The sequence below is a fragment of the Lathyrus oleraceus genome, chromosome 5 (assembly GCF_024323335.1).
Source record: "Lathyrus oleraceus cultivar Zhongwan6 chromosome 5, CAAS_Psat_ZW6_1.0, whole genome shotgun sequence".
NCBI lineage: Eukaryota > Viridiplantae > Streptophyta > Magnoliopsida > Fabales > Fabaceae > Lathyrus > Lathyrus oleraceus.
Genome location: NC_066583.1, coordinates 347966858 through 348038946, shown reverse-complemented (window position 1 = coordinate 348038946; position 72089 = coordinate 347966858). Strand labels below are relative to the sequence as shown.

The following is a 72089-nucleotide window of genomic DNA, read 5'->3' as shown; positions in this document are numbered from 1 at the left end:
TTCAGGCTATCCCGGCAAAAGGGGCAAGACTGAGACCTAAGACACCTGAATAAAAAAACAGCATTGTCATGTCTAAAACAACGAATGTAGACTAAATTAGCAACTAATTACTATTTAATATATTATCATTAAGGTGTTAAGTCAACTAATATAAGCAAAAAAAGCCTTGGGTAGGTAAGGGGTGCAACTTGTCACCTTGGGATTTAAAAAATATTAAGATAATGTTCAAAAACTTATCTTTCAAAACTAGTATTTAGATTGAAATTGTGTCCTTCAAGATGTGTTATTATTTGATGTCTGTCTGACACTTGTCTAATGTTCAAGATGTGTTATTATTTGACTGACACTTGTCTAGTGTTCAAGATGTGTTATTATTTGACGTTATTATTTGACATCGAATGTCTGATATGTGTCTGTCTGACACTTGTCTAGTGTTCAAGATGTGTTATTATTTGACGTTATTATTTGACATCGAATGCCTGATATGTGTCTAGTATTCAAGATGTGTTACTAGTTGACGTCCAATATCTAATATGTGTAGTGTTCAAATGTTTTATTATTTGACGTCAAATGTCTGACACATGTCTGGTGTTCAAAATGCATTACTATTTGACATAAATTAAAAACAAGATAACAATTTAATAACTTAAAGTGAAAATATTAAAAAAAAATCTCAAACCAATCTCTAATGTGCAAAGAGGAAGTCCATTGTTGAAAAACATAAAAGCAATGGCTAGCTTTTGATAAAGTAAAAGCAAAAGGATAACAATCTTTGAATTCATGAGGCTTCAATTTCAACTTTTGTGACAAAAATTTTAGATAGGGAATTCAGGATCCTTGCCTCAAAAAGACCGATAAAAAGATTTTTTCATTGATATCAAAGAAAACTCAATCATGGACATCATTTAAGTGATCAACAAAAACATAATGGCAACATTAAAACTCCATTAACTAAAAGGGTGCCCAAAAAGTCAGACATAAACTTGGTTTATGTACCAAAAAATCAAACTCAGTTTTATGGCTAAAACCCTGTAGCTACACGGAAAAAAAAAGTGTGTCAATGTCTGACACCGACATTTGTGATTACATTCAATTTATTCATTTTTTTAAACTTATTTGTGGTGTCAATGTGTTAGTGTCTCGTGTTATAGGTCAAAAATATGATCATTGTGATATACAAATATAACTGGAAAGAATCTAAGATGGATGGAAAGTATGAAGAATTGTACCAGTCTGTGTAACACTCAAAGCACATTTGGTGGCAGCAATTAGGCAGCACAACTTTAGCTTTCACTTCCAAGCAAACTCCACATTCTTGTTCTCTTTCAATGTCAATTTCAGATTCTTTTCTATCTTTGAAATCAGTCTTCTTTTGGTATCTAATAGCATATACTTCTTTCTGTTTCCTTTCTTCCAAATCTGTGATGCCTTTCTGAAGTTGCAATAGAGCAGGAAATATAACCGCTGTTTATCATGAACAGAATCAATTATCATCAAGAACATAAAAATAGATTCTAGAAACACCTTGAAAGAGAAAAAGGCATACTGAAACTAGATAAGTATACATTCAGCAACCTTAAACTTACAATAAAATTGTCTTATGCTTGCTTTCCTTTCATATATTGAAATAGTAGTTTTCCCATTTCCATATGTCTGCATTAATGTAGAATAAAACATTGTTAAATTATCTAAAAACAGATCATGCCAATATAAGTACCAAACATGAATATTATGGAAGGACCATTATTGTTATTTGTGGATAGCAGAAAATAGCAGCATGTTTTAAACTCCACATCACTACAGTACTATACTTCCGCTAAGCCTCTACTTGAGGTCACTGAGAAACACAGACATCACATGCAACACTGATATCTGACACTAATACAAAAGACACTGATATGACACTCATACATGTCAACACCTATAAATATTTGAAGAAATAAATTAACTGAATGCCGACACATGTTTGGCACCAGACAAGCTTTTCAAACACGGATATACAGGACACATGTTTGACACAGACACACATTTCAGACACGGAGACACCGGCCATGTCTTTGACACCAGACACGCATTTCATCGTAAGTGTGTGCTAAGGATAAATAAAGAAAATAAATTTCAAAATAGACATACAGGTATGCATAAATGTGGTTTATGAAATATACCACAAAAATTAGAATTCTGAGCAAACCAAGAGCACCGGCAAGTCGGTAATCAGTCCATTGAACAAGAGAGAGAAAAAGTGGAGCCACCGGACTGTATGATAGCCTCATCTGAAAGCATCCTCCTTCTTTATCCCTTGGATGCTCTAATGCCCTGAAAATGATATAACACTAAACAGATGAAAAAAAATCGCAAAATTCGGATTTGAACCTCACTCAGCCCAATAACAAACACATCATGGACAAGATTTCTACATCATATAACAATCAAACATGGTACTTTCAACAAGATAAAACTGATCAAGCAACGCAAAAACACCCTGAAATTGCTCCCAAAAGTGCAAGATAACCACAAACTGTTCCCAAAACAAAATTCAATTTTCAATCTGGAAATTAGGACAAAAATAAGCATTTTTTACATGGTTCTGAAGCTAAATTTTCACTCAAACAACAATCCTAAAAAAACGGATGAAAAGAGAGAATCATACAGTGTATTAGCATACTGAATATCAGCTTCCAGAGCTTTGAGAGATTCTTGAAACAAACTCTTTCCCATACCCAAAAATTTCGCTGGAAATATCTTAGCGCATGCAGCTTATGAAATTCTCATAGAATCGAAACGTGTATAAATATGCATATGAATTACAATTATGAAATTTTATTTGACTTTTGTAATGACGATTTTACCCTTTTCCATTTCCTGATTTGCTAATGGTTTTGGTGTAGTGGGACACCATGTTCGAGAATGGATTTGAATATATCGAAAGACGGTTTTGTCCTTTGATATAAAAAAGACAATAATGATATTTTAAATTAACAATGGAAAGTAATAATAGAGATGGAAATGTGTGAATGAATGTTTCTAAATTGAGACTAATTAATATTGTGGATAATGTTGTTGCTTCTGTTTTGTGTAATACATGGGCTATGGACTATAACGGTTTTAATCGCTACCATTTTTTTTTTATTATTGTTTTGTTTTATTTAAGATTCTCCTACTTTATTTGGAGATGTCATGATCATGTGGCAAAATTAGGGACATTTTAATTTAACAACTTTGGAAAAATAAATAAATGAATTTATCAAAAAGATAAATAAGATAATGTAGGGTTAAATCTCTGTCAACCTTAATTTATTGTTTTGTTTTTATTCTCATACATATTTTTTGGTTCCATGCTCGTACATCCATTTTTCGAAACAAATATTTTTTTTAATTGTGAAATATTTTTTATTTGCGAGTATGTACTTATTTATCTTAGGTATATATAACCTATTTATTGTTGGGTTAAAAATTAGAACAAAAGATAAGGTGTTGGAGTAATGTTACGAAGAAGTAATATTCTTTAGGTGGTGATGGAATAAGGTGATTTTGTAAGGGTGGGTATTTCAATACATGAGAGGATCATAAATAATATGACACTGTGGATATATTTGAATATTTAAAAATGATATATTTTTTTCTTATATATCAAAAGCGGTTGAAATTGTTTTGTGTAATGTGGCGTGTTGTGCGGATAACTGTCTAATTGAATTTGATGGTGATTGATGTGTTGGAGTTCTGAATTGTCTATTTATGGTCTGAGTGAAGGTTTATCTGTTACGTGCACCTTTCTACTTAGAGTTCTGATCGGTCACCATTTCCATTGAATTCCCACCGTTAATCCGACATATTTTCATCACTTTGGTAAGATTTATGTTTGTTTATAGTTGCTTCAAAGTCATTTATCATGTTTTGTTGGTTTGGTATCGCATTGCATTCGATTACAAGTTTATGTCAAAAAGATCTCTTTTATACTTCGTTTGGTAGTGTTATTGTTACAGGCCATTGCACAGGTTTAAAAGCATTAATGGTGAGGTTATGGATACTCAGAAAGGAAAAAATATGAAGAGACAGCAGGTCAACACGGGCACCCGTGTGCTACAACACTGCCCGTGTTGTTGATCAGGCAGAGCAAAATGGGAGAAGAAAAACAGAGAACAACACGGGCACCCGTGTGGTGACACACGACCGTGTTGTTTAAAACAGTGCATTAACACGGGCACCCGTGTGGAGGAACACGACCCGTGTTGTTGCCTCTGTAGCTTGGTTTGAAGATAATTATCATGGAGAGCAACATGGGCGCCCGTGTGTACACACACGGCCCGTGTGTACACACACGACCCGTGTTGTTGGGCGCGGCTAGGAAACCTCAACTTTTGATTTGTGAACCTATTCTGCTCATTAAGGGTAGTTTGGACCTTTTGCTTGGAAGAGATTCATCTGAAGCTATAAGAAGGCTTGGAAGAGAAAGGAGAAGGGACTTTTTGACGTACGAAAGAAAAGACGGCATTGAGAAGATAGCTACTACGGAGGATTCGAAGACGGCAAGATTCAAGGGTTCCGACCATTGAAAATCCAAATCTCCTAGTTCTTTGTAATGTCTAATTTTCATACTATGATTTCGTTTACTACTATGAGAGGCTAAAACCCCTATGTTAGGGGGGTGGTCCTGATTTGATCGTATGTTATGAATTTGAACAAATGATTTTCTTATTGCTATGTTACTTATTTCAATTCAATTGTGTGATGTTATTATGCTTTTGTATCGGACAAATACAAATTGATCTATGACTATCAATAACAGGATTGTGATTGTTAGGGTTTTCACACAATTTGATTTATGATTGCATCATCTAGGACTAGTAACTTTTGTAAACCACCACTTTCTCTGCTAATTCCAGTTTTTCTCTCTTAGCTTGTCTTAGTCTAGCGCGAAGAGTTCTTTCTGGATCTGCGTCAAAAGGAAAATCCGCTGAGGCCTTACCTCGCATAAACAAGTTAGACAATGATTAGAATTGAATAACAAAATTGTCACAGATAAAATTTTGGTTGGCGAGCAACAAAATTTCGATAGAATAGAAATTAAAATATGTATTTTGGCAATCCCCGGCAACGGCGCCAAAAACTTGATCGGAAAAATAGCAAGTGTATTATTTTTACTGATGTAGTAATAAGGAGTTTTATCTCTAAGTATCGATCTCAAGGATTACGTAGGAAATACTTATTTTACTTTGATTCTATCAGAACAAAAAGATAATGGTTTGGTTGTTTTGGAATTCTAACAATAAACACAACAGACAGTAAAATATAATTGATTAATATAAAATATGCTAGGGGAAGTGGTTGATTTAACCAGTTATGAATTCAGTCAAGATTTCCTTAATACATATGAAACATTCAATTATCTAACCTCAGAATGTTCTCCCTTAAGTCCTTAAGGAAGAAACTATTAAACTACCAATTCTTATTCAAATGTCCATTCAATTAATCATTGGTTTTAATCATAAATAATATCAAGGTTTGCGGTGGTTTACAAAAGTTACTAGTCCTAGATGATGCAATCATAAACCTAATTGTGTGAAAACCCTAACAATCACAATCCTGTTATTGATAGTCATAGATCAATTTGTATTTGTCCGATACAAAAGCATAATAACATCACACAATTGAATTGAAATAAGTAACATAGCAATAAGGAAATCATTTGTTCAAATTCATAACATACGATCAAATCAGGACCACCCCCCTAACATAGGGGTTTTAGCCTCTCATAGTAGTAAACGAAATCATAGTATGAAAATTAGACATTACAAAGAACTAGGAGATTTGGATTTTCAATGGTCGGAACCCTTGAATCTCGCCGTCTTCGAACCCTTGGATTTTCAGTGCACTCGGAGAATTCAGATTCAGACGCGGAAGCAGTTCCTGAAATCATGGCTGCTAATCCACCACCACCACCACCAGAGAGACTCCTCGGTGACTATGGTGGAACCAACACCCCGGGTGGTCGTATGACAATTGTCAACCAACCGGTTAATGTGGAACAATTTCAGTTGCATCCCAGCACCATTAATCAGCTCGAAAGACGGTCCTTCTCTGGAAGAGTGAATGAAGATGCAAACAAGCATCTGCAAAGATTTTTAACCATGAGCACAACACTGAAAATGCCTGGACATAGCGAAGAAACAATCCGACTTCGTATGTTCCCATTCACCTTAGCAGATGAGGCCAAATAGTGGTTCTATTCCTTACCTGCTGGTAGTATCACTACATGGGAGCAGATGGAAACAGCATTCTTGCAGGAGTATTTTCCCGCATCTGTGTCATTGCGGAAAAGATATGAGATCCTAAACTTCAAGCAGAAGGAGGGTGAGTCACTAGGAGATGCCTACAAACGATTCAAGAGAATCCTAGTGGCTTGTCCTACTCACAACATGGATGAAACTGAACAAATGCAAATGTTTGTCAATGGTCTTCGAATTCAAACGAGACAAATCCTTGATTCAGCAGCTGGTAGCTCATCCAACTTTGCAACAGCCATCGGTATTGAAGCTATTGCCTCGAACGAGCATTTAGACTTATATGACAGGGTATCAAGCAAAACTGTAGTTATTGACTTGAAGCTTGAAACTAACAAACAGGTGAAAATTGAAGAAGTTGTTGCTGTGGAGGTAGAGAAAAGGTTGAAAGCACTAAACATAGGTGCTCAGAAAGTGGCTCAAGTGCAACAGGCACCGAGTGAAGTGTGTGGCATTTGCAATGGACCACACAATACTGTTCATTGCTTTGCAACACCGCAACAGATCAAAGATATAAAGTTTTTAAAGCAAAACAATCCCTACTCCAACACATACAATCCGGGGTGGAAGAATCATCCCAACTTTGCATGGAAAGATCAAAGAGGGAACGTCCAACAGCAGGCACAGGGTCAATATCAAAATCAATAGCAGCAGCAACAACAACAGGTACCTAAGAAGGCAGATTGGGAGATAGCAATTGAAAAGATGGCAGCTCACAACATCCAATTCCAAGAGGAGACTCGAAATAATCAGAAGAACACTACAACATCCATAAAAAATCTTGAAATTCAGATGGGTCAAATTGCCCAACAGTTAGCCTCAAACTCCCATGCACCTGGCACACTTCCTAGTGGGACAGTCGTTAATCCCCGTGATCAAAGTCACATCAAAGTTGTGGTCACCAGAAAAGGAAAAGCTAAGGAACCACAAGTTGACGAACAGGTTGAAGAAGATGGATTGTTGGAAGTTGACTTGGAGATTAGAGAAGAGCCAAAACAAACTGAAGAAGTGGTGGTCAAGCCGACAAGCCAGCAAGAGAAACAAAAACCAAAGATCATTCTTCCTTTTCCTACAAGAACAAAGAAGAAAGATCTCCATGAATTTTTTTTTTGAGAAATTCTTAGAATTATTCAAGAAGCTCGAGATCAACATACCTTTTGCTGAAGCTCTGGAACAGATGCCGATCTACGCCAAATTCATGAAAGACATCATATCGAAGAAAAGGTCGATCGACAGCGAGCCAGTCATGCTAACTGAAACTTGTAGTGCTATTTTGCAGGGCCTAAAAATTCCGATGAAGAAAAAAGATAGAGGTGCAGTCACTATTCCTTGTACCATTGGAGACAGATCATTCAAAAAGGCACTGATCAATTTGGGAGCAAGTGTTAGTCTAATGCCCCTCTCGATTTACAAAAAACATGAGTTAGGGGAGGTGCAGGATACTCGCATGACACTGCAGTTTCCGGATCATTCTATGAAGAGACCCTATGGTATAGCAACATATGTTCTGGTGAAGATTGATAAATTTGTATTCCCGATGGATTTTGTGATACTCGAGATGCCGGAAGAAGAGGAGATCCTTCTCATATTAGGAAGACCTTTCCTGGAAACTGGAAGATGCATGATAGATATTGAGGAAGGAACCATGACCCTCAAAGTTTATGATGAAAAGCTCAAAATTGATGTGAGGGATACTATAAAATTCAAGGATGACGAAGGGGCGAGTAAAAGTATTAAAGTGTTAGATACAGTTTTTGCTCAATCTATGCAGATCACAACACCCAAGCTTCCTTTGGAGAGAGTTTTGAGTTTATCTATCGTTGAGGATACTGAAGGAATTGATGAGAAAGAATCCGAAGTGGTAGCGATGTTAAAGGAACAACCGCCTTGGGTTCGTTCCCGACCGCAACGGTGGGAGGAGCTTCGACCTAAAACATCTTCAGAATCGAAACAGGATATAAAAAAAGGGATAGAGTTGAAACAATTACCAGAACATCTCAAATATGTCTTTCTTGACAATGAGGAAAAATGTCCAGCAATCATCAATTTAGGTTTGAGAGAAACCCAAGAAGGAGAGCTAATCAAAGTCCTAAAGAAATACAAGGGTGCTATTGGGTGGGCGATGGACGATTTGAAAGGAATCAGCCCGACAATGTGTATGCACAAGATTTTGATGGAGGATGATCAGAAACCGGTCGTCCAACCTCAAAGAAGACTGAATCCAGCTATGAAAGAAGTTGTTCGCAAGGAGGTGGTGAAACTTTTAGATGCGGGGTTAATTTACCCAATATCTGACAGTTCGTGGGTGAGCCCAGTTCATGTGGTACCAAAGAAGGGAGGGACAACTGTGATAAAAAATGAGAAAAATGAGTTGATCCCCACCCGTACTGTTACAGGTTGGAGAGCTTTCATAGACTATAGAAGACTTAACACTGCTACAAGGAAGGACCATTTTCCTTTACCTTTTATCGATCAGATGTTGGAAAGATTGGTAGGTCATGATTTCTACTGTTTTCTAGATGGGTACTCAGGGTACAACCAAATTGCTGTGGCACCTGAGGATCAAGAAAAAACAGCGTTCACATACCCGTATGGAATCTTTGCTTATAGAAGAATGCCATTTGGTTTATGCAACGCACCTGCGACATTTCAGAGGTGCATGACATCCATATTTTCCGATATGCTTGAGAAGCATATGGAGGTGTTTATGGATGATTTTTCGGTTTTTGGATCTTCTTTCGAAAATTGTTTGTATAATCTGTCACTTGTGCTGGAGAGATGTCAACAAACCAATCTAATCCTGAATTGGGAAAAGTGTCACTTCATGGTGAGAGAAGGGATAGTACTAGGTCATAAAATTTCCCATCAAGGAATAGAAGTTGACAAGGCAAAAGTGGAAGTGATCGCCAATCTCCCTCATCCTGTGAATGAGAAAGGTATACGGAGTTTCTTGGGACATGCAGGATTCTATCGTAGGTTCATCAAAGATTTCTCTAAGATCGTAAAACCTTTGACTAACTTGCTTGTGAAGGATACTCCGTTTCTGTTTGACAAAAAGTGCAACGAAGCCTTCGAGACTCTGAAAAATAAATTGGTGTCTGCTCCTATAGTGATCTCGCCTGACTGGTCTCTACCCTTTGAGATAATGTGCGATGCGAGCGATATAGCAGTAGGGGCAGTCTTGGGGAAAAGAAAAGACAAACGCCTCCACGTCATCTACTATGCTAGCCATGTGTTGAATCCAGCCCAGATGAATTATGCAACCACAGAGAAGGAGTTACTGGCTGTGGTTTATGCCTTTGACAAATTTCGGCAATACTTGTTGGGAACAAAGGTAATTGTTTATACTGACCATGATGCGTTGAAATATCTTTTTTCTAAACAGGACTCGAAGCCAAGGCTGCTCAGATGGATCTTGCTGTTGCAAGAATTTGACCTTGAAATTCGAGACAAAAAGGGGTGTGAAAACACCGTTGCTGACCACCTATCTCGAATGTCTCCGATTGAAGAGACGGAAGAGGAACATCCCATAAAGGACGAGTTTATAGATGAAAGAATCCTCGCGGTGGTGGGTGTTCCTTGGTTTGCTGACTACGCAAACTACCTGGTGGGTGGTATAATTCCTGACGACTTTGATTATAACAAAAAGAAAAAGTTTCTTCATGATTGCAGGTTTTATTTGTGGGACGAACCATTCTTGTATAAGAAAGGGGTAGACGGACTAATTCGTCGATGTGTCCCTGAGGAAGAAAAAAATGAAGTCTTAAAGGCATGTCATGACTCAGATTATGGGGGACACTTTAGTGGAGACAGGACAGCCGCAAAAGTCCTCCAATCAGGGTTGTACTGGCCCACGTTGTTTAAGGATGCCCAAGTCGTTGTGAAGGAGTGTGACAGATGCCAACGGACAGGAAATATTTCTAGGAGGAATCAGATGCCTCAAAAGGGCATGCTTGAAGTGAAATTATTTGATGTTTGGGGGATAGACTTTATGGGGCCATTTCCACCCTCATTTGGAAAAAATTATATTCTGGTGGCTGTGGACTATGTCTCCAAATGGGTGGAAGTCGTAGCCCTCCCTTCTAATGATACGAGAGTAGTGGTAAACTTTCTCAAACAAAACATCTTCTCAAGGTTTGGTGTGCCTAGAGCACTTATCAGTGATGAAGGAACACATTTCTTGAATAAGCTCATGGAGAACTTGTTGAAGAAATATAATGTGAAGCACCATATCATCCCCAAACGAATGGGCAAGTTGAAGTGTCTAATCGGCAAATTAAACAGATTTTGGAAAAGACAGTGAGTGCTTCAAGAAAAGATTGGGCAATCAAATTAGATGACGCGTTATGGGCGTACCGAACCGCTTTCAAAACCCCAATTGGCATGTCTCCGTATCAACTGATTTATGGTAAGGCGTGTCATCTTCCTCTGGAATTAGAGCACAAAGCCTTTTGGGCATCCAAGTTCTTAAATTGTGATCTTGCAAAAGCCGGTGAATCCCGAATTCTTCAACTTCACGAGTTAGAAGAATTTTGTAATCAGGCATATGAGAATGCAAAGATGTACAAGGAGAAAACACGGAAGTGGCATGATCAGAGAATCATCAGGAAAGATTTATGGGAAGGACAACTGGTATTGTTGTTCAATTCGAGGCTCAAGTTGTTTCCTGGGAAATTGAAGTCAAGATGGTCCGGGCCATTTGTCGTGCATAAGGTTTTTCCCCACGGAGCAATAAAGATTAAGAACCAAAACAATGGAGATATATTCAAGGTGAATGGCCAGAGGCTGAAGCCCTATTACAGAGGCCAACAGCCTGGATTGATTGACCATATGTGCCTCGCCTAATGAGGTGGACAACCGTCGAGCCATGCGACGTTAAACGAAGCGCTTCGTGGGAGGCAACCCACGTGTTCGATTGTTAACTTATTTTGTTTTTTCTTTTCTGTGTGGGTGTGAACGTTGTTGCAGGTAAGGAGTGGAACTTGGAGAGTATAGTCATAATCACCTCTCAGCGAAAGGATACCATACCTATGAAGCATAGCAGAATTCAGAAATTGAGGAAAACAGGTCATCCACACGGCCACCCGTGTGGTGACACACGGCCCGTGTCGTGCTGCAAGAGGAATACTGGGCATCCACACGACCACCCGTGTGGTGACACACGGCCGTGTTAATTAAAACAGTGGATTAACACGGGCGCCCGTGTGGTGACACACGGCCGTGTTAATTAAAACAGTGAATTAACACGGGCGCCCGTGTGCAGGAACACGGCCGTGTTGTTCGTAACGGGTTAATTTTTCAAATTTTGTGATTTTGGGTATTTTTAATGTGGGGACCCACTTGCTATTACATCTCTTCTCCACCACTTATTCTCACTTTTTTTGATTTTTGAAAGCTTCTCTCTCCCTCTTCCTCCATTGTTAACCTAGCCTCCATCAAATTAAGCTTCACTTTTCTCATAGCTCCACTCACTTTAACCTCATCTCACCTTCACAAAAATCGGTCCTCTCGCCGTCCTCTACACAATGACGGTGGCAGTTTTCACTAATTTGTTCTTTGGATTTTGCGAAATTTTTTGTAGGTACCATTATGCCCCTAAAGCGTATAAGCAAGGAGAAGGATGTAGCCACGTCTTCTCGGCCAAAGCAACGGGCTAGACGCTCTACGAATCCTCATGGCATTTTGTTTGAACAACCGAATCATCAAGAGAGTTATGTGATTCTCACTAAACGTAAGCTCATTCCGACACGATATATGTGTGATGCTACACTGGATGAGTTAGGTTTAAAGGAAGAGGTGCACCGCATGTTTCACAACATCGGTATGTTAGAATTCATGCAATTCGAAGCACCGACCTTCGCTCGTATCACACTTGAATTCTTAAGTACAGTTGAGTTTAAGATGAGGAGAAGGTGGACAGGTTCGGAGATGGAATTTTATGGTCAAATTACTTTCCGCTTGTTTGATGAAGATCACGAGTTATCTGTTGAGGAACTTGGGAGTATTCTGAGACTCCCGATATCTGGACCCGGAACCCCTCCGGACACTTTTTCTGCAATTGATTTCTGGAGGGCTATTACAGGTAAAACTGGCTATAACCCTAGCTCGGGAAAAGCTTCTGGGATTCATAACCCGTGCTTCAGATATGCATAAAAAGGGTTAGCCTACACCTTGTTCGGACGGGGTGATAGTACCGGGGTCGCTGCTAAGAGAGAGTTATTTTTTCTTCATTGCATGGCCCATAATGAGCGAATCAATGCAGCGGCTTTCGCCGCCAATCATTTGAAGCAAGTTGGCCACGTAACTACCGGTGATATTTCTGTGGGTGGTATGATCACGCAGATTGCGGGCCACTTTGGGTATGATCAACTCTTGCTGGAAGAAACTGCAGTGATGGGAAAGACTAAGATCGACATGCACACTCTAGTCAATCAGCAAATGATTGCCATCAGGCCGACTCATTACTCTCTGGTGATTCACAATGTGGAGGTGCTCGCACTACCAGCACCTGGTTCCATTAGCATTGCCAATATTGTTAACTGGTTGTATACAGGTTCAGCCCCATCTGTAGGGGAAGATGCTCAGTTTTACCATGACCTTTCAGGTGAGGAAATGGAAGAAGATGAGAGGCCAGATGCCCATGGTATGCCACCCCCACATGATTCGAGCCTACATGGTGAAGGATCCTCTTTCATGTCTCAGAACCAGTGGGGTTGGCTCCAGACTGAGATGGGAACTCTCCGCACCGAGCAAACCAGACAAGGTGCGGAATTAGATAGACAGAGTGTGGAACTGTTCCGACAAGGGACAGTCATGGATGACATGCAAGCCATGATGCAACGTCTGATGTTGCATTTCTCGCACGATCCTCCGCCTCCTCCACAACAGTGATCACTGTAAGTCCCCTTCGTTTTTGAATTTAAACATTGAGGTCAATGTTTAGTTCAAGTGTGGGGGGGTTTTCTCCTTTCATGTTTTAATTCTCTTTCAATTTGTTTTGTTTTTGTTATGTTATCGTTATATTAGTATGTTTGTTTGTTTTGTTTGTTTTCTTTTCTTTTGGACTTACTGTGTGTACAGAGTGACGAGAAACGGTTGGACGAGCCCGGGATCAATGATAGTGGATGAATGACACCCCTCAAACTTAGGCTGATAAGGCACCCCAAAAGTTGATGCAACCTTGAGAAAATAAAGTCGGACACAATTTGGGGACACCGGACCAAGAGAGCGGTATGGAAAAACCAAGTCAGAAAAGAAACACATAACACGAGGAGGCTTAAGAGCTTGCAAACTAACCAACATGGTGAGATCACAAAAAGCCAAACACTAAATATCAGCATGAGAGTTCAGCCAGGTATGACTTTATCACTCTGATTTTGCGTATATTCTGTTGACACGTCACAGCATGACAACACACACTGAGGCAAGTTGTTTGTTTAGCCAGGGCCTTTCTAACCATCCCTATCTGTATGTTTTCCTTCGTGAACCCCGTTGAGCCTTAGCCATTTTATTCATCATAAACCCCCTGTTAACTATTAAGCATTTATTCATCATAAACCCCCTGTTAACTTTTAATCATTCATTTTTATTTTTTTTCCATTACTCGGTATGATTGTGTGAATTGCAAGATGTGCAATAAAACTAAGTTTGGGGTGGAAATCTTGAAAGAGAGGGCAAGTGCATAATAAGAGATCATACAAAAAGAAAAATAGTATGTATGTTCCTTAAAAGAAAAAAGAAGAAAAAAAGAAGAAAAACAAAAGAGAAAAAATGCACTTGCCGAGACTTAAGACTCTAACACCTATAAAATGCTCGAAAAATTTGAGTAGAAAAAGAGTCAAAAGAGTGAAATTAACCCCCAGAGTATACGTGATGCACGAGAAAAGAGAAAGAAAAATCACACAATATGACTGCCGAGTTCAAAACCCTTTGTTATCCATTTTTTTTGTTTATTCCACCGTACCCAAGCCCCGTTACAACCCAAAAAGACCTCGAAAAGTGTGTGGAATCTGCTGTTGTCGTGACATTAGAATGTATTCAAATTTAAGAGTTTGGTATTGCATACTGTGCTGTGAGTGTACACACCTAACCCTGAGAGATGTTGTGAGTGTGTGAAAAGCTTGTAGGTGACGAGGTTTCTGATGTGGAAATGTGGTAAACTGCCTGAATTGGAGAGACCTGAAACTCGATTGGAAAGGAAGAACACAAATTGTGAAAGACTAGGTTGCATTGTGGAAAATGAATTCGGGGGTGACCTTTGTTTGGACTCAATACATCACTTGAGGACAAGCAATGAGACAAGTTTGGGGTTGTGATCGGTCACCATTTCCATTGAATTCCCACCGTTAATCCGACATATTTTCATCACTTTGGTAAGATTTATGTTTGTTTATAGTTGCTTCAAAGTCATTTATCATGTTTTGTTGGTTTGGTATCGCATTGCATTCGATTACAAGTTTATGTCAAAAAGATCTCTTTTATGCTTCGTTTGGTAGTGTTATTGTTACAGGCCATTGCACAGGTTTAAAAGAATTAATGGTGAGGTTATGGATACTCAGAAAGGCAAAAATATGAAGAGACAGCAGGTCAACACGGGTACCCGTGTGCTACAACACTTCCCGTGTTGTTGATCAGGCAGAGCAAAATAGGAGAAGAAAAACAGAGAACAACACGGGCACCCGTGTGGTGACACACGACCGTGTTGTTTAAAACAGTGCATTAACACGGGCACCCATGTGGAGGAACATGGCCCGTGTTGTTGCCTCTGTAGCTTGGTTTGAAGATAATTATCATGGAGAGCAACACGGGTGCCCGTGTGTACACACACGGCCCGTGTTGTTAGGCGCGACTAGGAAACCTCAACTTTTGATTTATGAACCTATTCTGCTCATTAAGGGTAGTTTGGGCCTTTTGCTTGGAAGAGATTCATCTGAATCTATAAGAAGGCTTGGAAGAGAAAGGAGAAGGGACTTTTTGACGTACGAAAGAAAAGACGGCATTGAGAAGATAGCTACTACGGAGGATTCGAAGACGGCGAGATTCAAGGGTTCCGACCATTGAAAATCCAAATCTCCTAGTTCTTTGTAATGTCTAATTTTCATACTATGATTTCGTTTACTACTATGAGAGGCTAAAACCCCTATGTTAGGGGGGTGGTCCTGATTTAATCGTATGTTATGAATTTGAACAAATGATTTCCTTATTGCTATGTTACTTATTTCAATTCAATTGTGTGATGTTATTATGCTTTTGTATCGGACAAATACAAATTGATCTATGACTATCAATAACAGGATTGTGATTGTTAGGATTTTCACACAATTAGGTTTATGATTGCATCATCTAGGACTAGTAACTTTTCTAAACCACCGCAAACCTTGATATTATTTATGATTAAAACCAATGATAAATTGAATGGACATTTGAGTAAGAATTGGTAGTTTAATAGTTTCTTCCTTAAGGACTTAAGGGAGAACATTCTGAGGTTAGGTAATTGAATGTTTCATATGTATTAAGGAAATCTTGACTGAATTCATTACTGGTTAAATCAACCACTTCCCCTAGCATATTTTATATTAATCAATTATATTTTACTGTCTGTTGTGTTTATTGTTAGAATTCCAAAACAACCAAACCATTATCTTTTTGTTCTGATAGAATCAAAGTAAAATAAGTATTTCCTACGCAATCCTTGAGATCGATACTTAGAGATAAAACTCCTTATTACTACATCGGTAAAAATAGTACACTTGCTATTTTTTCGATCAAGTTCTGTAGCGGTAAAATATAGGAGATTAAGCTATTAGTTAACTTAACTCACAAAGTAAGAGTTGCCACCACACTTTATTATTTTCAAAGGAATGGGGAAATAGCGAATAAAACCCAAAACATGCAAAGTAAGAGCAAAGCAAATTAGAACTAGGTAAGGAGGTTGGTTATACAAAGGGAAGATATTAGCACCCAAAGTATCCATGGTACTCCATGGGAACCTCTCGCTAATTCGTGCTTAGTTAAAAAGGGTTTGTTTGTAAATTGAGTGTGGGGATGAGAAAAGAAATATTTTTATTAATTTGATTCGACAAAACTTCAAGAGTTATGTGCCTACTTATCACCAATGTGCAATGATGAAATCAGAATCCCGTAGTTCGGGTCAAAAGGACCAAAATTGGTTGCATTGATTTTAAATGAAGATGCCATTAAACTTGGATGACAAGTATGCCATTAAACCCTTTCAAATGGTAAAGGTTCAACACTTAAATCAATCAAATTCATAATGTTAGGAGTTTTACAACTAAACTAGAAATGACTTATGTCTAATCTTAAGAAAAAGTTTTAAAGATAAAAGCCAAGTGGCAAAAAGATTTGAATGAGGTGAAATTGATTTTAAGTATTTTGAAAAAATTTCGATATGCTTAAGATGTCTTAGCATTTATTAGGAAAAAGAGTTAAAAAATTCACGTGCAAAAAGTCAAGGTTTATTAAGAAAGCGGTTAAAGTTTGAAAACAAGAATCCTTTGAAAAAATGGAGAAGATTTTGAAAATTAAAGAAGGGGAGAAGATGAAGGGACTATCTTAAAACTCAAAGTAAAAGATAAGTCAAGAAAGATCTAACCAAGAGGAAGCAACACTTAACTATAAGTCAACATAGCACCTCAATTCCTTCGGATTTTTAATAATTAAGCACAATACCCAAATGAATACCAAAGCCTTAAGACAACAAGTATCAGATGAATCCAAGTAGATGTCTCAGACCAAATAAAGATCCAAGTCAAGATATCAATGCTAAAATTATGTCTTCCTTAGATTCAAAGATCAAGCATAGTTCCATGTACCAGATGAATGTTTTAAGTTCAAAATAACAACACGTGCACTCGAAAAATTCCAAACATAGCATCTTGGAGTAAACTCTAAGGACTTCAGACAAGAGTAATAGTCAAGAACCCAGATGAAATTATAGACCTCAAATCATAACACCTGCATACAAGTAATCTCAATCACAATGCCTTGGAGTAAACCCCAAGGATTCCAGACAACAGAATAATAAACAAGGTATCACAAAGGTCTCAAGATCCCAAATCCAAGGTTCTAATCCTAAGAACCACAAGTCTGAATACTCCAATATGCCAAGGATAGTCACCAATACTCTAGAGAGAGCCTTAAGTCTTTTTGTTATTATTCAAATTCTTTATTAGTGTCTTTAAAAGAAAAAGAAAGATCAAGTGAGCAAAGAGCAAATAACATAAAAATAAAATGCTCAAGTGAGCAAAAGAAAAATGACATAAAAGTAAATATGAAAATGAATGATAAGGATGCTAAAATAAATTGCGAGAAAGTAAAGAGCGATAAACTAAATGACGGAAAAGTAAATGGCGAGAAATTAAAAGCATAGAAACAAATGTTAGGAGTTAATAGTTAATGACCTTAAAATATGATAAATGATGATTGAATGATTATCTTAAACCAAAGATAATGAGAACTTATTGGAGGATTGATAAAATAAAAACCTCCTAACAACAAGTCTCATAGGTATTGGCTTTAAAATAATTAGTCAACAATCCTTGGATATTCAAACATATAATTTATGCCACTAATGATCATTTTCCGTTTCGGGACAAATGTAGCGCTATGTTAAGAAATCGCAGACGAACTTATGTAGAAGTCGATACTATATGAGGTCGGTCAATAACGATTTATGAACAATACATTTTAGAGGAATGGCACAAAAGTTCATCCCCCTAAAATATGAAGTCCACACAAACAAACATGGTTGATCAAGACCTAAGTCGTGGAAGATACGTCATGATAAACTTTCATCAATGCCAAGTATCTTGAATGATCAAAGGATCACCTAGAGGTAGGTTGGAAATGATGAAAGTTCATCAAATATCCATAAGCTTAGATGAACTTAAAAAAGTTCAAATGCTTTCCAAATTGATCAAAAGGAAAAAGAAGAAGAAGGAGATGAAGTAGAGATAAGCAAGAAAAAAATCTAAATTGAATCAAAGGATTAATCACTTTACTTCTTTCTTTATTATAAAACAACAACATTAAATATTAAACAAAATCAGAAAGAGAGAAGTTAGAAAGTTGAAGAATTAAATATCTCTCTTCTTTCTCCAATGTCATCACTTTACTTCTTTCTTTATTATAAAACAACAACATTAAATATTAAAAGAAATCAATCACAACAATTAAACATGAAGAACAAATGATGGAGGAAGAAGAACATGGTGGTCCGGTGGTGACTCTTGCGGTGGTCTGGTGAGGGTGACGCGGTGGTTCGGTGGCGGACGATGGTGGTCCGCGGCGATGCCTCCGCGAGATGTCTAGAAGCGAAATATTTTTACATTTTTCGCTTCGTCGCGGTCTTCTCTTTCAACTTATACAGTTAGTTTTCTCAAAAACTCATTCACTTAGAGTAGATATACAATCTTTCTTGCAACTTTTTTGTGTTCAAAACCAACTTTAATCAACTCAAATGTAAAAAGTAATGGTTGTTTTGTATTCTAAGCAAAGAATAACAACCTTTGGAGGAGAAAGAATGAATAAAGGTGGTCGTTGAAGTTTTTCCGGCGAAGGAGACGTAGCTCCGGTGAGGTATTGCTCTCTACTCTCTCTTCTATTTCCTTACTCTTGTTTTATGGTGTGAAAATTCAAATCCGAAAAAATCCCCTTAGAAGCTTGAAATCAATCATTTATATAGAGTTTATGATGGTTAAAATGAGACTTTTTGTGAGCAAATTTGTTTGTTAAATTTTTTTGGATTTGGTGGAAGAAATGTGGAAAATGGAGTGTCCAAATTTGGACTTGAATCACTATTCCGAAAATCACTCTTTTTGTCCAATAATCACACTATTTTTGTTGTTATTTTGTGAATAATTTCATGTGGAATGGGCTTTATTTGTGGAGTTTATTGGAATTAAATTTTGGAATGACTTCATTTTCTTGTTGGAATTAAAAAATGTTGGAGTTTATTGTTGTTGGAAATGTTGGAATGAGTTTGAATGAAATTTTGTTGTTGAGATATTTTTGGAATGAACTTAACAATTTGAAAATTTTCTTGGAACTAATGTGTGCTAATCCAACATCTTTATTTCTTGTCTTGCTAATGCCATGTACTAACATCAACACTTTCTTCTTCTTTTTTATGGTATGAGCAATGTTGGCTTGTGTTGGAAATATGAAGAAGATGGTAGGAACCATGGTTATGGAGTTTGAAAAATATAAGGATAAATTCAAGGAGGCTTTAGAATTTGAAGAAATTCATGGCATGAAAGGTCTAGAAATAGATTTAGAAGCTTGGGAATTTTTTGTAACATGAGAAATGATGATGTAAAATGAAGTTTCTTGAATTCTTCTTTGCAAATCAACTTGTTGTATTTGAACTCAAACTTTTCACAACTCTAAATTGTAGACATTAGAACTTGGGTAAAAATTTAGTTTCTTTAATCTTGAATAACTCATGAGAAAAATTTGAATGATCTTGAAAAATAGTGTATGACAAGTGTTAGAGATCTTTGATGAATGTTGTAACTTGAATTCCAAATAGTTCACTTGAATGATCTTTCTCATGAATGGAACATGAAACACCACTTGAATAAACTTGAGAAGTCTTGAAATATCCCTTTAACTTGTAATTTGCAAATCATGAAAAATGAGAATTCCCCCCATTCTTTGAATTTTTGAACTCATGACATAAAGTCTTTAAATTTCAAGTAACACAAATTCAAAATAAATGAATCCCCCATACTTGAAACAAATAGACTTAGGAACGGGACTTTGAGAACATCATGAACCAAAATAGTTTGAAAATGGTACCTTGAATTCCAAATAATCCAATTTGCATTCTTTCTTCAACTTAAACCAAATTCTTGAACAAAATAAATTCTCAAGAATTTAATTTCTTTTGATTGAATTTTAACACCTTTAAATCAATGCTCCAAGAGAACATGAATCAATAAGGAACAAATTGATTTAGTAGAAACTCAAAATAAATCTCACCACTTGACAAGTATTATCTCAAGAAGAAAATTCTGATTAAATCTTCTGAACTTCCAAGCTCAAACAAAATTAATAGAGAGACCCAAATCTCACTGGAATTTCTTGATTCAAAATCCCACCCTGTCAGAGAAACAGAAATAAATAATGCTTTTTTTTTTTGAATTTTGGCTAGATGTTAGTAAAAGATAATAAAGTATATACACAAGACTAAAAATACGCAAAAACAAATGAGGCGTTTGTTGATCCCTGTGTGGAAAGCAAGAGCACTTATGACCAGGAGACAACCAAATTTATGATCTTGTATGCATTTAAAACAATGCGGATGACGCGAGATCTTAGGGGCAAAAATTAGGGTATAACAGTTGCCCCTATTTAAGTGTATTCTATCCGGAGGAATGAAGATTGAAATCTTCGTCTCGACGTGATTGGAGTCACTTAAATATAAACAAAACCCAATTTTTTGGCCTTAAGATGTTGTGCGATGTTTATGATTGTGAATGCAGACTCAAATGATTATGTGGGAGAATACACCCTGCATAGGGTAACACACAAGATAAGAGATACACTACCAACTTTTACCGAAGGTAGGAAGAATGAAGATTACACTGACGTTCACTGAAGGTGGTCTACCTACTTTTACTAAAGGTAGAGAAGCAAAAGATACACTGACTTTTACTGAAGGTGGACTACCGACTTTTACTGAAGGTAGAAAAGCAAGGACAACACCAACGTTTACTAAAGGTAGAGAAACAAAATATATACACCAACTTCTCTTGAAGGTGGACTGCCAACTTTTACTGAAGGTAGAAAAACAATGATTGCACCAACGTTTACTTAAGGTGGTCTACCAACTTTCACTGAAGGTAGAGAAGAAAAGATACACCGACTTATACTGAAGGTGGACTACCAACTTTCACTGAAGGTGGAGAACTTCCAAAGCAAAAATAATTTCTCCCTTCACCAAATCTTTCACCAGGAAAAGGGTAATAAAATTTTTCCAAAACTTCCGGCATTCAGCCAGGGAAGGGAAATAATTTCTTCCTTCATCAAAGAAAGGAAATAAGAATCAACAACTCTACTAGGGATCTTCGAAAAGATACGAGCAGGTTGGAATGCACAACAAACTTCTCAAATAAAGAGACAACCATCTGTTGGAAAGAGAAAAATAACTCAACTTGGGGGAATAAAATCCTTCAAGGAGTGTGGAATCATTGTCGAGGAAATAAATGGTCCTCAATGGTGCAAACTAAATGCATATATATCATCCAGGTTTTACAGTCTATAGAGGTTCAAAACTTCTGCAAGGAACCAAAATTCAAGCCAGGAACAAGTCGGGGAGAAACTATCAAGAAAGACTCAATTCAATGAGGAATAATCTCAACTGAGGACTTAATCCATCGAGATAATGAACTAGGTAGTAAGGCTGAACAAACCTTCTTCCATAAGGAATAAACTCAGTGGGGAATTATAAAGGATACAATCTTTCTGCTTATGGTTGACATTTTAATTGAGAGATAGTATACACCCTATGTGGGGAAGCACCATAATAAGAAATGCACAATGAGTATGAATTTGAATTCTTTTATGCATGATCTATGTATGTATGCATGAATTCATGTATGCATATTATATTTATACTGACAAAACAAGACAAACATATAATTGGAGAATGAACAACTGGGGATAAACTGTCATCAAACAACACAACCAAACACTCGACTAATTCTCAATAGCGGGAAAATCTTGCTGGAGGTTTCGCTTAAGATCTTGCTAGGGATTCAACTGGAGATAAAAACAGAAGTCACCGAAGGAACAAGGTATTTCCACAAGGCTTAATCTCTGGAGAGAAAATATATGGCTTGGGGAGAAACCCCAAAGTTCAATCTTCAAATAATAATCCATCATGGACATAATAATACGAACTCCTCTCTGAGGGAATGGAAAGGTCTGTTAGGGAACACAACATGAATCTTCCAAACTCTTCTAGGGAGAAGAAATTTTTTACACCAATCTACCATGGGGATAAAGGCTTGTTGGGAATATACACAGAGCAAACTCTTCAGGAAACATCAACCTCTGAAATGGATAACACAATATTGCAAGAACTCTGCTATGGGAGAAGAAGGATCTACTGAAGATCAACACTGCAACAATATCCAAAAATCTGGCTTAATGACTACTGAGGAGATAAGAATGTAAACCTGACGACTATCAAAGAAGACCCCCTAGGGGTTCATAACAAACATGCGATCATAAAGTACAAAGAAGTTAACATCACAGCAAAAAGGTCATAACCTGTGGGGATTTTAAATTATAACTCAACACAAGGAGAGAGAAAACCCAACAGTTGACCGTTGTCTTCGGCACTTCTCAAAATCAATGATATAAGGAAACTATGCAAGGAAGATTATTCACACAAAACTTCACAATTTGCACATGTTTAACTGAGGAATAAAATCACACTCGGTTTGGAGAATACCAACCCAAATTATACATATCAACTATATTCTGCAGAAGATCCAAAAGAATACATGTCTGACAAACCCATAAATCATCTCTGCTTGGAAACATTAAGTGTTACACCTTGAGATCTAACCATCCTTGGAATAACAGCCGATGTTCCTTCTTATTTTCATAAATCAAAGAAAATATTTTTGTAATTTTCAAAACGTGATTATTAATTAATATTTGTTTCAAATTTATTATCAAAAGTAAAAATGAAATTTTGCAAGGCAAAAATAAAATAAGAATTGCAATCAATTGGATAAAGGCTCAAATTTTATTGATAGAATGGTAGTTAGCAAATGGCATGACTCCATAGATCATTACAAAGTTAGAAAATGGTATTTAAGGGAAAAGACTACATTGAAATACAATGACCACTATTCTCCCTAACAACTTTGAATTCCAATGTGCTCAAGCTTCTGTTGAGAATGGTTGGTATGACACTCATGAACAAAGATATTGCTTCAAGCGATCAAGTCTTGGCCTGATGCAGTTACTTGCCATAATCCCTAACTTTTGCCTAGATTGTCCTTTCGGGTTTTCAATCTACCGGGAAAATTTATGCTATTTATGTCTCTAACTTTTGCCTTGACAGCCCTTTCGGGTTTTCAGCCCACCGAGACACTCATTTTCCAAAGTCGCCCTTTCAGGTTTTCAACTTAGCGAGCTGTTATTTTAGTTTTTTTAGGCGAAGTATTTCTTGACTGCATTGGCATTCACAAGACGAGGGAGCTCCTCATCATCCATAGTTGTAAGAATTAATGTACCTCTAGAGAAGGCTTTCTTAACAACATATGGTCCATCATAATTTGGAATCCACTTTCCCCTAGAATCAGGTTGGAAAGACAAGATCTTTTTGAGCACGAGGTCACATTCTCTTAATACACGAGGTCAAACCTTCTTATCAAAAGCTTTCTTCATTCTCTTCTGATACAACTGGCCATAACACAAGGTTGTCATCCTTTTTTCTTCTATTAAATTCAATTGATCAAATCTACTTTGGCACCATTCAACCTCTGTCAACTTGGCTTCCATCAAGACCCTTATTGACATAATCCCAACCTTTACAGGGAGCACTACTTCCATACCATAAACAAGTGAGAAAGGGGTTGCCCCTGTTGAAGTGCGCACAGATGTACGGTACCCGTGCAAAGTAAAAGGAAGCATCGCATGTCAATCCATATATGTAACAACCATCTTTTGAATGATCTTCTTAATATTCTTATTTGCAGCTTCAATGGACCCATTCATCTTAGGCATATAAGGAGAAGAGTTGTGATGTTCAATCTTGAAGTCCTCACAAAGCTCTTTCGTCATCTTGTTGTTAAAATTCGAACCATTATCTGTAATAATCTTACTTGGCACACCGTAACGACAAATAATATGGTTCTTGATAAACCTGGCCACCAATTGCTTGGTCACATTCTCATATGATACCACTTCAACCCATTTGGTGAAGTAATCAATCGCCACAAGAATGAAACATGACCATTGGAAGCTTAGGCTCAATCATTCTAATCATATCAGTTCCCCACATGGAGAAGGTCCATGGAGATGAGATAATATTCAGAAGAGTTGGAGGTATATGGACTTTATCAGCATAAACTTGGCACTTATGGCATTTTTTCACGTATTTGCAACAGTCAGATTCCATTGTCAGCCAATAGTAACCCGCTCACAACATCTTTTTTGCCATTACATGTCCATCGGCATTGGTACCAAAGGATCCTTCATACACTTCTTTCGTCAACAAGGCTTCTTCGTGTATATCCACGCATCTAAGCAGAACCATATCATAATTCCTTTTATAAAGCACCTCTCTATTAAGGAAGAATTTCCAGTCATCCTTCTCAAAGTCTTTTTATCTTTATTGGATGCCTCAAGCGGGTACTCTTAACTTTGGATAAAACATTTAATATCATGAAACCAAAGCTTGTCATCAATAACCTCCTCAACTTCAAACACATGGGTAGGTATATCAAGTCTTATAATAGTGATCTGAGGTATTTCATTACAGGAATTGACTTGATACATAGAAGATAAAGTTTCCAGGGCGTTAGCCATCTGATTCTCGTATCGAGGAATATGGTGGAATTCAAATTTATTGAAGAAGGGAAGCAACCTCCTTTCATAATATCTATAAGGGATTAAACCAGGGTGACAAGTCACCCACTCTCCTTTGATCTGATTGACAACTAAAGTTGAATCTCTGTATATATCTAGAATTTTGACTCTCAGATCAATGGCTTCCTCAAGGCTCATAATACAAGCTTCATACTCCTCCATGTTATTCGTGCAATCAAACATTAACCTCGCGGTAAAAGGGATGTGAGAACCATGATGGGTAATAATAATGTCCCCAATTCCATTTCCATAAGCATTCACAGCTCCATCAAATACTAAACCCGATCGGGATTCAGGATCCGACCCTTCTCCAAATAACAACTTCTCACAATATTTGGCTTTTAGATACATAACATCTTCATCAGGAAAGTCAAACCTGATGGATTGATAGTCATCAAGTGGTTGGTGTGCCAAGTGATCATCCAAAACACTTCATTTTATCGCTTTTTGAGATCGGTACTCGATGTCATATTCAGATAACAACATTTGCCAACGGGAAATCCTTCCAGTTAAAGCAGACTTTTCAAAAATATACTTGATTGGATCCATTTTAGATATCAACCAAGTAGTAAAAGTTAACATATACTGACACAAACGCTTAGCAGCCCAGGCTAAAGCACAACACGTTTTCTCGAGCAAAGAGTAACGAGACTCGCAATCAGTGAATTTCTTACTCAGGTAGTAGATGGCATACTCCTTCCTACCTGTCTCGTCTTGTTGACCAAGAACACAACCCATAGACTCATCTAAGACTGTCAAGTACATGATCAAAGGTCGTCCTTCCACCGGAGGAGACAATATAGGAGGTTCGAGCAGGTATTCCTTGATACTGTCAAAGGATTTCTGAAAATCCTATGTCTATTTACAATATCGACTTTTACGGAGCAACTTGAAAATTGGCCCACATGTGGCAGTCATGTGAGATATGAATCTAGAAATATAATTCAAGGGTCCTAGAAATCCTCTAACTTGCTTCTCAATTTTAGGTGCAGGCATCTCTCGAATAGCCCTAACTTTATCAGGGTCTACCTCAATACCTCTCTGGCTAACAATGAAACCTAACAGCTTCTTAGAACAAACACTAAAAGTACATTTATTAGGATTCAGACGAAGTTTATACTTCCTTAAACGTTGGAACAATTTCAATAAATGCTCCATATGATCCTCCTCTTTCCTTGACTTAGAAATCATATCATCAACATAGACTTCTATCTCTTTATGTATGATGTCATGGAAAAGGGTTGTTATGCCCTCTGGTACATAACACCTGCATTCTTCAACCCAAAGGGCATCACTCTGTAGGAGAATGTTCCCTAGGGTGTGATGAACATAAGTTTTTCCATGTCATCAGGCGCCATCTTAATTTGATTATAGCCGGAAAATCCATCCATAAAAGAGAACATATCAAACTTTGTCGTATTATCTACCAACATATCAATGTGTGGTAAAGGGAAATCATCTTTTGGACATGCCTTATTCAGGTCTCTATAATCAACACACATGCGGACTTTTCCATCTTTCTTTGGAACCGAAACAATATTATCTACCCATTAAGGATACTCTGTAGTGACAAGGAAACCTGCCTCAATTTTCTTTTGTACCTCTTCTTTGATCATCATTGCCATATCAGGGCGAGTTCTTCTCAATTTCTGCTTCACATGTGTACAACCTGACTTAAGTGGCAATCTATGCTCCACAATATCAGTATCAAGACCAAGCATATCTTGGTAGGACCAAGAAAACAAATCCACATACTCTCTAAGAAGCTTTACCATCATCTTCTTAACCGCTGGACCTAACAGTGCCCCAAGCTTGACTTCTTTTTTATCCTTTTCAGAACCCAAGTTGATTACTTCCAATGGCTCTTTATATGGTTGAATGGTCTTCTCCTTGTGCTCAAGCAACCGGGAGATCTCGTTAAGAATATCATCTTTACCATTCTCTTCTTCTGCTTCAAACACAGGAAACTCAAAGTTGGGAGAGGGCATAAGGTCATTGTATTCAATGGGTTTATCAAGCAATCTGCACAATGATTTTATGATTGATTTTAGAAACTGACACAATGAATACGTGATTATGCAGATATTGAAATTATTATATTTTTGGATTTTTAGGTTACCATCTTCTAGAAAAAACATAAAAATAAAAACACACATGGATAAACAAAATAAAATTTTATTGATGATTTTAAAATTTGAAACAAAGCCCTGACATTCATCACTTTCACCTTGGGCATAGTGAAAGGAAATTTGAAAAAAAACAAAAAACATATTACTTAGATATATGAATGGTAGAAGGAACATCAACAACTATCGCTAAAACCCCTTATTTATTCCCAAAGAGGGAAAAGGAAAATATCGATAAACCCCATAAACAACGACTAATATTATGGTCGTCGCAACCAAATCGGGTTTGGGAGTTGATTACGCAAGGGGAAGGTATTAGCACTCTTCATGTCCGTTGTACACAACGAGAACTGTTTAGTTAGTTATGCACATGAGTGTTAGCTTTTGAATATTTGTCTTTCTCGAGTTATTAAAAGTTTGAAAAGAAAAAGAAAAGGGGTCGTAAAAAGTTTTATTAATGTGCCTGACGAGATTGCGGGTCTCGCTTCTACGTATCTCCGGGTGAAATTGAGAACTCAAGGCTATGTAGTTCTAGGTATAAAATATTTGTTTGTTGGTGGATTTTAGCGAAAGCTATTTTGTCTCAATCGACGGAAAAACATTGCTTGCTACCTAAAACAAGTGGAGAAGGGAACGTTTGCATACGGCCAAATGAATAAATATATCAACATTTGCTGGAAAATGTCGCCAGCTTACTCACACATATAAGTGGACGAGTCATTGTCTTACATCGTCTTGAGACAAAATACTTGTTGTTTGAAAAAGGGTTAGAAGATCGTGTGGCAGCGAGAAAAAGTTTGATTGGTTAGATGTCTTTTGGGGTTGATGATGAGAGCTTGGATGGTGGACAACTACATCTCGTATCCCATCTATCGGAAGCTCGTGGACTACACCATTTTTATTTTTCATCTTATTTGTGAAAAGAGTCTAATATTATGTAGGGTTTGTTTAGGTTAGCTTTATTGAGAAAAGGCAATCGATGTTGATCGAGGTTTATTTTACGTTGTGAATTGCTTGAAGGATGATGAGTGTTCGGATGACCGAGAACTAAATCTCGCATCCCAAATCTCAAGAGCTCGTGGACTACACCCCGTTCCTTTTCATCCAATTTTATTGAAAAGTGTCAAATAATGATTATTTTTTTTATTTTTTATTTATTTTCATTTTGAAAAATGGCTTGACGTTAGATCAAGCATTTGATTTGTGCTTGCAAAATGGTTTAACAAGAATGGTTTGAGGGTTTGCAAAATGGTTAGAAATGATGAAGATGAATGGTAACACAAAGGATGCGAATTGGATTGCAAGGGATGCGAGTTCAAACATAGTGACGCGAACTCAAGCACAAGTCGTAATCAAACGCCATAATTGAATCGAATATGCATACAAGCATTTAACAATGATAAAGGGATAAAATAGCATACATAATATGTACATCACACATCTACAACAAATGAATCGAGAAAGTAAAGTGAAATGAAAATGTGCACGAATTAACATCATGACGCAAAAACGCAAAGTCAAAGTCGCATACGCGAAGACGTGCAAAGCAACCACAGGAAATTAAATTTGATCAAAACATAACGAAGTTAGATTATTGTATACTAGCACAAATCAAAATAGAAAATTACTAACGCGTAAGCGGCCATCACAAGCCGAATCGAAAAACAACAAGATAATAAAATCAATGAAAAGTACAAATTGCAAATCAAACGCGCATACAATAATCGAAATGCAAACAACAACCAATTAAAGAATCACACATAAACCAATGAAATCATCCTCTTAGCTTTCTACACTTAACGTGATCATTGGAACTGGATCTAAATTGTGTGAATGCCAAACTTAATGAATTGAAATGCAAAGTAAAAAAATGAAAATTTAGTGCGCGCAAATTATAACATAATGCAACCAAACATGTAGAATGCAGCGCTAAAATGCAAACGAGATTAACCCACATACGCATAGAAATGTTGCCAATGTATCAAACTAAATTTTGCCAGAGTAACGACATATGTATTTTGTCGAACCCACGAATTTGATCAAATTTAACACAACAAAAGCAAACAAAAAACAATCATAACATATTTTCATTATTTAAGCAGCATTACAACATTATTACAACTTAGTGTAACCGAAATCAAAAGAAAATAACATAAACCAAAGCAAAGATTCCAAAAACATAAAGAAATCAGAATGTAAAAACACGAATAAAATCAAAATGTTACCAACACGAGCTCTACCGTTATTGCTACTTTGATGATGTTGTTGTGAAATTGTGCCTCTGAGTTGAACTCGCACCTAGATCTTCACTGGAGCTGCTGAACCGTTGAGTTGTTTCAAAATAGAGATGATTGTTGTTGTTGTTGTTTGTGTGAGGTTTGGTTCGAGCGGAATGACACTTAAGGAAGATGGTTGTCGTGAGTTATTGGAATTATTATTTCACGTGTGGCTCGTGTGAACGGCTGAGTATGGTGGTTTGAGTGCGGTTTTGGTATCAATTATGTATCCAATGGTTGAGAGATTTTGTTTTCTAAATAAAGATGCAAAAAGGGATATTATCGAAACTGCTAGTGGTAATAAATATTCGCAATATTATGTGGCCGCTAGTGCCATGAAGATGTTATCTAGCATGCGTATGCAGCTCCAAATAGAACTTATCCGAATTGGATTTGTTCCTTGAGATGTTTCAAGTTACAACATGAATACGTCTAGAGTGTTGCATGCAGTTTGATTATTGGTTGTGGAAGAAGAAGTGGTTTTTGGTTGTAGAAAATGTAAAGGAGAGGAACGTGGTGATGGGGTGATAAAGAGGCGGATGCAAGTAAAATGAGAGGGTTTAACAGTGGGTGTTCGATTTGAAGAGTGATGAAAAGTGAGGGTGGCCAGTGAGTTGTAAAGCACTGCGTATGATGGGCCAGAAAAAATGAGAGAAAGGTTTTATTGTGGAGTTCGGAGGAGGTTTAGTGGCCGAAAGTAATGGCGGAGGTTGAAAGAACACGGTGAACAGTGGCGGAGCTAGATAAATTTTTTTGGGATGACCGCTAACGTAAAATAAAGATTATAAATAAAATGTAAATAGTATTTTAAATAAAATATTAAAGTTAAAATAAATACAAAGTTAATTACTAAAAATTTAAATTACATGACTTAAACCTACCTTAAAGTAATGCTTTACGCGTTCCGAGTGACTTGAAATCGTCAATAATTGACTCCGAACTAATGCTTGCACTAATCTCCCTTTCAATATATACTGTCATGCTATCTCCAAGAAACCCATCATCCATCTTGTTTCTCAACTTAGTCTTAATAATTTTCATTGCTGAAAAATACCTCTCAGTTGTGGCCGTAGAAACGAGAAGAGTCATGATAAGACGAAGTAGTCTATCAATCAAGAAGTAAGTTTTAGCTTGTCCAGATGCAACCAAACATGAACATAGTTCTTGAATAGTTGATAAATTATTCAAGTTTGATGCTTGACGAGCAACAAATAGAAAATGTTGGAGTTGAAATTGCAAATTATTCTTCTCTTGATCACTAAAATCCATAGGATAATAATTTTCAACTAAAGAACAAATAGTATCAATGCTAAAAGCTTTATATCCATCCTTAGGAGATAAAGAACAAAAAAGAGTTAACAAATCCATTGCCTACTCACTGAATCTGCTATTCAACTCTTGTAACTGTTTGTCAATGGTAGTGAAAAAGATTTCAACTTTAAAGTAATGTTGAATTGTGACTTGATTCTCTTCAAGGCGGGAGAGTCCAAATCTTGTTGTTGAATGAACATCATTAAGATCAGGGATCTCAATACCATGCTTTTCACAAAAAGATACCACTTTAGTAAACAATATATCCCAACCATTTTCTCTCAAACCTTGAATAAGATGTTTTGTTGAACAAACCAAGTTCATAGCATTAACTACATCTTGATTTTTTTTGTAAGGCTTGACAAAGCATATCTGTTATTCCCATGATTTCTTTCATCAAGTGCAAAATAAATATAAAATCAAATGCCTTCAAGTAATTGTAACAACTATCTGCATCCCCACGTGTAGCATAACTCCCTCTATCTTTTGCAATTTTTTAAAAAACTAAACAAGTTGCTTCATACATGTTTATCAAGCTAGAAATTGAATCGTAATGTGATCCCCAACGAGTATCTCCAGCTCGTTTCAATGTACCAACTTGATTTGCACCTTTACCAGTTACAATCTCATCAATCTCTAACAAATAAGCAATTTCTTCTAATTGGACAGCTTGTAACTCATCATGACGCTTTGTAGAAGAACAAACAACATTCATAACAAAGATCAGCTTCTCAAAAAATTTATGAACATGTTTAACTTCTCTTGATGATGTAACTAATGCAAGTTTCAATCGATGAGCAAAACAATGAACATAGTATGCATAAGGACAATCCTTCATAAAGAGGGCTTGTAAACCATTCCATTCTCCTCTCATATTGCTAGCACCATCATACCCTTGGCCACGAATGTTAGAAACATCAAGGTTATGTCGAGAAAGTATATCACATATTGCTTCCTTAAGAGTTAAAGATGTGGTGTCTTTAACATGTGCCACATCAAAAAATCTCTCTTGTATTAAACCAACTTTATCAACAAATCTAAATACAAGAGCCATTTGTTCCTTTTTTGGCTCATCATGAGCTTTATCAACAACGATACAAAATTTGGAATCACCAATTTCCTCACGAATACTCTTTTTCACCCTACTAGAACGAATTTGCAAGAGCTCTTTTTGAATTTGATGTGAAGTATACTTGCAATTTTGTGGAGCATTTTCCAACACAACTTTTGCAACTTCATCATTGTAGGATGCTAAAAGTTTCAATAACTCAAGAAAGTTACCTTGATTTCTTGATTTGCTACTTTCGTCATGACCCCTAAAAGCACAAGCTTGTAGTGTTAACCAACGAACAATGTCAATTGAAGTCTTGAGTCGTAACCGATTATTCATTATTTGACTTGAACTTTGCACTTGAATAACATTTCTAATATAACCATCTTGATTCAACAAGTCTTGACAAGCTTTCATTGCATTGTTGTGTGGTGAGCAAGGATCCTTCACTATGTGTTTAAGAAAGGAACAACTTTTTCCATTCCTAACTTTCTTCCAATTTCTAAAACCCATAGAAATAAAGACAAGTGATCTGGGACGTCCACTTAGTTTTTTGCTAAAAAGGTAACATGGTAAGCAATATGCGGCATCTTCAGATGGTGAATATTCTAACCATGATGGAAATATGCTAAACCAAGTATGTTGAAACCTTCTCGGATGATCCTCATTACCGGACAAAGGATAGTTTTCTAAATGAATTTGATATGGACCCAATTTTAGATAAGCTCTTCGTATTGCATCCACTTGATTTGGTGGATATTGCCAAATCGGAGGACGCTTTCCAGGATCGCGTTCCAAAGAATTTTCAAAACCATGATGCTCTTCAATTGTTGGATTCTCAAGAATTGTTTCAGATTCGGATGTCGGGATTATAATTTCTTCATCTCTCTCTTCTCTTTCAATTTCACATGCTTTCCTTTTGAAAAAAGAATTAATTTTCCTATTATTCATCTTTACTCTTCCTATAATATCATATCAGATCCAAAAGTCAATTTAGAGAACATAAAAATGAAAAGAGAAAAAAATTAATAAACTTAATTAATAAACTTAATTAATAAACTTTAATCCGTTTTCAAATACCGGTAACTTCACTATTAGAAATTAGCAACAACAATGATTAAATAAACCTTATTACAGTGTATAACTATATTTGTAAATTACAGTGTTATGAATTGGCTTAATAAACCTCATATAGATTATTTTAACACATCAAGAAAGAAGAACCCTAAAAATCTCAAAAACACAAATCAAGCAATCACTTTAATTTGTTACTTTTTATAAAAGAAGAATGAATAAAGTTTTTTACCTGTTAGATGCCGATCACTTTAATCTGTTCCGATTTCGGTGCCGGTAGCAAACCCATATGAGAAAGAAAGGAAAGGTAAGAGCTTTTTACCTTATCTGTATTTTAACCTAACTTTGAATGAAAAGGAAAAAATAAAAATTAATTTTAATTTAAAATAAGGATATTTTAGTAATTTAATAATATGAATTAAAAAAAAATAAAAAGTTGAGGAGTGGCCGTGACCTTCCCACGTCCCCCTTAGTTCCGCCACTGACGATGAAAAGAAACTCACAAGGGTAGGTCACCTCTAGCTTTTTACGGTCTATGTGTTTTTGAAATTGGGAAAAGCAAACCGACTAGTGGGCGACATGTTCATGCTTTGTGTGTGGTTATTGGTCTTTTTCTCTTTTCTTTTTGTTGGGTTTACGGTTAGCTAAAGAATAGGTCTAAATAAGCTAGTTTCTAGGAGTTGATATATTCCAGTTTGTTATAATTTATTTTCCTTATTTTTCTCTATTGCAGTTGCATTCAAATTGTAAGGCTTTATAAAAGCCAGCGTAGTCTTTTGAATAAAGTATCAAACATTCTAGCTTCCATTTTCTATTCTGTTTCCTTTATCTGGTATCAGAGCTCGAAAGGGCCTGATAAGAGTAATTTACAAATTGAGTGTTTGAGAGGAAAAACACTGAGAGGAACTAACGAAAGTCTGCAATAGTGTTTGAGAGGAAAAACACAGAAGAAAGGAATTATGGCAGCAGAAACTCTCTCAACACCATGCGTTCCGAAGTTCAACGGTGACTACGATCACTGGAGGTTACTTATGGAAAATCTCCTCCGTTCTAAGGAGTACTGGAGCGTCATCGAACCTGGGCTCGAAGAGTTGAAGAAGACCGAAGCCATAAGCGCGAAGGCACTCGAAGAAGCAAAACTGAAAGATCTCAAAGCAAAGAACTATCTTTTCCAGTCCATAGACAAGAGAATCTTGAAAACCATCACCCAAAAGGAAACAACCAAACAGTTGTGGGATTCAATGAAAGTCAAGTATCAGGGAAGTGCTAGAGTGAAGCGCGCACAACTGCAACGGCTTCGGAGAACATTCGAAACCCTTGAAATGAAAATGGGAGAAGGTGTGTCTGAGTACTTCGCAAGAGCCATGTCTACTGCCAACGACATGAGGAACTGTGGAGAAGACATGAACGATGTCAAAATTGTCGAAAAAATACTTTGGAGTCTCACAGACAACTTCAACTTTGTGGTATGTTCCATCGAAGAGTCCAAGGACATTGATGATCTCACAGTAGATGAATTGCAAGCATCTTTGCTTGTACATGAACAAAAGGTGATTGAGAAAAGAAGTGAAGAGCAAGTTCTACAGGTGGAGAATGAGCAAAGAAATGTACAAGGAAGAGGTAGAGGCATATATCAGAGAGGAAACAACAACTTCAAAGGCGGCAACTTCCGAGGCGGCAACTTTAGAGGTCGGGGAAGAGGTAGATCTTTCGAGGTCTGATGTCTTGTTTTGATTTTTAAATTGACATTTAGATGAGTCTTAGATTATTTCTAAAATCCATATCCATTTCTATAACCACAAATTCATTTCATTCAAACCAAGTTTGTTACAACCATTTTTTTATGTAAATGTCATAAGTTTCCGACACTAGATAACCATTGCATTTGCCAATTTCATTCCAATTCCAAAATACATTTACGCTCAAAGCGCATAAATCACAAAACCATGACATTACACAAGCATTACAACACTTCCATAAATTACAAAGTCATGTTCCAAATTACATTTCACAACATTTTCTTACAAGTTCATCATATTACATAAATCCTACAAGTACAATCCTAATGAACAATCAAAGCTCCATTAACAAGCCAAGCCATGCGCTCAAAGCTCCATCAAGAATCCAAATTCAAGCATTCCAATAATTCATTCCAAAAAAGAAGAGTTCAACAACACATGATAACAAATCAATATCATAACAGAAGGTTTCAACATCACTTTCCAATTCCTAATAGAACCTCCAACCTACAACTAACTTCTACACTACAACCAATTCCCAAGTTTCATCCAAAATCACAACCAAGATATAACCATGTTTCACATAAATCCCAAACCTAATCCTAATCCGCCATGGGTCATGATTTATCCTCCAAAATGCATGTTAGCTTGCTTCAATCATGATTTCTTCATTTACAAGTAGCATTGTTCAAGGTCATGTCTGCCAAACCTACAAAACCAACCAAGTCACGACCACGCATTAGCACATTGCCATGAGGTTCAAGCAAAAGAAAGTCATACGTTTAAACAAGTTAGTTCACAATGAACTTAGAAACCTGTTACCGCTCTAGCATAAGTGTTCAACGAACCATTCATCCAACACGATCTTGTGACATACCATTTACAAGCAATTGTGTTACATGTTATGCAACATGCAACAAACCCTGCAAGGACCAAGTCATGCACCTGTTATAATGAATCAGAACCAGTAGAAAAACCATATGACAAAGCCATATCACAGTTTCACTTCAGTTCATACATCAGACCTGCCACGACAGCTCAGCAACAATATTTCAAAACCTGCAACCACAAACATATCGCAGAACCATATCAAGGCAAATGAGACTTACAAGCTAGGCCAAAACCATGTTGAACCAAAGTTAGAATGTACCTGCATTCAAGCTACCATCTCAGCAAGCAGCAAATGTATGTTAACCCTATTAGCCAAAGACCCGAGCAAGCAACAATCAAATGCACAACAACATGACCATCTTCCAACAACCTGCACAAATCAACTTGCACTAGCAGCAAATCGTGCAACACAACTGAACAAGTTCACAAAATAACTAACAGGCTTCTGCAACACTTCAGAGAAAACTCAGAATCCACCTTTTGTCTCCAATATGCAATCCAAACTTCCAAAATGAACCTGTGTAACATCAATTACATTAATTTTATATAGGTTCACCAACTCCATAACACCCGGGAAAAGCTCGTGTAAGGCCACAAGAAAAAGAAACAGAAGTTGCGTATCACAGTAACACCTTCAATAACAACTCACCATATCTGGAGTTTCTTTTCTTCAAGTATGAATGACAACCTGAAGCATTTTCAAAGGAAATTAACAGAATGGAAACTCGAAGCTGAACATCTTCTTTTAGCCCGACATCAGCTGTTTGAGAATGACAAGTTGAGGAATGGGAACAGAGAAACACTTACTACATTAAGGAAAAAGGCTCAGACCGCAACAAGTAGTGTTCCATCTCCGTTTGGATCAATAATGAAGGGAGTGTCAAGACCTTTGGTGCAAGAGGTGTGCACCACCTGTGGTAACCATGACTCTTTTGAGAAGACGTGGACAAGGCCTCCAAGAACGGATCTGTTTGCTGGAATTCCATTTCATGCTGCTCATACTGTATTGGAAACAGATCAAACTCAGTTTGACTTTGAGGCAAAAGAAAAACTACAGAGCATTGTGAAGGAAAAAACACATATCCAAACTTAATACGTTTTCACTGCAGTAAACAAAGTAGAAATTCAAAAAATGTCCCAAAGGAGAATTAGGACAAAATTAAAGAAGAAAGTGCAGGTCTGTTTTACCATTTCCGAATCTAACATCAAACAAGACAATCCAAACTGAGCACACCAAAAGGGTTTCGCAGAGATACCTGTTTCGATCTACAATAGGCCAACCTGAAACCCTAATTTGTTGGATATAAAAGGAGAGAAGGCGACCACCACGAAACACGAATCCTAAAACGGCGAAAAAGTCTAGAGCTAGAAGAGTTGAGCGGCGACGGGAAGAAGATTCAAGCATCGTCATTACTGCCGGACCGCCGAAGGTGAGCTTTATTGCTTGAATCTCTTTAAAGCATTTGTTTTCTTGGCATGTAGAGTGAAAGTTTGTGAGTAAGTGTTAAGGTTTGAGAGTTGATAGCAATCGAGTGAGAAAGAGAGGTGCGCGATTGAGGTTGAGGATGAGCGATTGAGGAGATGAGAAAGAGAAGACGAGATTGAGGGAGTGAGGATGATGAAGGTGCTGTTACTGTTGCTCCCACTTTCTTTCTTTTATTTCTTTTAAAAAACAAACATTTAAGCCATTTAAAAACCATTTAAGAAAAAATTAATACGTTTAGTCTTCCTTTGTTTTTTTTATTAAATAGTGTATATTAATGTATTGTTTTTTTGTGTTCCCAATCCATAATCCTTTGTAAACCCAACAGCCAGGCGGCTAGGGTTTATTTTTTATTCCTCCATCGTTTAATTAGTAGTCCAACAGACCATCTTATTTTCATTTCATTTTTTTAATTTTGGTTTTAACCTATTCTGATTTATATATTCCAGTTGTTACTAAAGTAATGAATAACCATAAGTGGCCTAGTGGAGAGAGAGCAGTTTCATTGTCTTTAGTGGGGTGGGTTCAATACTTAGGAGTAACATATCTCTATATTTGTTTTTGGTGCTTACTATTTTTTTTTCATATCTTGTTGCTGTTTATTTTATCTTTATACTTTTATCAATTTAATTTGATCGTTATTTAGTTGTTTGTATTTTTAAATGTTTACCTTTGGATTTGATTAATGGTTGAATTTCCGATATTGTTTTTTTTATTCGATTAATCGATTTTTGTGTGTTAATTAATTTAGTTAGGTTATTAGTACCCATGTCCATACTTTTACACATTAAATAATCACATTCAACATTCAATTTTATTTCCTCATCACCTTCAAATACAATATCAAGCCTTTCTTCCGTTAACACTCCAATATTCAAATCTTTTTCTAAATAAAACGTGAAGAAAAAGATTATCCTGGATGGAATATTCAGTTATAATCCCGAATATTAGGCTCAAGCTGTAAGAGCTTGCAAGCCGTAAATATTCATCTTCTCTTCCACACTCCAATATTCAAATCTTTGTCTAAATAAAATGTGAAGAAAAAGATTATCCTGGGTGGAATATCCAATCATAATCCCGAATATTAGGCTCAAGCTGTAAGAGCTTGCAAGCCATAAATATTCGTCTTCCCTCCAAAATATTCGTAAATATTCAAATCATTTTCTTAGCAATATTGGAAAGAAACAGACTGCCTGGGTGGAATGTCCAGACGTAGTCCCGAGTATTAGGCCCAAGTTGTAAGAGCTTGCAAGTCACAAGTACTCGTCTTTCAAACTTCAAAACACCTAATTCCCACCTTAATACTTTTTTCCAATAAAGATGGAAATGGAACATGGTGTATACCGTGCACTCCTGAGAATAAGATTCGAGGCGGATGCCTCGTCTATCTTAACTCTCGCCATCGTCTAAAATTGTCAACGCGGTTTCTTCAAAACCTTTCTCAATCAAACCTAAAAATACTTAATCTTTATTAAACACTTTTGTCAATAAAGATGGAAATGGAACATGGTGTATACCGTGCACTCCTGAGACTAGGATTCGAGATGGATATCTCGCTCATCCAAGTTCTTGCCATCCTTCAAAATATATCCAACCAATCAAACTCTTTCTCGCCGCCGTGCGATTAATCAAAAAACCTTTTCATAAACGAAAGGTATCTTGTCTTAAGTGATACAAAACAATGTTTCGGCCACGATTGTTGAGTCGAGATAAGTGACGCTTTTTCGAATGTAGATTTATAAATCCGTTCGATGTGTGGTATGCGTCCACTCCTCATCTATTTTGGGTAAAACAATGTTTTCGTCGATTAATACAGTATAGCTTTCGCTAAAATCGACCAACAAACAAACATTTTTCTACCTAGAACTACGTAAGCCTTGATTTCTCTTTTGAGATACGTAGGAGCAGGATTTTTAAATCTTATCAGGCCCACTAAAAAAAAAACTTAGGTTTAGTCCTTCGGTCAAAAATCCAAAAACATTCTCTTCTCATCCTTTCTTTCTTTCTCACCTAATAATTTGAAAAGCCTAATATTTCAACTAACACTAACGCACACAACTAACCTAATGGTTCCCGTTGAGTACAACAGGCGTGAGGGGTGCTAATACCTTCCCCTCGCGTAATCGACTCCCGAACCCTGATATTGGTTGCGATGACCATATCTTATCCTTTTTTTAGAGGTTTTATCGATATTTCCCCTTTCCTTGTTAGGAATAAATAAAGATCGGTGGCGACTCTGTTCAGTCCATCATTGCGAGCGTGCGATTGCGCTTCGCTTAAAAGTCGTATCCCCATTTTTTCGAGGTGCGACAATGGTCTATGCAAAGATGAAACCACTGCCTGGTAGTTGTTTGAAGATGGAGGAAGAAGACTTGGAGAATCTCTGGCACAAGAGATATGGACATTTAAATAACAAGTCCATCCAAATAATGCAGCAAAAACAAATGGTAAAAGGGTTACCAAAGTTGAAAGAAGCAGCCAAAGTTTGCAAGGTATGCAATGTGGGAAAACAACAGCGGGGGAAATTTCCAAAGAAAAGTGGTTGGAGGGCATCAGAGAAATTGGAATTAATTCATGGAGATCTATGTGGACCAATCACTCCAACCTCTCATAGTGGTAAGAGGTACTTGTTAGTGTTTGTAGACGATTTCTCTCAAAAAACTTGAATCTATTTTCTCTCCGATAAAGCAGAATCCTTTGAGGCATTTAAAACCTTCAAAAGTTTTGTTGAAAAAGAAGCAAAAACATCCATTTGCGGACTAAGAACTGACATGGGAGGAGAATTTACATCAAATAAATTTAACCAGTTCTACAAGGATTATGACATAAGGCGGCAGTTGACAGCAGCATACACTCCACAGCAAAACGGAGTGGCAGAAAGAAGGAATCGAACCATCATGAACATGGTGTGCTGTTTGTTGACTGAGAAGGAGATGCCGAGATCACTATGGCCAGATGCAGCGAGATGGACAACCCACGTCTTGAATCGAAGTCTTACAAAGGCGGTAAAAGACATGGTACCTGAAGAAAGGTGGACAGGAATAAAGCCGAAGGTTGACTACTTCAGAGTATTCAACTCCATTGCACATGTACATGTCCCTGAACAGAAAAGAGTTAAACTTGACGATCGAAGTCACAAGTGCATCTTGCTTGGAGTCAGTGACGAATCTAAAGCTTATCGGTTGTATGATCCGATAACAAAAAAAAAATTATTAGCAGGGATGTCATATTCGAAGAAGGTGGTAAATGAGATTGGAACTTGAGCGCAACAGAGTTAAAGTAAAATGCTCTTGCATGGGGAGATGACGAAGCTGTAACAGAAGAATTTGAAGCGGAATATACTGATAGTGATGTTGAAGAAAGTGAATACGACAGGACAAAGGAGCTCCCAGAAGCTGGTTAGTCATCACCAGAAGAACAAACAAGAAGGGAGAGAAGAAAGCCTAGTTGGATGAATAACTATGAAAGCGGCGAAGGCTTGTCTGAAGAAGAGGAACTAGAACAAAACTTAGCCTTTTATATCTCTCATGATGATCCAGTAAGCTTTGATGAAGCTGTGAAGGAAGAAAAATGGCAGGAGGCCATGAAGCTGGAAATTCAAGCTATTGAGAGAAATCAGACTTGGGAGCTTGTGTCACTGCCACATCAAGCAAAGAAAATTGGGGTTAAGTGGGTATACAAAACAAAATTAAATGAAGAAGGAAAGGTGGATAAATGCAAAGCTAGACTCGTCGCCAAAGGGTATTCGCAAACAGCGGGAGTAGACTATAATGAAGTGTATGCGCCAGTGGCTCGTTGGGATACCATCAGAATTTTCTTGGCAGTAGCAGCTCAGCATGGTTGGTGCGTTTACCAGCTTGATGTTAAAAGTGCTTTTCTGTACGGCGAATTAAAGGAGGAGGTATACATCGATCAACCGGAAGGGTTCATCAAAAGGGGTGAGGAAGATAAGGTGTATCGGCTGAAGAAGGCTCTCTATGGCTTAAAGCAAGCCCCGAGAACTTGGTTTAGCAGAATTGAGAGTCACTTTAAGAAGGAAGAGTTTCAAAAAAGCAACTATGATCACACCTTGTTCTTGAAGAAAAATAGAAACAAACTATTGGTGGTAAGTCTTTACGTTGACGATTTAATATATACAGGAAATGATGAGCATATGTGCATAGAGTTCAAGTTGTCAATGCAGAAGGAGTTCGAGATGACCGACTTGGGAAAAATGAAGTTTTTTCTTGGAGTTGAAATCAATCAGCGTAAGGACGGGATTCATTTGTGCCAAAAGAAGTATGCTAAGGAAGTATTGCAAAGGTTCCATATGTGGAGTTGTAATGCTGTCAAGAATCCAATAGTTCCCGGTACTGTTTTGTCAAGGGAAGGCAGCAGCAAAGATGTTGATGTAATGCTGTACAAACAACTGGTAGGGTGCTTAATGTATCTAACGGTAACGCGTCCGGATTTGATGTTTGTGGTATGCTTAATCTCTCGTTATATGGCTGAACCTAAAGAAGAACACATGATGATTGCTAAAAGGGTACTAAGGTACTTGAAAGGAACACTGGAGCTGGGAATTTTTTACAAGAGAAGCACGGATGCGAATCTGGTGGGATACACAGACAGGGACTATGCACGAGATGTGGACGATAGAAAAAGTACTTCGGGCTACGTCTTTCTACTAAGTGGTGCAACAATTTGTTGGAGTTCAAGAAAACAAGGGATTGTGACTCTCTCATCTACAGAGGCTGAGTATGTAGCTGCCACTGCCTGTGCATGTCATTGCGTCTGGCTGAAAGGAATTTTGAAAGAGTTAAGCGTCAAAGACTGTAATTGCATTCACATAATGTGTGATAACAATTCAGCAATTAAACTATCCAAGAATCCCGTTATGCATCGAAGGACAAAACACATTGATGTTAGATATCATTATCTACGCAATTTATCAAGTGAAGGAACTGTGAAGTTAACATTTTGTGGAACTGATGATCAAGTGGCAGACATAATGACTAAACCTATTAAATTGGATCAGTTTGTGAAACTTAGAGGTTTGCTTGGTGTTCGACGACCTGAGGAATAAACTGATGCTAGTTAAGCATGTGTCAGTTTAAGGGGAGAAATTTGTTGGGTTTACGGTTAGCTAAAGAATAGGTCTAAAGAAGCTAGTTTCTAGGAGTTGATATATTCCAGTTTGTTATAATTTATTTTCCTTATTTTTCTCTATTGCAGTTGCATTCAAATTGTAAGGCTTTATAAAAGCCAGCGTAGTCTTTTGAATAAAGTATCAAACATTCTAGCTTCCATTTTCTATTCTGTTTCCTTTACTTTGGGGTGAAACCAGGTGTTTATTTCGCTTTTTCAACTTTTCTCCGTGTTTTTCCTGCTGGTTTCTAGGTTGATGAAGTCCCAAGCACACCTTTGTGCGCCTCCTGTTATGAAATGATCTGAAGGATTTGTGGAGCATATATGGTTTATAGGTGGAATATTAGGTGATGTTTTAGAAACAAGAATCTATGACATGCCTGACATAACCACAATGGTAAAAGTGAGAATTGTGATGAATACTAAATCTTCTATCATGTCTGGGATGTACATAGGAAGGAAAATGAATGGAGTCAGTTGGGTGGACTTCGGATATGAGAGGCTCCATATGCTTTGTTTCTATTATGGATTTATGGGACACAATGAGGAGCATTGCTCCAAACTTACCCCTTCTAGCCATGACCTTACTGAGGTCAATCCTCTAGGACCATGGATGAAAGGCACAAATAATGGAAGAAAGTAGATAGCACACAATAAAAAAAAATATTCTCCAACAAAGATGGTGACTAGTCTTATGGATAAGGCAACCAATGAAAGATGAAGATACTTTCATGGAATTGTAGGGGATTGGGAAACCCTCGAACCATCCGATCTCATACACAGGATAAAATATTTCTCTCTATTTTGTTTTTGTCTGAAACTAAAAAAGTATTACTAACAAGGTTTTCAAGTATATTATGGATATTAGCATCTTAACCAATATTTGTTGTGTTAATTGTAATAATAATGGGGTAGGAAGGTTTAGGGGTCTTACCTTTCTTTGGAGAAAAAATGTAAATCTGCATATTCTTGATTCTAATTAAAATCTTATTGACTTTTATGTTATGCATCATAATTCTAATGATGACAATGTTAATTGGAGAGGGATAGGAATATATGGGTACCCAAAAAGAAATCAAAAGCATTTGACTTGTAACTTGATCAACAATCTTTCTCAAAGACATAGTTATCATAATTGGATTATTTTTGGGGATTTGAATATTATGACTAATAATAACGAAAAAATTGGTGGAGATTCTATTGATCCAAACCTTACTCATCTTATTAATAATGCTTTTTTGATTGTCAGTTATGTGATATTGGGTTTTCAAGAAATATGATTACTTGGTGTAATAATCAACAAGGCCATAAATACATTGCAACATGGCTTGATAGATTTAATGAGTTTCAAGAGTTGAATAAGTAAAATTATCTAACAAAACTTATTATGATATCTTATAATAATTTCAAGGTTTAAAAGATTATCCGCTAATGCAAATTACATAAATAATTTAAATGACATGCTTATGAAATGAAAAGTGATGTACACCTTCTTCATCCTATTAACTCTTTTCAAATATAATGTAGTATAATTAAAAAAAAAGTTCATATAATGTAGTATTGAAATTTGAAAAACACTAAAAAAATAATTAGTTAATAAAAAAACAAATGAAGTTATCACCTATAATGTTACTAAAAACATAGACAACACACAACAAAACACTAGAAACAAGCTAACTAATTTTATCTTAGTTGACGTAGTCTTGTCATGCATGCAACCTAGTTATTTATATCTATACACAAACGTAAAAAAAGGCCATTCACTTAGTGTTTTAACGACCAAACCTTTCTTCTTTTACTCATATGAAAGAAAAAGAGAGAGATAGAAAAGAAATTAGGATGAGTGGTGTTTAGTAGATCCTATGGAGAAACTATAGAGAAAACAATTCACAATGTTATTGATTTTTTAGTTTCATTATACCTTTGTTTTTGTTTTTGTTTTAATCTTTTACTTCTTTTCGACAAAGAGAGAAAAAAAGAAGAAGAACAAGAAGAAAGAATATGGCAGGGCTTGATTTCGAGGAACGAGGTCACTCATTTGCAAGAGCATCAAATGCAGAATGGGTGGAAGAAGACGAAGAAGATCTTCAAATGTATGCACTCTTACGGTTGCCTACGACGAAGCGCATGAATTTGGCACTTATGAGGAAACCATCTTCGGAACTTCTTAACTCGTCACTTTCAGAATCTAAGAAAAATAGAATGGAACAAATTGATGTAAGAAAGCTGAATCGCATTTATCGCGAACATCTTGTTAAGGATGCTTTGGCTACTAACGAACAAGATAACTATAAGCTTCTTTCCGCCATCAAAGAACGATTCAAAAGGTAAACTATTCCATTTTTTTATCAACAAGTCTATGTCTCTGATGTCATGTACAATTATCAACCGAACTGATGGCTGAATACAAAAGGGTTGGCTTGGAAGTGCCTAGCATTGAAGTAAAATTCAGAAACTTGAAAATTGGAGCTAATGTTAAAACCGGGACAAGAGCTTTACCAACTTTGATTAATTACACACGAGATGCTCTTGAGGTGTGGTTTTCAATACACATGAATTTGGTTAGTAGTTATCACAATGCTTTATGATAGTGTCATTTTTTCAGGGTTGTTTAAATGGTTTGGGGATAAGTAAACCTAAAAGACATTCTTTGACGATCTTAAATGATATCAACGGCGTTATCAAACCTGGAAGGTAATGTTTTTTTTTCTCTTTTATTGATGGAAGCTTTCTAAGAATTGTTGGATCGTTTTCATGCTTCATCTCTTATTGTTATGGTAATCGATTGGTATCTAACTTAAAGGAATGCGTTGTTATAGGATGACATTGTTGTTAGGACCTCCGGGATCTGGCAAAACTACTTTGCTTTTGGCACTTGCTGGAAAACTTGATAAAGAACTCAAGGTAACATTACATTCTATGCATGAGCTTTTAAGTAGAATTATATTACACCGGTTGATTGTGTAATATGTTTCTGCAGACAAGTGGTAGTATAACATACAACGGAGAAGAGCAAGACCAGTTTTGTATTCAAAGGGCTTCAGCATACATTAGCCAAGTTGATAATCACACCGGAGAATTAACTGTGAGAGAAACTTTTGATTTTGCAAATCGATGTCAAGGTTCAAGCGATGCAGGTACAAATTTAATATAGCGTTTACGATGTAATTTTTTTTTTAATTTAAGTTCAATTTCTTAACTAATTTAACTTACTTATTTTCTTAATCAGAGTTATTGAAAACTTTGGAAAGCTTAGAAAAGGAAAAAAAGGTGCTGCCAAGTCCAGAGATTGATGCATTTATGAAGGTTGGTTTCAAATGTGTGAAAATTCTTCATACTTCCTCAATCCTATTAACTATGTTTCTGAGTTTCTAAAATTGATTTTAATTCACAGGCAACATCTGTTGGTGGCAAAAGGCACAATGTGATGACAGATTATATTTTGAAAGTGCTTGGTCTTGATGTATGTGCCGATACCGTCGTTGGTAGTGATATGATAAGAGGGATATCCGGTGGCCAAAAGAAGAGAGTAACGACAGGTGCTTTCTCGTTCATTTACTTCTCGTAGTCGGAGGAATATGCACAATTGGCCGAACTTCGTTACCATATATTATCACTTACTTTTCATTTTATTTCTTTCAGGAGAAATGATTGTTGGACCAAGAAAAGCTTTGTTTATGGATGAAATATCAACTGGACTTGATAGTTCTACCACTTTCCAAATAGTAAAATGTTTAAGAAACTTTGTTCATCAAATGGAAGCTACTGTACTAATGGCTCTTCTTCAACCTGCGCCCGAGACATTTGAGCTTTTCGATGATCTAATACTTTTATCAGATGGATATATAGTATATCAAGGCCCTGTAGAAAATGTAGTAGAGTTTTTTGAATCATTAAGTTTCAAACTTCCACCGCGCAAGGGAGTTGCAGATTTTCTTCAAGAGGTGTTTTTTAATCCTTTCTCAAGTGATTTTCCAAGTTATTTTCTTAACTTGATATTTTCATATACCAGGTAACATCTAAAAAAGATCAAGCACAATATTGGGCCGATTCTTCAAAGCCATATAAATTTATTTCTGTACCAGAGATTACAGAAGCCTTCAGAAATTCAAAATTTGGAAAGTCTATGGAAGCCATATATACTGCTCCTTATGATAAATCAAAAAGTCCTTCAACTTTGCCCAAATCAAATTTCGCTGTCTCGAGTTGGAATCTTTTCAAGGCTTGTTTGTCGCGAGAATTGACCTTGCTCAACAGAAATAGATTTCTTTACATTTTCAGGACTTGTCAGGTAACATATAAACTTTGTTAACTAACAACTATGCTCTTACTCTTGCTTCTGTAAATAGTTTTGAATTCTTAATGTTTACATGTAGAATTTGATAATTGACTAGCTTCTCATATTGTTAAAGGTTGCACTTGTTGGAATTATCACATCCACAATGTTCCTACAAATAAAAAACTATCCGAAGAACGAAGAATTTGGCATTCTCTACCAATCCGCGCTATTTTATGCACTCGTGCACATGTTGTTTAACGGAACTACCGAGCTGTCACTTTTGATAATCCGGCTCCCCGTCTTCTATTCACAAAGAGGAAATTTATTTTATCCAGCATGGACCTGGACATTATCCTCATGGCTTCTTCAAGTACCTTATTCCATTGTTGAAGCTGTTGTGTGGACTTGTGTTGTGTACTACAGTATTGGATTTGCTCCTTCTGTTGGGAGGTTTCTTACTTTACATTCATACTTTATCATGTTTTTTTTCCTTCCTTTCTTATTTTTAAAACTGATATACACTTCGCAATCCGATTATTATTTCAGATTCGGACGCTACATGCTTCTGTTGTTAATGTTGCACCAAATGGCATTAAGTCTCTTCCGATTTATGGCTTCTATTGGACGCGATATGATCATTGGTAATACAGCAGGAGCGGGTGTGCTGATGATTTTATTCTTATTGGGAGGATTTATCGTCCCACTAGGTAGGTTGCACCGAAAACTATGTGACAAAGGATCACGTTTTCGAAATGATGATGATGATGTTTATGGTCTTGGTTGAATATTTCAGGAATGATTAAGCCATGGTGGGTTTGGGCTTACTGGTTATCACCTCTTAACTATGCACAAAGAGCAGTTTCAGTTAACGAATTTACCGCTACGAGATGGATGCAGGTAGTTCATGTTTTCGAAATGTTGATGATGTTCATGCTCTTAGTTTATAGAAGATTTATGTACTTATGGAAATTGTATATTCTAGCCTTCGGCTTTTGGGAAAGACACGGTTGGTCACAATATACTCAGGACATTCGATTTACCAGTCGAGGATTACTGGTATTGGATTAGTATGGGAATTTTACTAGTCTACACAATCCTTTTCAACATCTTGACCACTTGGGCGCTGGCTTGCTTGAACCGTAAGTTAAGAACAATTTCTTTCTTTTTCATAACCACATTTTAATCAATGCATGTTCTTTTAGGGTATATGTAATAGGTGATATCCATGGATAATCATTTTCTCGAATCAAGGATACTTATCTTTATCGCGCTTATGCTCTCTTTATTTGCATGCCACAGCACTGAAAGAACCAAGAGCAATTATTGAAAATGAGGATGAAGACACAGAAAAGAGTTCTGATAGAGATGACAATGAACCACAAAAAAGGTCAAAATCTACAAACGGAGAGAACAAAAACAAGGGATTGATTCTTCCGTTTCAACCATTGACAATGACATTCCACAATGTTAATTACTACGTTGATATGCCAAAGGTGAATGAAGTTTGCGAAAATATGAACCGCAAGAAAGTAGAAAGAGTTGATTGTTTTTGTTCCATTTACTATTTCGAAACTAACTTTTTTTTTCAGGCTTTAAGACAACAAGGTGTAACAGAAACTAGGTTGAAGCTTTTGGCAAATGTGAGTGGTGTTTTTGCACCTGGTGTACTTACAGCGTTAATGGGATCAAGTGGAGCTGGGAAAACGACTTTAATGGACGTGCTTGCAGGAAGAAAAACCGGAGGTTATATCGAGGGCGATGTTAAAATATCTGGTTATCCAAAAGTGCAACACACATTTGCAAGAATAGCGGGATATGTTGAACAAAATGACATACATTCTCCCGAAATGACAGTTCAGGAATCTCTGTGGTTTTCCGCGTCACTAAGGCTTCCGAAGGATGTAACCAAAGAAAAAAAGCAAGTAAGTTCCTACGCGAGACATGTTAACTTATGATTAATTATTGCAGAGACCAAACTCACTGACAAAATACTTGTTTTGAAGGAATTTGTCGAACAGGTCATGAAACTAGTAGAACTCGAGAGTTTAAGAAATGCTATAGTTGGAATGCCTGGCACTTCCGGCTTATCAACCGAGCAGAGGAAGAGATTGACGATCGCAGTGGAGCTTGTAGCAAACCCTTCTATAATTTTCATGGATGAACCTACATCCGGACTTGATGCACGCGCAGCTGCCATTGTTATGAGAACTGTTCGCAATACGGTTGATACCGGAAGAACTGTGGTTTGTACCATACATCAGCCAAGTATTGACATATTCGAAGCATTTGATGAGGTTTGTTGTTCGGTGTTTTGTACTATTTCCTAATCATTTTAATATTGTTATAAATGATAACTAAGTAGCTTTAGTTATTTTTTCGCAGTTACTTCTTATGAAACGTGGAGGACAAGTTATATATGGGGGGAAGATCGGTAATCAATCAAGCGTGATGATAAGTTATTTTCAGGTGACACTTCCTTTTAGTTATTTCTCGTATAACTTTCTTCGTTCTCGTTTTCTATGTGTAAGGATCATAATGTTAAGGTAGAAACGAATGATGCTCATGGAATTTAAGCTAATGTTCTTTGCTAAAAACTTCCGAATTTTGATAATGTTTTTACGCAGAGTATGAAGGGAATCTCCCCGATTTCCAGTGGCTACAATCCAGCTACTTGGATGCTTGAGGTTACAACACCTGCTATTGAAGAGAAAATCGGTGTAGATTTTGCAGATGTTTACGACAAATCGGACCAATTCAAGTAACCTTAATCGTTTTCTTGATTAACATCTGGTTAAATAATGTTTCGCATGAGAATAACATCTACATCGCATCCTTTGGTCAGGTCCGTGGAAGCTGCTATTAAGCAATATGAACAACCTTCTCCTGGTTCAAAACCATTAAAGTTTGACACATTATATTCACAAAATACATGGTCACAATTTGTCAAGTGTTTATGGAAGCAGAGAATTCTGTACTGGAGAAATCCACCATACAATGCAATAAGGATGATCTTTACAATATTGGCCGCATTGGTGTTAGGTTCAATATTTTGGCAGGTCGGCGCAAAAAGGTATGAATCATTCATTTATGATCTCATTGTCATAAGAAAAAGGCACCAAAAGTAGTGATCATAACCATGTCACTGATATTCTACAGGGAAACAACTCAACAAGTTTTGGTAATTATGGGCGCATTGTTTTCTTCGTTATTGTTCCTCGGGGTGAAAAACGCGTCTTCTGTACAACCAGTTGTTTCGACCGAAAGAACAGTTTTTTATAGAGAGAAAGCAGCTGGAATGTACTCTCCAATTGCCTTTGCAGCAGCACAGGTATATATAGTAGGTGTTGTCATTCAATGCATTGAAAAGTGATTCTAAAGATTAATTCTAATGTGTAGATTGTATATATCATGGTTACTTAATCTCATTATAGGGGCTGGTGGAAATTCCATATCAAATTCTGCAGACAATAGTATTTGGTGTAATTACATATTTCATGATGGGTTTCGACAATAATCTTAGTAAGATCTCCATTTTTTTCCGTTCGAAGTGCTTCTTTTATCATGATTTCCGCACCACCTAAAATCATTTTTTTCACTCTAATGCAGGAAAGTTTATACTATATCTCGTCTTCATGTTCCTGACATTTACCTATTTCACGTTCTACGGTATCATGTGTGTCGGTCTTACACCTACCCTACATTTGTCAGCTGTTGCTTCTTCTGCATTTTACTCTCTATGGAATCTCGTCGCAGGTTTCATCATTCCAAAAGTGGTGAGTAAAAAGAATCATCTATGCGACTGCTGCACGATGTAGAGACCGCGGAGATCATTAGTTTTCTCTCACTAGAACTTCTAAGTGTCTCTGCGGTCCTTGCACCATGCAGTCCGGCAGAGGATTAATATTTAAACTTATCAAATCATTTTTATTTTGTTTTTTGGGACCTTAACGCCAACGAGCTGTCTTGCAATGTTTCAGTATATTCCTAAATATTGGCTCTGGTTCCATTATCTCTGCCCGGTTTCATGGACACTACGCGGTGTTATAACATCTCAGTTTGGTGATATGCAAGATGTAATTGTGGGGCCAGGATTTAAGGGCACTGTGAAAGAGTATATAGCTGCTTCTCTTGGGTATGAAGATACAATTAATGGAGTTTCAGCTGTGGGGGTGTCAGCAATTGTGCTTATTGTCTTCACCTTATTCTTCTTTGCTACCTTTGCTGTATCAGTTAGAGTATTGAATTTCCAAAGTAGATGATATAAGAAGAGAATATATACTATATAATTGATAGTAGTATGATTGTTAGATTGGATAATCTAATTTACTGATGTATTGTTGTGTGTTAAATCAATTGTTCCATGTTCTTTAAATTGAAGAAAGCTGTGTGTTTCAACTCCACATCAACAAGGCTTTTGCCACTCCTTATAACAGAAAATGCATCTATACTCTCTCTCTCTCTCTCTCTCTCTCTCTCTCTCTCTCTCTCTCTCTCTCTCTCTCTCTCTCTCTCCTCTCTCTCTCTCTCTCTCTCTCTCTCTCTCTCCTCTCTCTCTCTCTCTCTCTCTCTCTCTCTTCTCTCTCTCTCTCTCTCTCTCTCTCTCTCTCTCTCTCTCTCTCTCTCTCTCTTCTCTCTCTCTCTCTCTCTCTCTCTCTCTCTCTCTCTCTCTCTCTCTCTCTCTCTCTCTCTCTCTCTCTCTCTCTCTCTCTCTCTCTCTCTCTCTCTCTCTCTCTCTCTCTCTCTCTCTCTCTCTCTCTCTCTCTCTCTCTCTCTCTCTCTCTCTCTCTCTCTCTCTCTCTCTCTCTCTCTCTCTCTCATGCGAGTACGAGCAGAGTTGAGATGAAGTTGCACCTGGCGCAACCATACTTCCTTATCCAACATATCCCTTCTCACGGCTTCGACCATAGTCTCTACCAGTAAGAACATTGTCAATAATCGACGAGTCATACCATATACAACATGTTTCATGATTTTCAAAATCAGCCACAGTAGAAGTTATTCGGATGAGTCGCGGAACAATTCGCTCTCTTTAAGACGTTTTGCGGCATTGTCCAAAAATTATACAAATCAGTCAAACTACCACGATGACTCCAGGATAAATCAATCCAGTTCTATATTGTATGATTACTACTTACACGTAGATAATCAGTCTAAAAATACATCATCTGATGTCACAATGATCATTCGAATATGGTATAAATACTACTTGTAGTATCTGGTATAATGATCGGTCATAATAATTTTTCAAACCAAGAGAAATTTCAATAATTCTACAAAGAGAATTCAATATTGATTATTTGATCACTCAAAATGGTTTCTCAAACAAAAAAAAATCGAATAATTCTCTAAAGAGAATCCAAAAATTATACTTGATAATTTCTCAACTCAAACAAAGAGAAATTAACATAATTCTCTAAAGAGAATTCAAGAAAATACTTGGAAAATTCAACAAGTAAAATGAAAGGGGGGGAAGTTGGCGTTTCGATAATTCAGAAAACGCAGAGTTATGAGAATGAGAAAGAAAAAATTGAAGAAAATAAGTCTTTTATGTATTTTGGAATGAAACAAGGAATTTTTTTATATAATAAAGTGAGATGACTAAGATATCTCACCTAAGAAATGTCGGACTAAGGAGTTTTTTCAACTAACACATAATGTGAGACTTAAGGAACTTTTTCAAATTCATCTCCTTATATTGGAATATAGATATAATGTTTCAATAATGCCCCACTTGAATTTAAAAAAAGTGTTTTAGAAGTAACGTCAAACGTTTCTAAGATTGTGAATAAACAAAGGTGTCTACGACTTGAACCTCTGCGTAGCAGGTAGGATTATGATTCAACAAGAGTGACAATATTGTCTTGAACTCTATCTCAGACATCAAATCCGCACATAACCTTTTCTTAAAGTGTATTCTAATAGTCTGTGCTTTAATGACATTTCACGTGTATCCCGATTTAGTGAAGGTTCTAGGAATTCTGCCTCAAAATTTCATATGAACCGACCCAAGTTCCACAATCACATAGGTAAATCTATCAAGAGTACTCATGTAGCCTAGGTACTCCCTCATACAGAGTATAGATTTCATTAAGAGTTTCTATCATCTTATTCTCTTATTACTTCAGGATGCATGTTTCTCTTATTTACTCTAGCATGATCACCTCATATTACTCACAACTTGTTATTACCTATTGAACCTATTTCTTGGAATCTCCAGTCATTTAGGTCGGGTTATCGTCATGAGCAATTCATTCTTCTATAGGAATTAATCCCACCTTATTGGATGTATTATAGACTTTCTCTCTAGTTAATCCTTTCGTCAAAGGATCTGCTAAATTTTCATCAGTGTGTACATGATCCACTCTTACAACTCCTTTAGAGATGCATTCTCTAACAGTGTTGTGCTTCCTCCTTATTTAATGTCGCTTACGATTATACTAATGGTTCTCAATTTTTGTAATAGTTGTGGTACTATCGCAATGGATCAACACAATTGGCGTAGGTTTTTCCATAAAGGGATCTCAGCTAGCAATCATCTTAACCAACTTATTTCTTCATTAGCAGTTGTTAATGCTATCATCTCAGACTCCATCGTGGACTGAGCTAGGATAGTCTTTTTCTTTGATTTCCAAGATACGACTCCCCTAACTATATTGAATGCATAGCCACTAGTTGCTTTGAAATCATCTGATAAGGTATTCCAATCTACATCACTATATCCTTCAAGTACAACAGGAAATCTATGATAATGTAAACCAAGATTTACAGTCTTTTTAAGATATCACATGACTCACTGAATAGCTTGACAATGCTCCTTACTCTGTTTACTAGTAAACATGCACAACAATCCTATGTCATATGCAATATCGTGTCTAGTACAATCAGTGACATACCCAAGATTGCCAATGATGCTCGCATACTCTGTTTGTCGAACACTTTTACCCGTGTTCTTAAACAATTTTATGCTTGAATCATATGGTGTGGTTGTAGGTCTATATTCAAAGTAATTATATTTCTTTAATATCTTTTCCACATAGTGTGATTAATCCAAATAAATTCTCTGCTCAGATCTTGTGATCTTGATACCAATAATCACACTTGCTTCTCTGATATCTCTCATATTAAAGTTGTTTCTTAACAATGATTTCAAATCATTAATGGTCTGAATGTTTGGTCCAAATATGAGTAGATCGTCTACATAGAGGCATATGATAACGCATAAGCAATTCTCAGATTTGTAATAAACGGATTTGTCACTTCCATTCACTTTGTACTCATTTGATATCACTAAGTTATCAAATTTTTCATGCCATTGCTTTGGAGCTTGTTTTATACCATACAGAGACTTATCTAACTTACAGACCTTGTTTTCTTGTCCATGACTCACAAACCCTTCCGGTTGATCCATATAGATTTTTTCTTCTAAGTCACCATTTAAAAAAAAATCTTTACATCTATTTGGTGTACTATTAAGTTATAAATAGCAGCAATTGAAATTAGTACTCTAATGGATGTATTTCTAGTGACCGGAGAAAAAGTATCGAAGAAATCTATATTTTCTCTTTACCTAAATTTCTTTGCTACAAGGCGAGCCTTTTACTTATCAACAGTTCCATCAGGTTTTAGTTTCTTTTCAAAACTCATTTACAACCGATTGGTTTGCAACCAGGAGGCAAGTCTACTAGGTGACAGGTCCTATTAGATTCTAGAGAATCTATTTCACCGTTAATAGCTTCTTTCCATAAATATGCATCCAGAGACGAAAAAAGCTTGTTGAAGATTTGGTGGATCTTCCTCTACTGTATAGGTCATATAATCGGGTCCATAGTATTTATCAACTCTAACTCGTTTATTTCATCTAAGTTCTTCTTCTGATTCGTTGTTACTTTCAGTGCTTCTTATCACAGGAATGTGATTCGATTCAGTGCCCCCACTATTTCTCGATTTGAAAGGAAATTTGTCTTCATAGAATTTAACAACATTTGATTCTATTATCACTTTAGAATTTAGGTCATAACACGTATATGCTTGAATTTTTACTACATACCCAATGAATACACATTCATAGGCTCTACTAGTAAGTTTGACTCACTTCGGATCCGAAATTCTGACATAAGTCAGACATCCCTAAGTTCTTAAATAAGACAAGGTTTGTTGTCTTTTATTTAATATCTCATAAGGAGAGATTTTACTTTTTAATATGATAAATCTATTAAGGACATAGCAAACAGTCAACAAAATTTCCTCCACTAGTGAGGAGCAGCACCATAATTCATCATAATTACAACAACAAGTTCAGTAGGAGTTTTGTTCTTTCTTTCTACTTTACCATTAATTGTAGAAGAATACGGTGTTGTAGTTTCGTGTACAATTCAATGTTGTTTATAAAATTCACTAAATAAACTGAAATAATATCATGTTCCACTATCAATACGAAGTCTCTTAATCTTGTTACTAAATTGAATTTCGATTTTATTCACAAAAGTATTAAAAATAGAAATTTCACCCCAAAAAATCATTTTTAGTGATTGTGTACAAATCTACCTCAATAGACTGACTAAACCCTATCTTTTTCAGAAGAAAACCATAAATAAGTTTCTTTATAATCTCTTAAGTATACATTACATCCTTCAATATTAAAGTCTTTTAAGAGGTGGACTCTACTCCACTTCTCCAATACCGACAACATTAGTGGTGTGGGAAACTCTCAATAACACTTTCTTATTTGTGTATGTTTTGAACATTGCACAGTCATAACAGCCATGACGAGAAAAGCCAATGTCTATCCATTAACCATCATATTCACCAATCATGTTTATTTTAGTGATAAAAGCAATAAATTTCTCACCAATTAGGTTAACCTATGCATTAGTGGAAACACAAGGTTTAAACTTGATCTTACATTTCTTAATCATATGACTTGGTTTTCTAAAATTGAAGCAAGAGAAAAAAGCAAGTCTCATTTCTTTGCTGCGGTGGTTGTTTCCTATCAATGAAGTAATTATGGTCCTTGAAGGGCTCTCATTCTTAATTCGATTCACAACATTGCGGTTCTGATTCTTTAATTATTTGTAAAATGCCTTTAGAACTACATCAAATTTCTCTTTGTTGTTTAAAATAACCCAGACTTTTTCTCTTTGATCGTGTTTCTAAGATTCTTCTTCAATTCGAAGGTGAATAATCAGACTCTCAATTAAAAATTCTTTTATTTTGTAGCAAAGCATAATTTTAAAAACTTTCAAACTAGGGGGAAATTTGTCAATAATAAAATAAGTTTAAAATTGTTCATCTAAAAACATACCTTTTATGATGTTCTCATAAAAAATATTTTGAAGTTCGTAACGTTGAGTCTCCATAGATCTTTCATATTTACCATTTGATACTTGAGGTAATGACTAATAACATACTTATTTGCTATAAATTTTATGTCATACTTCTTTTTCAGAGTCTCTCAATCATGTTTTGAAGTATCACATCTACAATAATAATCATACAGATCATCTGCAAGTATATTCAAAATATGATTTTGTAGAAATTATAATTATCTTTCCGTATGGTGATTTCTTTCCTAAGTTGTAAATCATTTGAAATAATTTGTGCAACAAATTCAGCTTCAACGCTATCAAGTGTTCCATCTGAATCCCCATATTTCTTATCGTTAGTTTGTTCGATTGATCCGAAAGGAGCAATGGAATATCCTCGATCAAATCGTGGGCGACCTTCTTTAAGGTTTAGAAAATTTTCATCTTAGCTTGTCAATGTTTGAAGTGAGAACCCTCAAACTTAAATGGTTTGTCAGAGACAGCAGCCGCAAAATTACCAATAACTTCTTCGGTAGCCATGACAGTTTTTCGAACGTCTTAAAGTTGTTGTTTCATGATTTTGAAAATGAGGCACAAAAGAAGTTAACGGGATGAGTCAAGGAACAATTCAATCTCTTTAAGACGTTTCACGACACTGCTCAAAATTATGAAAAGCAGTATAACTACCACGACGCCTCCAAGATAAAACAACACAGTTCTATACTATATGATTACTACTTACACGGTAGATAATAGGTCTAGAAATACACCATTTGATGGTACAAAGACCATTAAAATATGGTATAAATATCACTCGTAGTATCTGGTATAACGACCCTTCGTAATAATTTCTCAAACCAAAAGAAATTTCAATAATTCTCCAAAGAGAATTCAATAATGATCATTTGACCACTCAAAATGATTTCTCAAACAAATATAAATTATAATAATTCTCTAAAGAGAATCCAAAAATTATACTTGATAATTTCTCAATCCAAACGAGGAGAAATTAACATAATTCTCTAAAGAGAATTCAAGAAATTACTAGGAAAATTCAACAAGTAGAATGAAAGAGGGAGAAGTTGGCCTTTCGACAATTCATAAAATATGGAATTATGAGAGTGAGGAAGGAAAAACTAAAAAAAAAGAGATTTTTGTGTATTTTGGAATGAAACAAGGAATTTTCTTATATAATAAAGTGACATAGCTAAGATATTACACATAAGCAATGTGAGACTAATGAGGTTTCTCAACTAACACATCATGTGGGACTTAAGGAACTTTTTCAAATTCATCTCCCTATATTGGATTGTTGACACAATGTTCCAACACAACCTCAGATGATGTAACTCTAATGGATGAGTAGTAAGTTGTATTGTTATAATGCACTTCTTCTAACACTTCCTTACTTTCTAACCATTATGGATAGTGTATCAGAGAATGCAACTCGAGACTATTATACATACAAGACAAAGCATCCACTCCAAACCCGGTTTGTAAAAGATTTCCTATTGATAATCCAATATTTTTTCGATGTTCAATTTTGCTGATCCATTGTGGTCATTCTTTGTTACAAGAGTTTTTTCAAACTTTTCTAGTTAGAGCATATAGTAAACTTCCTTTCCAATAAGTAAATACGCCAACATTGAATGGACAGTGTTACTTCCATAATCTCTTTTTTACATGTCGGTTTTCTTAGATCTCATTCAACAAGTGTTTGCTTTATTGTAAGGGCATTATTTCTCCTACCTTTAGTCGTGAAGAGACATCCTATGTAAATTCAAAATTTCCCTTTATTAATCCGGTAGTATATTTTTGGACTCACTCATATACATCAAATTCATGTGTAAGTGAGTCAGACCTTTGTTTTGTTAGAAATGAATCTGGAGACACATCTCCATAATAACCTCATATGCACCACATCCTTTCGTAACCGAGTCACACCCTCATTTTGTCATAATTTAGTTCAGAGATGCCTCTTTGTAAAAGTTATGGAAGTATACTTTCGTAATCACCCTTTAGGCCGTAAAACTTGACATTTTTTTAAATAAATACATTGATGTAATAGGCCATGCATAGTAAGTATACTACCATAATCAATTTGTTATCAATTAAGCTATACACTAATGTAATAAGTTAACATTCCATATATTAGAATCAATCTATAATCCCTAATACTATCAAAATGAGAAATTACAAAACCATAATACTATCCATAATCCATAATACAAATACTATCAAATACTATTGGGTATATCGGACCCCACATTCCTTCTCTGCCTCATGTATTCTAATGTCATATATGCTTCATATATAATGTCGTATGGTGTCATGTAAGGATGTGACACTCTAAAATACCATTGGATGTAGTTGAATGCATTACTCCATTTATGAGGAGCTGGCGCACTTCATACTTCATCGGGTACTAGATGATTGTGGAGATCACCATACATCGGATTTACATCTCTGTGGACCATAATGGGAAGAGCAAACACTGAGGGGTCTCTTGTAATAACATGTAGATACCCGAACTGGCACATGAATCGCTCAAGAATATTTGGACACATCAGGCGTGACCCACAAGCTAACCATCAAAAGTAGAAGGTTGTGTTATCCAAAGGACCCGTTTGAACGTGATTGTCGTATGGTTGGAAGTGTATATCATCAATTTAAATTAGGTCAAGAAACACTCTAAAGAGCTTGGTCGACTAAATTCTCTATGAATGGGACGAATGTACAAGTAAATGGTTGATCCTCAGTGTAGTCTTCAACATATGACCAATCAGAGATATGTGGAAAATACAAGAGGATCCATGCCTAAAAATAGTAAAGATAAATTATTAGTAATGGCGTAGCAAAAGTGTTATGAAAATGGTATAGTAACACTAAAGGTGCAAATATATTATGATAAATGGCATGCAACTAGCTGCCATCTGTCTGGTCTTCCAAAGACAACCTTCAACTAACTTTGAGTACACGAGGTAAACCAAAAAAGTGGCCCCTAGTTGTACTCATGAATCGCTAGAAGTCAATGAAGTATTTGAGGTAAATCACATCGAAGTAATAAACACTTTTGTCCATAAATATTGATGTGTCAACCAAGTACATAAGGTATGACCTTATTGGATAAGCTCTATGATGGATAACTTATGCATCATTACCATAAGAGCACCGCAAACAGGTGGCGTACATACAACTTTTCCAGAAATGCAAATCTAGCATGACATCCTCTGGTGTCTTCCAACTCCGTTAGGGCATCCTCTGGGTCAGCTCCCAAATAACCCACCTTCATCTCCAGTGCATCAGGCCTAGTCATCCTGGAGTAATCTAATAATCTTCTCATGTTCAGAAGATGTAGCAGGAATAACACATCATCCAGTGTGATGAATATCTCACCATATAGAAGATGAAAATATGACATCTTAGAGTGTCATCTCTCAATGAACGCTCAGCATACCATGGTTAATAGTAGTATAATCAGTCATGCATAAATCTTGAAGCCCATATAGTTGTATGGCATCATGAAACCACTAATCCTACTGCAACCTCACAATATTACTACCATGGTTGATGCATTTTAAAACATCACAGTACTATAAAAAATATATCATCGTCAGAAAGTTCGAATCTTATAACAAACATTTTTCAAAGACTACATACAAATAAGTTTTACCTCTCTGTCCCACACGTGCCTAGAAGTATGGTCTACATACATAGGCAACAATTAAGTGTCATAGGGGTTTCCTCCAAATTCCTTAGGAACTGCGATATCGGCAACATGTGCATTAACCTCAGCTGGTGAGACTTTTGGGGTAGCAACAAATGATACGTGCCTCTAAGAAGACAAAGTCGAAGACACATGAACCCAAGAAGTTAAAGTTTCCACATCAAATAAACTAACACCAACCGGTGGTTACGAGGGTTAGGCTTTTTCCCTTCAAATAGATGCACGATGGGACACTCTATTGTGCCTCAATCGTTCTTAGTTGTCAGCCATGTTACCTATAGTTAAACCAGACAAACTAGACAAAGCAAAAATAATATAAAATCCATATGAGACACATTCAAAATCAAACAAAACAATGCAGATAGACAAAATACGAAAGTTCACTTCCGTATTCTAGAAAATTCAAATTTTGAAACAATACGGAAGTGCACTTCCATAGTTTCCTGCAACTTAGAAAACACAACAATGGCAGAAATGCAGGAAAACAAAAATGGGAGAAAACACGTTGCTTAATGATGACACTCTGTCATTGCTTATTTTTCATCGAAGAAACAAAGAAAAACAAGTCGAAGATGATCAAGTTTGAAGAAAAATGGCCAAAGAACGAAGCAAAATGACCAAGTATGAAGAATTGGGGACTTAGAGAAATTTGGCTGAAAAAGGAGCAAAAGAGATCAAGCTACTGGAATAATTATGTGTTGCATCACGCATTATCGCATGCGCAAACGAAAAGAGGAAAAGTGGCATCGTGCATGGAAGAGTTGCCAACATAGCATCGCGCGCGGGATGCTGCTTATTGCGCGTGATAGGCCCTTTTTCATGGCAATTTCTGACGCGTTCTATAATGATATAATGGCTATAAAAAGGCGTACTTTAGACTTTTTAGGGGTTCTGCGATTGGAGACTGGGAAATATGATTTACAATATTGGAAGTGGGTTTTGGAGTGCATTCGAAGCCATTGGAGGCCAGATCTTCAAGGAATTCTTATGCAATCTTATTCTTATCAATTGGTATTGTAATTTTATCAATATGAGTAGCTAAACACTCTTAGGTTAGGTTTCGTCTGATGAACCTGTTTCAAACCTGTTGGGACATATGTTTAATTTGATGTTGCATGAATTATCTTAGTTATATTTCTATTTAATTGCTTCTTTTACTTAAAGCGCATTATTTGAGATATTATATTAATGTGATTATGAACGTATAAGGAATACTGGCCCTTAGCCTATGCGCATGATCTATGGAAATTATCGTACTTACGTCAGTTGAATAGGAACAGGAAACTTCGGGTAGTGGACTTAAAGTTAATGTATTGTATTATCACCTGATTTCACTTACGACGGTTGAATAGGGATATGAGACATCTAGTAGGAATCAGTGAGCTATACACCAATGGATTGAGTATAATGGTCTTGTTAACTCGTCGTGGAAATATAACGAAGTTTGATTTATGTAATGCATTAGACATCAACAGGAGGAAAATAGGGGATTATGGGCAAAACCTGACCAATTTATCTAAATTGGCAGAACATTTCTTTTACTTTTAACTATAAACTTGAAACCCCCCCCCCCCAATTGTTACTTTTTACACTTGCAGAACTATTGCTTTGTTAATAGCAGTCAATATGGATTCGATACTCTTTTTATTACTGCGACACTATCGTTGCACTTGCTGAGAAGTCATCAATTTTTGGCGTCGTTGCTAGGGACTGTTGATAATTTCAACAAGGCAACGCTTGTGCAAGTTTTGCTTATTTAGTTTTAGTTTTTGTTTTCTAGTAATTGTTTAATTATAGTGCTACTGAGGTATTTCTTATTTGTGTATGCGCAACTCAGGATCAAAATTGACACTATTTGATCAAGAAATTAAAAGGACTGCATGTGCCATTAGGAGAGCGGTTAGAGAAGCGGCTCTAACTCAATGGACGTTAGTAGAAGAAAATTCACTGATTTCTTCGAACTGCGAAGAGGAAATCATCATGGCAAACGTACCACCACCATCCACTATAGGGGAGTACTGCAAAAGGATTGATGAAGGACATATTTTTAGAGGGTTTGTACCAGCAACTCCCGCTAATTTTGACATAAAAAAATTTGTGCTTTCGGGATTGAGAGATAATTGGTTCGACAATAACAAAATTCGAGACCCGTGGGACCACCTTGCTCGCTTCTACGAAACAACCTCAATGTGCAAACTCGATGATGTCACTGAGGACCAAGTCATGCTGAGGCTATTTAGTTTCTCGCTAATTGGAAGAGCTAAATATTGGTTGATTTGCCTTCCAAATGAAACTATACGGACATGGAAAGAGCTGGAGGACATATTCTTGTAAATATTTTTCACCACCACTCAATTTGATGAACGAATAGCTGAAATCATAAACTTTGAGAAAAAGAAACTAAATCATTGTATGACTCACAGGAAAGGTCTAAACTTTTATTACACAGGTTCCCAAATCATAACATGAATAACATGAGTAAATTCCTAATTTTATTAAAGGTCTCAAGGGTTAAACATGCATGATTTTAGATGCTTTCGTGGGAGGTCCGATCAGAACTATGACAGAATCACAGGTTAAAGACTTGATTGAAAAGATGTGCTTAAATGAATATCGTTCAAAGAGTGAAAGATCAGTGAAAACTAAAATTGTAGGCACACCAAAAGGTATGTTAATTATTGACACTCATACTGCACTTTTAGTTCACATTGAATTATTGAATAAAAAGCTAGCTGAAAGCAGCTTGAGTCAAGTTAACATGAGTCAGGTACAAGCACTGGAATATGATTTCAATGGGAAGGGACATGTAAATGGAATGTGACCTTTGAAAGGGTCGAGTGAAGAAGTGAAATTTGCAAATTTCTAGAAAAATAATATGTATTCTAATACCTACAATCCCTGATGGGAGGATCACCCAAACTTCAGATGGAGCAATAATCAGAATATAAGTGCTAATCAGGGTGTTCAGCAAAATCAACAGGATCCAACCTAAAGAAAACCTTCACCCCTTGAGGAGACCCTTAAAGCATTCATCCAGTCCACTCAGAGAAGTTTTGAACATGTAAATAAATAGTATGGAACAATGATTAAGAACCATGATGCATCTATAAAAAATTGGGAGATGCAAAATGGTCAGCTATCTCAGAAAATAGTTTTTTTACCTAGTTCTAGTGGAGGATTTATAGGTAACACTATGGATAATCCTAAAAATGATACATGCAAGGCTTTAAAAGTAGGTTTTGAGGTAATCACCAACATAGGTAAGGATGAAGTAGTGGAAGGGGTCATGAATGAAGAGGATTAATTAGGGTCTAAGAAAGAGGAGAGTGAAAACCAGAGTGACCAAGCTTAGAAGGGGCCACCATTGAGAAATTTATAGACAAAAACTCCCCTTAGAGAAGGACTAATAAACAAATTCTTAATGACCATAACTCAGAGCTACCCGATTACGTGAAATCGCCAATATCCATTCATTAAGAAGAAACCACTATAGGAAGATGAGGCATGGTTATTTACCAGGTTTAAAGCGATGATAACCAAGCTTCAGATAAGTATTTATTTTCGTGAAGTTTTATAGCTAATCCCAAAATTTTATAAATTTATGAAGGCGTTATTAACGGTGGGGTAGAGATCCCACATGCTCTATGTGATTTGGGGTCGGTATCAATTTAATGCCTCTTAATAAGGTGAAAGAATTAAACTTAGGAGAGATCATACCTTGTAATGTAACTCTCACCATAGTTGATTTATTTGTTACTCGTCCTCGTGGTGTTTTACAAGATATGTTAGTACATGTCAATCGTCTAGTTTTTCCTGCAGATTTTGTGGTAGTAGATATGAAGGAAGACATATGTGGTTCAGTTACTCTCGGGTGCCCATTCTTGTCAACTGGGAAAGCGTTAATAGATTTGGAAACAGGCTAACTTAGCTTGAGTTCAATAATGAAAAAATGGTTTTTAATGCTTATGAATGGACACCGTATGAAGATGATTTGGAAACATGCTACTAGATTGAAGACCAAGGTACCAAGGATGAAAAAGGATGGAATAAAGGACAATTATTCGACGCGAGGGTATCCTGTGCACCTGAAGTGAGTTAGGCATGGACCGTTAAGCTAATGACAATAAAGAAGCGTTGGGTGGGAGGCAACCCGTCAGTAAGTGTGTTTTTAAAATTTTTATTTTATTTTATTTAATTAAAACATGTCAATTTTTTATGCTATCTATCAAGAAAGAACACAGGTAAAAATAAAGTAAAGAAGAAACAGGTGAAAGGAAAAGAAGAAAGAAAAAAAATGCCCATCGAAAAATCACGCAACCTATTGCACGTGTGATAGGGCTATATTGCACGCACAATGGCTTCATAACATGCATGATAGAGACACTGGAGAATTTGGGATCCGTAAGTATCGCGCGATGGAGGCATGACATGTGCGATAAAGACGTTGGCAGAGAGACGTCAGAAGAACCGTTAGCATCGCACGGGATGAACGAATGACGCACGCGATGAGAACGGGAATTTGCCTATAAATAGAGATTTTCAAATCTCTTTTCCTCATAACCATTTTCTCTAATCTCTCTAAACCCAAAATATCTTCTAATCACCATCTTCCACTTGATATTTTCTCTTGTGCAATTGTTATTTTTGTGTGTTGTTATAGGCATAATGGCTTCAAAAAAAGGCAGAGGTTCATCATCATGCACTACTCCTACACCAAATGCTCCAACCTTTCCAAATCTGAAGTTTCTTTCTGAAGCAAATGCTGAAAAGTATTTAAAGTTGGTTGACTACCATATCGTTAGAGAAAGAGCTTTTACATGCGATGATCTGAGAGGTTTCAAAGAAGTGGTAGAAATGTTGCAGCTACGACAATGGGTAAGTTTTAATAATTTAATTCAAAACACCAACAAAACCATTGGCCTCGAGACTTATGCAAATGTTGCTTTTAGTGATGTGGGCTCTTATACTTCATATATGCTAGGTAATTACATCGACTACTCTGCTAGTGCTATTAATTTTATTTTGAATTGTCAACCTTCTCCCGTCTGTGCTCTTATGACTTATAGAAATTAGTATCGTGTTATAAACGAAACCATGGCCCAAGAAATGCTTGATACTTTCTATAGACATGGGGTTGAATGGATGATTGAGGGTGGCTTTGGGTTGTAGCTTAGCACCGTTGCATTTTGCCAAATCCCTAGGGCATGGGCCTCATTCTTTGTGCAAACTCTAGAAGCCGCTTCTAATCAGTCACAATTTATTGTGAAATAATGCTTAGGACTTTTTGGCTCTTTTAAGGGGTGAGCCTATTAATGTAGAGTATTTAATTTCTGAATATATTAAAAATATAGCTAACGCTGCACAACAAGCTTTTGGGCATTTTTGTGTTATTAATGAATTGTGCAGGAGAGCCGAAGTACCCACTTACCCAAATGACAAGATGATAGGTCCAAAAGCACCTATCAATGCTTCTAAAGTTAGGAGGCTTCAACGTAATCACCCAGCAAAAGCAACTCAACAAGATCAAAAGGATAATCAAGCAGGAAACAAAGACGAATTTTACCAACCTCAAGTGCAGCAGCAGACAGTGCAAGTTCAAGAAAATCAACAGACATCGGAATTTCAGAGATGATGGAAGCTCGTGTAGTGGGAGTAATAAGGTGGATAAGAGAAGTTTCACCCACCTTGTATGATGAACCCCTAAGATTTGCACCAGTATTTAGAGACTTATACAACCAACAAGAAAACCACACGTCTGCCCAAAGTTTAAGAGCATGCTTTGAAAGCACCAAAGAAATGGAGAATTATTTTAGAAATCAAGATCAAGAGCAAGAAAGAAGAAGAGAGCACATGAAAGCAGAATGAACCCGACAAAACAACGATTTTTACAATAACATGAATGACATGCATGATCTTTAACGCGGTGATAACATGTGAAGAAGACATGTATCAAGTTTTAAATTTCTAGAGTTTTTATTATTATTTTCTAATGTATGTCGAATGAAGAGTAATAGCACTTATAAGTACTCTTCCTCATTGTATGATTTTAATCATGTTTGTCTTTAATGAATGACTTTGCTACTGCTATTTCTTTCATATTTACAAAAATTGCAACTTTAGCATTGAACAGATGAACCAAAAGCACCATCAAATGAAACTTAATCATCAAGAAAGAGACTTATGAATTGAAAGCAAAGGATAAAAAAGGAATCAACAGACTCGTACTCAACCTTCAGATACCTTAACTAGTAAGGTTTGAGCCAAATAACTTCCATTATTTACTATTCCTTTCACTGAGTATATCCATGCATTATTGCTTTATTAGTTTTGAACTATTTCCGATTCAATTTGTCTGATTTGATTTACATACACACAAGAAGTTGTTTGTTATGAACTCAAAGCCTTCTTAAAACCACCTTGTAGTAATAGGAAAATTCCTTTGCTAACCACTTTGAGCTTAGTCCTTCTTTCAGTGACTTAGCCTTATTTATTAGCCATAGACTTGAAAGATTACATATTTCCACCCTCTCTTTGGAGTTAGGTAAAAATTGTTAGTTCTAAAGTTGTATGAAAAAGAATAAGTTTGGGGTTGCTCTTGGAAGTGAGCAAGGTTTAAGTTTGGGGTTGGGTACTAGAGAAAAAATAGTCAAAATTTCAAAAAAAAATTTTTTGAGAAAATAAGAAGTTAAAAATAACTTCTTAAAAAAAAGAGAAAAAGAATGCAAAATGAATATTGAGGACCACAATAACGATATCTTTAGTATCGTTAATTAGGAAAAGAGTTGGTATGATAACAATAGGAGAACTAGGTATCTAATTCCAAAGGTTTAAACCTAATTTCCTAAAAATGTCCTACCCGAACATAAGCCACGTTACAACCGAAAAAGCCCTCAAGTGTGTGTGTTTTGATTTCTTTGATGAATTCTATTAAAACATGATCAAACTCAGTATAAACTATTTTGCATGTTGATTGAGAGATTACCATATCATTTGAGTGAGTCATGGTGAGATCAGAGACATGTTGAGTACTTGTCAAAGATTAAAGATGTTTTTTGAATTTTCCGGATTGCAGTTGGAATCTAGAATGGTATTCAGGTAAAACAAATTTCATATGGTGATGTTCACTTGTTATTGTTTCAACTTGTTTTTCTGCTTGGAATTTGCAGTGCAGACAAGTTACTTGAGGACAAGCAATAATTCAAGTTTGGGGTTGTGATGACACTCATTCGTTGCACGTTTCCTATCGAAAAAATAAAGAAAAACAAGTCGAAGATGCTCAAACTTGATGAATAATGACCAAGTATGGAGAATTGGGGACTTAAGAGAAATTTGGCTGAAAAAAGAGCAAAAGTGAGCAAACTACTGGATTAATCATGCACTATCATGTGCACGATAGAAAAGAGGAAAAGTGGTGTCGCGTGCGTGGAATATTTGTCAATGCAGCATCGTACGCGATGCAATTTATTGCACACACGATGCTCTTTTTTCTGGACAATTTCTGACGCCTTCTGGTACAATTTGATGGCTATGAAAAGGCATACTTTGGACTTTTTTAGGGATTCTGCGATTGGAGATTGGGGAATGCGGGTTACAACACCGGAAGTGAGTTTAAGAGCCATTTGTGGCTATATCTTCAAGGAATTCTTATGCAATCTTATTCTTATCAATTGGTACTGTAATTTTATTAATATGAGTAGCTAATCACTCTTAGGTTAGATTTTGTCTGATGAACCTGTTTCAAACTTGTTGGGACATATGTTTAATTTTATGTTGCATGAATTATTTTAGTTATATTTTTATTTAATTGCTTCTTTTACTTAAAGCGCATGATACTCTGTTATTGTGATTATGGACGTATAGGGAATACTGACCCTTAGCCTATGCGTCTGATGTGGGATAATTATCATACTTACGCCGATTGAATAGGGATAGGAGACCTCAAGTAGTGGCCTTAGAGTTAACGTATTGTATCATCGTCTGATTTCACTTATGCCGGTTGAATATGGATATGAGATCTCTAGTATGAATCAGTGGACTATACACCAATGGATTGAATATAATGGTCTTGTTAACTCACAGTGGAAATATAACGACGCTTGATTTATGTAACACATTAGACATCAACAGAGCAGAAATAGAGGATTCTGGGAGAAACCTGACCACTATCTCTAAATTGGCAGAACACTTCTTTTATTTTCAACTATAAACTTGAACCCCCCCTAATTGTTACTTTTTACACTTGCACAACTATTGCTCTTTTAAATAGCAGTCCTTGTGGGTTCAATACTCTTTTTATTACTGTGACACTATCAGTACATTTGTCGAGAAGTTATCAAGTTTTTGGCGTCGTTGTCGGAGACAATACCAATACCATGAATCTTGCAAGCCTTATTGTCACTTAGGTGAACAACTCCACCTTCCTCCGACGATAAAGTTTCAAAGCATTCTTTTCTTGGACATGTGTGATAAGAGAAATCAAAGTCTATGACCCATCTCTTTTCAGTCCCCAAACTCGACACCAATAGTACACCAACACTCTCATAACTATCTTCATACGAGACAACTATAATTTGAACAAAATCATCATAATATATATCAAAATTTTGAAATATATATATATATATATATATATATATATATATATATATATATATATATATATATATATATATATATATATATATATATGTTTAAATTATTTATTATTATAATAGTTTCATGCTTTATGGTCATAGTTACATTCTGTGTGATATTTATATCTATAATATTGTACGAAATAAAAAATAAAAACAAAAATTGATTAATAAAAGTAGGTGAAAATGATAGGAAATTGACTTGTTGGAACTCTTCTATTGCATTATTTTAAATAATTTTTTTCCTTATGTTATTGTTGTGTGATCATCAATTTCTTTTTGGGTATAGTAGTGTAGTCATCTACTGTCTGAATATTAATTTCATCTTACAAAATGAAAAAAAAAAGCTAATCCATGTGATCATGTTGCTTTGTGTATAGATAGACATTAAAAATGATCATTGATTTGATTTTATAAATTAAATCCAGGTATATATATGAAGTAAGTAATTTACTTTTAAAACTATGTTTGATTAATCAAAAATTAAAAATAATAAAAGATATTAAAAAATAATCTTTTATTTCCATTAATAGTAAAGTTAGAGATATTAAAAATAAATTTGTAATTTAAAACAAAAGTTTAGATCCATTTGTTATAATTTTTCCCATTAAAAATGAATTTATAGATCAACGTAAATATGAATAGAAATTAAATAAATTTACTAAATTTTCTTTTATAAAAAATTGAAAAAAAATAATAAATTTGTAAGATTTAAATATTAAAAAAATTAAAGATACATAGTTATTAAGAAACTCAAATAATTTATGATAAAAAAATAAAGAAATTCAAATAATAAAATCTAATTTATTTTTTATTTATTGAAAAATGAAAATATAAATAAACAAAAATAATTATCATTATTTAATATTTAAATTTACATTGTGATTGATTTATCACCTTCTCTGATCAATGGTTCACCATTATTTGCCTTTGTTTTTCTCATCACACTATCAACCACCATCACAAAAGAATAAATGTTCAATGAATAGATGTTCATGTATCACTAAACTTTTTCAATGGCATTGACCCACAATTTAAAAACATTTCATTTTTATAGTTTTAACCATAAGAAAAGACAAAAATCAACTACCTATGTGCTGTATCTTAGAATAAAAAAACAACATGTACGTGTATAATAATTTAGAGTTGTAAACAATCTGTTGAAAGTGATTATCAAAATATTATATTCTTTGCCAAAGCATAGAGAAGACAAAGCCATGCTCCCATTTGTGGTCATAAATAAGTAACACACAAGTAGACAGTGACGTGCAAAAGAAGTTACATACATTATTAAATAAGATAAGATGATTCCATCTGTATATAAAACAAACAAACAATAAAGGGAAATTTTAACAAGCACATGCAAACAACTCATTGCCACTAATTTGTTATAAAAAAACCTATTTTGTGGTGCTCCATAAATTTCTAACACCAAACACTTCAAACTAAGGAATCACCTTCTCATCTCTCATACAATCAATCCAATACAATATTGAATTCAATGTCTTATACCTTACACCAAAGCCATACTCATCAACTTTATCTCTACTCCCCATAAGCTTAAAAGGGAATCTAAATAAAGCATCTAAAAATTCCCAATTAGCCAAATTTTCAACTTTTGTTTTCACTAATCCATTTTCCTCCACAATCTCTTCCCAAACTTGTTCCTTCTCAATCATGGCTTTTGAATACCAAAAATTTCCATCAAACATTTCTTGAGGAACTATAATAACTCCCAATTTCTTCCCAATAATTGGCCAAATTTCTTTCCAAATGAAACTTGGGCCATTGATTGAATTAAAAGCTTGTCCGTTAGTAGAAACAACAACACTTTTTGTAGCTGACCAAATATGTTGATCAGCTACGAGCCTAGCATCCGAACCATCAATGTAGGACTCCTCCCAACACTTTTTTGTTCCACCAAACACAAAAGGGAGATTCAATTTTTTACAAATAGACCCATAAACACATAAACTCCCCATAAAATTATAAAATGATCTAATTGAATTTCCAAACAATAAACCAGGCCTATGCACTGACCAATAAACCTTACCATTCAATTTCTCCATAAGCAAATCCTCTAATGCATAGTAGAAATTATGGCTTCTACTCATCCTTGGAGACTCTTCATTGTAATAATACAATTTCTTTTGTTCATCAAAAGGGGTTTGAAGGGATACATAGTGCTTTGTACCTGTTTGAAGTGAAACATGTTTTAGATTCTTTGCATTTGAGAGCAAACAATCCAAAGCATTTGACATCATAGCTTTGTTTTGGTCACAACTCTCTTGTGTGTCTAGTGGAAATTCACTAGCCCATGTGACCCAAAACACATGTGTTACATCTTGTAATAAAGATAACTTTTTTTGAGTCTCCAAAGGGTTAAGCAAATCACAAGAAATGAATTTGTAATAAGGGCTCAAAAGGGTGTTTGATATTAGTGTCTCTTGATTTCTAGCTATGCCATAAACTTTCCAACAAGATTGGAAAATTAGTTTCTTGGCTAACTCTCTCCCAACAAGTCCCGTGACACCAAAGATTATGGCAACACTTTTTTTCTCCTTTGTAGCTGCCATTTTTTTTTCTATCTCTGGATGATATGATGATGATGATGAGTGTTGAACCATTCTTATAGGAATGAATAGGGTGCTTCATTATTTGTATTTAAAATTTGGTGTTAGTACAATAATATTGTAGACTTTTTCTCTTGTAAAATTTGACTATTAATGCTCTTCTTTTGAGGAGTGCTTCTGGGCTGGCATAGTTATATGTAGCATGAAACTTGTAGTTGAAGTTTAAAATTCCAAGTAGGAGAGATGCTGGTTGTTGGCAAGATAAGAGACATGAATGTGTTATTTTATTGAGTTCTATAAAGATGGTTACAAATATGTACTTTATGATTGAATAATAAAATTTGACTTAATTAACCAAAACCACTATGTTATACTTATTGGAGATAATTGGAGGCAATAGATGGAGTTTTGAGTTCCAAACTCAACCGGCAGCATGTGCCCTTGGCCGTTGCAATGTTGGTGCTGCGGTTACAACTAACTACAAGCAACCTATTTATATGTATTATTTTATTTATAGGTTCACTATGTATTCATGATTGAGAAGTTTACTAGGATTTCTTCTAATAGAAATTTGAACTTTGACTAATCATAAGTATAAGACTAATTCCTCCCTTTAGAATGTACTCATTCCTAGTTGCACATGCAAGGTTAAGTTTTTTATAATCAAATAGTTTTGGTTAGGAGAGCTAATGTTTGTCTATAAATATTAAAATTTTAAATATATTTAATACACACTTAAATGAAAAAGTTATTAAATGTCATTTTTATATATTATAATTTTTTTCCATATATAAGTAAGGGTAATGCTAACTTGTGCCTCAAGGACACAAGTTAAGAAACCCACAAATGGAATTTTTTTATTGAAAAAAACAATAGAATCATTAATTATGACTTTGTGTTAAGTTTACCGCGCAAATTCCAAGACTTTTTTACTTTATTTATCTCTCTTGCGGCACAAGTTAGCATTACCCTATAAGTAAATTGAATCAATAGTATATATTTTTTCTTATATAAATATCATTTTTGTTTTGGCATTATTTATAAAAAAATATATTTGAATCAATAGTAAATTTGTTGTCGTTAATATTCAATTTTTCGATCAGTAACTTCGTGTTCTCATTATAATTGTTTTAATTTGGCGTTAAAAAAATTAAAAGTTATGATTTGGTCAAAAAAAATTTTTATCTATAACTATAGATAAAGGGGATATAATGTTTTGGAGTGACTTTTATTTTTTCCAAAATTACCCTTATTTAATCTTTTAATTTTTTAATAAATAATAAAATAAAATTGTGTGATAATAACTTCTTGATAGTTACCACTAATATACCCTCCACTAATAAAATTGGTTCAATTTATTTTGCATTATTATATTATTTCTGATTTTTAAAGCATATAGTATTACGTAATAGATGATTAATGATTACTATTTATCATTTTAATAAAATTTATCTTGATTTAGTTAAAAATCGAAATAGATTTATGTACAAAAAATTTCCGTCTTTCTTTTCTATTTAGTTAAAAATCGAAATAGATTTATGGACAAAAAATTGTTTTACATGTGTACATACTAAAAAGGTGGAGAG

At 35.8% G+C, this 72089-nt stretch overlaps 4 protein-coding genes across 5 annotated transcripts in view; 2 read left to right on the top strand and 2 right to left on the bottom strand.

Moving 5' to 3' along the window:
• LOC127084582 (E3 ubiquitin-protein ligase AIRP2) overlaps window positions 1–2881 on the bottom strand; it is a 3150-nt gene extending 269 nt beyond the window's left edge. The window contains exons 1-5 of the mRNA XM_051025065.1: window positions 2651–2881; window positions 2166–2316; window positions 1587–1653; window positions 1230–1464; window positions 1–45 (exon numbers count right to left, since the gene is read on the bottom strand). The exon at window positions 1–45 is cut by the window's left edge and continues 269 nt beyond it. Coding sequence (XP_050881022.1) covers window positions 1–45; window positions 1230–1464; window positions 1587–1653; window positions 2166–2316; window positions 2651–2718 — 566 coding nt within the window. The 5' untranslated portion in view covers window positions 2719–2881. The remainder of the gene's footprint in view (window positions 46–1229; window positions 1465–1586; window positions 1654–2165; window positions 2317–2650) is intronic.
• A 33174-nt stretch (window positions 2882–36055) lies between these two features.
• LOC127080602 (uncharacterized) lies at window positions 36056–36472 on the top strand. Its single transcript, XM_051020917.1, has one exon. It carries the CDS (start codon window positions 36056–36058, stop codon window positions 36470–36472), a length of 417 nt encoding a protein of 138 aa, XP_050876874.1.
• A 7310-nt stretch (window positions 36473–43782) lies between these two features.
• LOC127078576 (ABC transporter G family member 31) lies at window positions 43783–50527 on the top strand. 2 transcript variants are annotated; one of them, XM_051019020.1, is made up of 23 exons: window positions 43783–44316; window positions 44403–44523; window positions 44595–44683; window positions 44809–44893; window positions 44970–45126; window positions 45219–45295; window positions 45384–45528; window positions 45632–45933; window positions 46002–46280; window positions 46402–46718; window positions 46815–46975; window positions 47062–47165; window positions 47251–47407; window positions 47568–47761; window positions 47858–48190; window positions 48272–48562; window positions 48651–48734; window positions 48893–49026; window positions 49111–49338; window positions 49425–49596; window positions 49700–49787; window positions 49875–50041; window positions 50246–50527. In XM_051019020.1, the coding sequence occupies exons 1-23, from the start codon at window positions 43991–43993 to the stop codon at window positions 50525–50527; spliced, it is 4293 nt and encodes a 1430-aa protein (XP_050874977.1). In that variant the 5' UTR covers window positions 43783–43990. The 2 variants fall into 2 exon arrangements, with proteins under 2 accessions (XP_050874977.1, XP_050874976.1); XM_051019019.1 differs by having other exon boundaries at window positions 46402–46975.
• An 18576-nt stretch (window positions 50528–69103) lies between these two features.
• Window positions 69104–70654, bottom strand: LOC127078575 ((S)-8-oxocitronellyl enol synthase CYC2). The gene has a single exon (XM_051019018.1). It carries the CDS (start codon window positions 70555–70557, stop codon window positions 69376–69378), a length of 1182 nt encoding a protein of 393 aa, XP_050874975.1. The 5' UTR covers window positions 70558–70654; the 3' UTR covers window positions 69104–69375.
• Window positions 70655–72089: the final 1435 nt, after the last annotated feature.

Bases quoted from the DNA above. Each gene is read 5' to 3' on its own strand.
- LOC127078575 (XM_051019018.1), bottom strand. From the start codon at position 70,557: ATGGTTCAACACTCATCATCATCATCATATCATCCAGAGATAGAAAAA.
- LOC127078576 (XM_051019019.1), top strand. From the start codon at position 43,991: ATGGCAGGGCTTGATTTCGAGGAACGAGGTCACTCATTTGCAAGAGCA. The intron at 45,127-45,218 runs GTACAAATTTAA...TTTCTTAATCAG, and splicing joins TCAAGGTTCAAGCGATGCAG to AGTTATTGAAAACTTTGGAA. The intron at 45,296-45,383 runs GTTGGTTTCAAA...TTTAATTCACAG, and splicing joins AGATTGATGCATTTATGAAG to GCAACATCTGTTGGTGGCAA.
- LOC127080602 (XM_051020917.1), top strand. From the start codon at position 36,056: ATGAATGACAACCTGAAGCATTTTCAAAGGAAATTAACAGAATGGAAA.